Below are 62,896 nucleotides of genomic sequence, written 5' to 3' on the forward strand. Positions count from 1 at the left end.
TCTCCATCACTTGGTCTGTCTCTAAGCCCAAACTTCATCCTCTGAGCGCAGCAGAATAAAGAAATTGTGAAATGAGAGAAAGTAACAGTGTTGTGTTGTGATAGAAAGGAAACACACATGATGATAAGGTTGATAAATTGCGGCAATAATTAATTACCTGAGGAGAATAGTATTTACACTGTTGTGTTGGATTGAGTATTGTGGTGTGTGGTAATGTCCGACATGCCTTGCAAAACGCAATTTCATTAGTATTCTTTGGCAAGGGATTAGTGTAATGATGATTAGTAGCATCTCATCTCATCACATCAGTTGATTAAGTAATAAATTAAGTATTAATAGTGGGTTAAAGAGGGATTTGCCGACAACCAGTGTGTGGAGAACACGTGTGAAAGTTTGAGTTGATTAATTATGTTTTACGCTAATAGCAAAATGGTGTGAATGAATGCATGGTGATGATGGGTATGGTATATATATAATTAGTTGTACGGTCTAATCGAGGCCTGCATGATATGAGTACTTAGAGTGATTGAGGAGGGTCCGATGGATGGGGCCATGATGGGCATGGATGAGAGAGTATTTAATTGCATTGGGTCCTGTGTGAGGTATAAGCCATGTTCCAGTGGATGTCCCTTTCAACTTCCTCTGCTGTGCCCAATAATTCAAAGGAAACAACACTGCACACTTATCCTCTCTTTTTCACAATGCAACAACATATCGTCTTCCTTCCACACACATGTGTGTGTGCACACTCGACCTGAAGATCGTGACGTTACCTTCGATACCAAAAATTTATTAGTGGTGAAAGTAAATTAGAAGTGATGCTGTGGTGAAATAGAGATATACGTGGAGGTATGGGATAACAATAGACAGAGACTAGTAGGGGCAGAGGTAGGGTATTACAAAACAGAATCATCCGTAACAAAAATTAAATGAAATACGATTGCATCTGTTAGGGGAATATGGAACCCCAAATCCCTTCTTAATGCTCTACTATAACTAGAGATGTGAAAATGAGTTTTAATTTATGAGTTAATCTGGTTCATCACGAATTTGAATTTTTAGATTAAAAAAGATTTAATTTTTTTAAAAGTGGGTTGAAAATTTAATCTGACTCACTTAATCTATGAGTTAAATGGATTCGAATCGGATTAAAGATCGGTTGACTCACTTAACCCACAAACATTTTTTTATAATTTAAAAAAAAATTAATAATTATTTACTACTACTAATTATATATGTTCACAATTTCCATACTTTTAAATGTTATAATGTTGCTCAATAATATTTGAATAGTTTGAATGTTTAATTAATTTGATTGTCAAGTTATATAGGTTGATACTTTAATCTTTAACTATAATCTTTATAATAAATTATTCAAACAACCGCCTTATAAACATTTTTTTCTAAATTAGCATGACAAAAATGTCTATTTTTTTTATTTATATTTTGTTGAATAGCATGATAAAAAAATGTGTAATATTAGCTATGTTTTCTTGGACTATATGGACATTTTCTTGGAAACAATTCATCATATATTAGTGGTGAGCATGATGAAAATATTGGTTATTGATTTTACTTGATTGTCATCTCATGGGTTACTTAAAAAATTATTTAAATATTTGAATACTTAAAAATAAATACATAAATAATTTTTTTATGTGGGTTTGTGAGTCAATCCACTTAACCCACCAACTCATGGTTGGTTAAACCGGGTTACAAAATTTCTAACTTACCATAAAATAAGCCGGGTTGAGTTCACTCATTCTCAACCCGGTTCATGGTGAACCAACTCGTATGAATCGGGTTGACTCATTTTGACATGTCTAACTATAACAAAATTAAAACGAGTTTTCACAATAACAACTACAATAGATGAACCATCTTTCATGTTAAATCCTTCTAACTTTTATTCATATTAATCTCTTTCTTGCAAATCCAAAATGTCGTATGATGTTTAATGTCAATGAATAAGATATTTTTTCCTGTATCTTCATTTTAAACTTATTGATAGAAATTGTTTCGTCTCGTTGTAATACCCTTGTCATTAATTAGTTGCAAGCAAACTATTATTATCTCATATACAACAAAACAACAAATCTTATTTTGATTGACCAACTAATATAAACCTTTATTTATGACTCTTTAAAATCAAATGAAAATACGATGCCATGAAACTATAAATAGATTATTAAGCTTGTAAACCAAGTGCTTACCACCATTAGAGAAAAAAAAAATCTACAAGTTATTTCATGTAAACCTTTTTCTTTATATTCCTGTTGAAAAAGACTGTTTTTACAATGTAACTCGAGACAAAAATAAGTCATTGAAGTCATAATTACATTAAGATATTTTTTTCTTAGATATAGGACAAGAATCCTCTATACAATAAATTCTTTTCCTCAAAGGCCTTTGGAAACAAGTCTTGTCTTATATTTTTCAATGTTATCTTTGAGTCTTTATTTGTTTTTAAAAATTCATCTACGTTCAATGACTTTCACATCGTTAGACAACTAATGAAATGCCTAATTGGAGCAAGAATTAGACATGTAACTGAAATGGGAATTAAAGGAATTCTCAATGTGAAAGTTGACAATTAATGGCACTAAAAATAAAAGATCAAGAAAATATTAACAAACTCAAGAAAAAAAGGTTTTAAAATGGTGATTATGAAGTTTAAAAGTTGATACTTTAAATCAATAAAATAAGTTGTATCTACAACACCACCCTAGATGAGAAATAACCTCGGTTGGGAATAGTCCAAGTGTGAGTCAAAAAGAGTCAAAGTCTCACATTGGATAAAAAGACAAAGTTAAATACTATATAAGAATAAAGGTCCATAACATCATTGTCTTAAGGTTTTTGTGTAAAACTGGTGTCAAAGGTTTTTGTGTAAGACTAATGTCAAAGGTATAGAACCTCAATCTTCAATGACTATAAACGAGAAACCATCAAATTAAAGTAGTTACACAAGTAAAATGTATATACAACTTTCTATACAAAATTATTTATATAATTTTTTATTTTCTTTTGTGAGTCTTGTTAAGGAAAAAGTAATGAAGTAACGCATAGTTAAAACGAATGATTTAAAATCAATTTATAAATCTCATTTAAACTTATTGTATGATTATGCATAACAATAATTATTACATACTTGAAGAAAACATTTATGAAATAAAAAAAAAAAGACAAAGATTAAAATTAAGAATCTAAAATCTTAAAACTAATAACAATGCGACACATGATAATGATGGAAAGCTTTGAGAGCAAACAATAGCGTTTGTTAGAGGATCATGAGATTGTCTCTCTTAAATTAATTGAAATAGGACTTGGTGGTATCAAATACAATTTCTGAAACAGTTATTTGTACAAAAGAGTAATGTTTTTCCGTTTTTGGAAGAGGATATTTTAATCCTTTGGGAACCTGATTATTTAAGGGGATAGTTACTGCCTCTACATGTGCATTTGCAAAATGGGGTCAAATTTGGTAGTACTAGGCACCCTTATGTTACACCAATAACATTACATATATTTATTATTCTTCATTTCAAATCACTTAGATTAAAAAAAATTGTTTTCATTCAATGAAATTATAAATAACATGTCATTTTCTCATTTCACAAATTTTCCACTTTAAAGGAGACACATTAATTTCATATACATCAACTGTTATGGCATGCTACTCAAGTTCATTATTTTTTATTTTATCAACTAATTAAAATGTTTGCTTCATCTTATTAACAATATTATATCACTAAATTGTTTTCAAAACTTGTATTGTAGTGTCCTTTTTTAAACTGATGTTTATTTTCAAAAGTTACCTACTAACTTCTTTTTTTACCCATCTTTTGTCTTTAAAATATTTTTTTACTAATTTTACCCTTTTCTACCTTTCATAATTAAGATTTTATTGCATCTTATTTCTCTTCTCCAGCACATAAGATCGATTTAATTTTTTTTGTGGTTTTCTGAGTTTTTTATGATATATATATATATATATATATATATATATATGTTTTTTTATATATATATTTTTGGATATTTTAGCATAACACCATTAATTTCAACCACTATATATCATTTACATTAATAATTTTATTCTTTTAGCATACTTTAATAGTTTAATTTTTTTTTGTATATTAAACCATTATTCTGTTTTATATTATTTATTCTATTCCTTTCAATATTATATTTCAAGGTATTTTGACCATCACACTAGTTAACCTAATGAAAGTAATATGCCTACTATTTTATTTTAAATTAGCTTAAAATATTTTACTATAATTAAAATAACAGATTAGTAAATAACACATTATAAAGTTCAAAATAAATTACAAATGGAAATACTAAAAAATACAAAAACAAAACAAAAAACTAATTTTATATAAAACATCATATAAACATGTCCATTTCTATTATTTTGTATTTCATTAGCTATTTTGGCAAATAACTTCGATAATAACGTATAATACAATAATTTAATTTAATAATGTCAAACTTCTAATAACAACATTTTTTAACTCTTAACTAACTTTGTTTATTTAACTTAATTTTTGAGTTGATTTTAAGCTTTTATTGTTTCTTGGAGAGCAACATGAGGTGGGCAAGGAAAAGGTGTATGTATGCTTTGACTTGTTTAGTAAATAAAAAAAAAAAAAAAAACTAACCACACAAATGTGTACATCAAGTAATCTACGAGTTTGATTTAGGGTAGAAAAAATTCAATTTACTTTTAAATGTACATCAAAGTAAACTCTGACTTACTTAATTCGTGAATTAAATAAATTTAAACTGAATTGAAAATGGATTGACCAACTCACCTCCACAAATCTTTATTAGTTTTTTTTTAATCTTTTTTCATAAGTTTTCTTTTATTACAATTATTTAATACTTCTATTTATGTAAGCTGTCAATTTTTCTTTTTTTAAAATAAATTTAAAGATCAAAACATCTTTAAATGAGTCAATCAATTAACTCAACCAGTGGTGAGTCGAACAAAGTTATAAAATTTCTAGCTCTTCAAAATATGAGTCAGGTTGAGCTGAATCAATATTAATGCAATCCCTGGTTAGCCAACCCATTTGAGTTAAGTTAGGTCCTTTTACCAACCTTACATATATTATAAATTGTTTTTATTTTTAATTTTTATTATAAAGATCTCTGATTTTTATTAAAATTAAATGATTTTTTACTTTATTGCATTATGGTATAGAATGAGGTGGTGGTGCTACGATGTGTTGGATTATTAATATTTGGCATAAACGTCAATTACAAAGTAACAAATGTTTTAATGAAATAAATCTAAAACAGTATAGACAATAGTTGACTAGGGGAAACAACTCATGTGCATGAATATGATAAGCTCGCCAGAGTATACATTAGCATAATATATATATATATATATATATATATATATATATATATATATATATATATATATATATATATATATATATATATATATATATATATATATATATATATATATATATAACGATTAGGATGAGCCTAATATCTTTTCCCTTTTCAATTTTTTTAGGATTATGTAGTTTCTTGATTCGTTTATTATTGAATAATATATTATAGGCAAGTTTATATGACATTGATTGGGTAAAGGAGGCCAATACAACAGTGTTGTCATAAACAGACAACCTAAATATAATATTATTATTACAAAAGAAAAGACTCTCATATTCTCCTTCGTTTGGAGGTTTGTTTCAAATGTTCATAGTCATATTTTACGTTTGTGCCTGCTTTTATATACCAATGAACATTTTTTATGTCTTTTGAGAGAAAAAAAAATATATAGGGCTATGCCTTTGGCTGTCTGTTTGTAAGTATGCATGCATATACATCCATGGAGAATATTTGCTTGACTTCAAACTTAAGTTTCTTATAACAAGTTTCATGTATATTATTTTCAATTATGCTTAAAAAAATTGAAGAATGTCTATGATTAAAATTAATAAATGGCTTATATGCCGGCACATAGCACTAACTGCAAAAGGTGAAATATTTAATTTAAAATATATAGCAAACCTTCAGTAGCAGTCGCCAATAGTAGAGATATATAGATCCTCATTGTTGTGTGTGATGAGGGGTATGTTTCCCAACAATATGTTAATTTATACTATTTTAGTTTCCTGTGTCTTCTTAAATTTCATCGCTTTAGTATGAAAATAATAAAAAATTACTTAATTTGAGAGTATATGAAACGAAATTTACATTATCTCACAACATAATTTCGTGAATGTTAAATCATTTTTCAAATATGATGCACATGATATATACTTTTATTAAACCTAGAGAGTGTATGTAAACTATTCGAACAAGTTAGATAGTCACACACAGTCCTGAATTTTAACTATTATTGTTCACCTCTTTCTAAAAAAAAACATTGAAAATGTGTAAGTTAGGGAATTTATCATGCTTCTTCGAGATTGGGGCACTCTTCCACTTTGGATGGCTAGGACTGCGAAATGAAAACGTTCCAAAGGAGATTTGCAAAGGGGAAACATAACTTTGGAACTTAGACTAGCTATTTTGACATCTTGAAAGAGGGTACTCATCTTTGGCTTCCATTTTTTGCTCTTGTTCTTATTCTATTTTGTAAGTTTTACTTAATAGAGACTTAAACTTATTTGTTGGGGTTAAATGTAATTAACTGAATTTTCATGTATTTGTATTATTAATATATATGTTTCTCCATTTCAATAGTATTTTATTTCTTTGCTTAATGTTTGTTCTTCCTCAATCACTCATAACTTGATAATTAATTTATATAGTATTGGAAAATATCTTGTGTAATCTAAAATTCCAACAAAGTACCTATTGGAAATTATATATAAGGATAAAATATGATTAATTAGTAATCTTAGACTTTTGTTTATTAAAGCATGCTTGCTTTCTTGATGATTTAGGGGATGAACGTGAAATTTGGAATGAGCTTATAGAGGATGCATGAGAGTGAAGTAATGAAGTCTAATCATAACAATGCATATATATGCTATGTTTATTTATTATGCATGCCAAGTGTTCGATAAAAATACCAAAAAGAATTTTGTATGCTTTTATGTAGGGATGTCAACGGAGCAGGTAAGGCACGAGTAGTAGTTCTCTCGTACCCTACCCGCTGGATAAATATCTATCCCGTACCCGTACCCATATCTGTCGGGTACCAGCATATTTTTTTAATATCCACAGATATCCATGGGTACCCGCGGGTATTTACAAAAATAAAAATTTAATATTTAACAACAAATTTTAACTATAAATTCAAATAAAAATACAATGCATAACATTTATAAATTTTAAATAAAGTGCAAATAACTCATTTAAATAGTGTTGAATGATAGTTTATAAATAAATCAAGATTTTTAAAAACCAATTGATTAAAAATAATCCATTCAGAATCAATGTGTTAATATGTTAATCAAATTTTTTAATTTTTTTTAATTTAAATGAGAGTATAGCGGATACAGGTATCAACATGTACTAATACTATGATACCCGTACCCGCCTCGTTAACATGCGAGTATAAAAAATATCCGTACCCGTTATCTGCAAGTATCAATTTTTAATATTCATTTTCTATCCGTTGCAGGTTTTATCTGCGTATACCCACGTGTACGGATTTTTTTGACATCCCTAGTTTTATGATAATTGTTTGTTTAAACTAGTTATTGATAGCAATAATGGTTTAGAAGAACGATAAATATTTGTTACTTGTTACATTAATAAGTATTTATTACTTGTTACATTGGGATTGGTGCATTGCGTAATTCTATGCTAACACTAATTCAATTATATATTTATTTTTTTATTCAACCCAGAATTTTCTTTTTAAATAAACTCATGTGATGAATTTTGACATCTCAACTATGATGACACTAAAAAAAATCTATCAATTATTTGTCATTATATGAAATTTTATTAAAATAAATACAAAAGTACAAAGCATGGAGATCACACCTAATCCATGATAAAAAAAAATTACACTTATCAAAACATAGATAAACCATACAAGTTATGAAAAAAATTTAAATAAATACATGGAGATAAAATATTAAATCACTTAAACGACTCTATGTGAATAAATGTCAAATTAGTTAACTTGTCAATACAATAATTTTTCACACGAGAAATATAAGAAACTTTGAATTAATTATATTTACAAAAATACAAACATAGGTGTTATAATATAAGAAACTATGACAAATCGAAATAGAACCATTCTCCAAAATCATAGTCTCCAAAATAATATTCACTTTATTTGTGATTAGTTCAAAATAATATTATCTTTTTAATTTTATTGAAATACTTTGGAATATATATATATATATATATATATATATATATATATATATATATATATATATATATATATATATATATATATATATGGTAAGAGATATCTTAATCTACTAATAAAATGATGAAAATTATGCATTTTACTTTATAAGGTGCAACAATTTATAAAAGGATTATTTCTTTTAATTATATCTTAAAATAAATAAATAAACTATTAAATTGTTAAAAGTATCACCATACATAATTTTTTAGGTAATGATATTGTGATCCATTTTTTTCTATCCATTTTTAACCCATCACTCTAATCACCTTTAGATCATCACATCACACCATTATAAAAAATCAAAATAGATAATTGAAGAATGATTGGAGTAGTGAGTTAAAAGTGAGTCAAAAAACAGTGGGTCAAAATATCATTATTCATTTTTTTATCTATCACTCTATGAATTGTTAAAAACATTCGATTGTTAAAAGTATTGAATAATAATATAACACATTATGAATCACATGGATCCTAAAACTAAATAGAGATTTACTATAGAGCTATTTTGAGTCATATGCATGGATCCTACAATTACATATGCTTCAAAATATTAAACCAACTTAAAAATATAACAAAAAGTAAATTTACTCTCTTTTAGATTCTGATTGACCAAAAGTGTATATCTCTTTGTTGTGAATCCATTGATGATTTCTAATCGTCAAATAGATAAGAGACTAATTCAAAAAAAACTAAAGAGAAAACAATAACTTTTACTAGATAAAAAATATATTTTATTATCATGATCCAAAATTCAATATAATATAAAATGCATGTTTCATATTCTTTCTTCATATAACAATATTATAGTGGATATTTAAACTTAAAACTTTTGATTATAATAATTCGTTAAAAATATATATAAGATATATAAATATTTTTTAATTAAGTAATCATAAATAAGAGTTATTATATATACATATTCGTAATTTAAGATATATAAATAGTTTCTAAATTAAATAATTATAAATAGGAGTTTCTATATATGCATATTCATAATTTTTAATTCAAATTCAAAATATAATCTTTATAAGATAAAAATTAGTTCTTAAGATTTTACAACTGCATATAAACATATATTATGGTTTAAGCGAGGAGAAACTCAAGAACAATTGATGTTGATAATATACATAATTACTATAAGTCTTCACTCAAGTGACATTATCGCGTACGGAAACTCAAGTGATATACATTTTAATTGTCTTTTGTAATTTATTCGAGTGAGATAGTTTCGCTTAAGCAATATTTTAAATGTCTAACCATTGTTAGCTTAAAAACTGAGTGTAATAATGATATAATCTTATTTTGTAATCATTTGGATGATTAATTGTTGTATTCGATTGTGATATAAATTCAAATGAATTTAACTAATTTGTGATTATATGCATTCAATGTATATTTTTGTGTTTAATAAATATCTACTTATTTAATTAATGGTCTAAATCATCTAGATTAAGACATTAGATGGAATTCTTGCACACTATAACTTTTATTTTTCTTCAAATAAAATAAATCATGATTTCAATTTTACTTAAAGATAAAGTTATTTCTTAATTTATATTTTATTTTTTTATTGATTACTCATAATAAAAAGTTACAATTATTTGTACAATATTTTTCTAAAATGTAATTTATGTTGAGTATATAAATTTTATAAATTAATAATATAGTTTTATTGTACATATCTTAAAAAACCAAGTCTGCATCGATCGAATCCTCGTACTAGTTAGCTATTCATATTTATATTAATTCCCTCGCTTTCACCTAATTTTTTTTGTTACATATCATCATCTTATAAATTTTAGTATTTTGAGATATTAACGTTGACGAAATAGAAGGCAGTAATGAGTGAATCAAGGCCATACACAAACAACACATTGCTGATTTTAATCCATTACGTCTTTATGATTATTATTTTCAAAAAGTGCTATAAAACTGCATTACATTTGATATTGATAACAACAATTTTCTAAACAAATATGATTAAAATACATTTTTATCCCAATTTTTGTCAAGTCAAATCAGTTCTAATTTTGTTTTTGTGATCAAATAGGTTTTAATTTTGGTTAATTTTGTTCAATTTAATCCTTTTTCGGTAACCTCATTTAATAATGGTCGTAAAAAGTGAGGGTCACATAACACTTCGTGATTTCTTTTATAAATTTTTATTTTTTTTAAATGTTCACGTGTTAACCCAGCAATGTGTCACATGTCATAGTCAATTGTTTATATTCAATTTAGTTTTTATATTTATTATTTTTATTTAATTGAGTTTCAATTTTGTTTAAAATTGAGCAATTTTGTTCCTCTCGAAATTGTGGCTAAATTTAATTTTTATATTAAAATTCACATTTTTTATTAAATATATTAAAATTCACATCATTATAATTTTTATATAAAAATTAAATTTGGTCTCAATTTCAAGAGGAACAAAATTGCTCAATTTTAAATAAAATTGGGACTCAATTGAACAAAATAACAAATATAGAGACTAAATTCAATATAAAACATTGACGATGACACATGACACGCTGCTAGGTTGACACGTGGACATTTAAAAAAAATAGAAAAACCACGAAGTGACATGTGGTAGTTACTATTCATGGCCGTTAATAATTTAAATGGTGTTAGCAAAAAAAGGACCAAATTGAACAAAATTGACGAAAATTGGGATCTATGTAAGTACAAAAACAAAATTAGGAATGATTTGATAAAACTTACAAAAATTAAAACTAATAAGGCATTTTAACTTATAAATATCATATAAGAACTTCTATCGGAATTTTTTTCAGATGACGTAAAACTTCATGTTTGGAAATAATTAAAGAGATTAACCAGATCTTGGGATGACAATGCGAGACAAACCAATCAGGTTAGTTTGTAGTGAAAAACGTGGGGTGAGTTGGCATTTTAACCCCGTTAACACGTATAAGTCCAACTTACATAACCTGTAGCCCGCACAGTCCTGGAATAGGCGGGACAACCCGCATAACTTTTTGCACATGTAATTTGATTCAACTTTTTTTGTATATTTTTTGAAGTTGCACATTTAATTTGTTCACTTCGAACTAACACTTCATTTATTATGTTGTACTTGTGTGAGATTGATAGGTAAATTTTGACCACAAATTCATGTATGCTATATTTATTTGCTAAATAAAATAAAAATATTTAATTATTCAAACAAACATGTTTGCGGATCCATTGATGGGTTAGTATTTTCAACTCACATCTTTAACGTGGAATAAGTTTAAATGGGTCGAACTGATCTACTTTGCCATATCTAATGAGATCTCTAACGTATAAAAAAATATTATTATTTGTTTTTATAAATAATAATATGTATAAAAAAATACAGATGTAACAAAAAGATATAACATATGTTAAGTTTATGATATGCCACACGCGCGTGCATATAAATATGGCCTGGACAGCTAATGATATGCAATAATGCTGGGTTATCCTTCCCTGTTTTTTAATGTTCTTCTCTCAGTTGTTTTTTACTTTTTAAGTATATGTCACTATGATGATTTTCATTCTCAATTTACCTGATTAGGATAACGTTCTTTCCCTGTTTGAGTTTTATGTCAACTTGAACAGAATATTCTTTCCAATTTTATACATAGAAGGTTTCTTAATTATGATCTTGTCTGGGATTTTAAGAAAAGTAATAGAAAAGATGCAGAAAGCAACCACAAGGAGGCAAAGAATATCATAAAACACATAAAGAGCTGCATCACAACCCGTAATTTCTGCTTTAGCTTTATGAAATATAAAATATGTGTTCTCTGCATTTTTATATGTTAACAAACCATATTTAACATTTGAAAATGAAAATAAACTAATTTGTATGCGCTTAAAGTTTTTGTTATTAATACTTCTTCTTTTTTAGGCATAAACATCAACATGTTATTTCTTTGAGAAAATAACAATACAGCGTAAGGGCAAAAGGGTGTAAGGTGTTGAATTAATTATATACATTGCATGAATGGATTAGAAGTTTGGTGAATACGTAATTATAGATAATTCCTAATTTTTGAACCGACAAATTGAGGTACTGGATGAAGAAAAGAGCGTATATTTAACGGTTCGAATGAGTTTGTGTCTAATTAATTAGAGAAAAAAAATAGAAAGAGGAAAGTTTAAGTTGATTTGTGGAAAGAACTATTGCACATGTGAAGACCATAGATGCCGGTGGGATGGTTGTGGAGTTAATGAAGTTTTAATAAAAGCATTATAAAATTAATATTAAGTGAAATCACTAATGCGCCCAATAGTTAGTTGTGAATAATAAAAGTTTTCCTTAAAAGTGGTAGGTTAATTATTGAGAAAAAAGATGTTTTGTAAAATACAGATACAACCCTAAGCTATCAAAAACGGTTAGCACCAGCGTTGTACTAATAGCAATATTTTCCAAACTCCCTACCTTTAACCTATTTATCTATGCGTCTACGTGACCAACATCACCAAATATAACTCAATTTTATTACTTTTTCGCACTTACTTCCTAGAGTAAGAGTCAATATTTTAAATGAGTGCGGACAAAAGGAGAATTCAGAGTTCGATCTCCAAAACGGAAACTATGATAACAAGAGAGTAATCTGCAGCAGCCGTTGGATTTCAACAGATAAAGGATAACAAAACCATGCATTATGTTTTACGGAAAAATTGTTCTTTCCACGTAATGATGGAACTTTTCAAAGAAATCATGACATGGATGAATCGCACATAAAGCTCAAAGAGTAAAGAAGAGATAGGTCCTATTTTACTTGATTTTTTCAGACACAAGTTTTGCTGCACTTGCAAAATGGTATTTCGCATTTCGCTTTTCACAGACATAGACGGCCCGAGACTGTAGCGTTTGACAAGTAAGTTTTGCTATTAGATTGCTTTCTTTTTCTTCAGGAGTCTATAAAACAATTAATTCAGGTTTTTCAATAATGAGGACTCAGCAGGGTAAGATAAAAAACAAAATTTCTTCCATTATTTTTTCCAAGTGTCGATTTTTTATCTTCATTTTTTTTTCCCTTACACTGTCTTCAGTAGATTATTATATCAGCAAAGGTGTCCCACCATTCCTGCAAGAGACATCAATGCTCACAGCTTCGAAAAGACATGGTGTACACTGTTTGAGGTTTCAACCTCATTTTTTCACCTTGTTTGAACTCCGACCTATACACAACAAGAAGTCCTATTTCACATTGTTGAATCTCTATCAGATAGATCAACCATATAATTGTAATACATTTAATTTAAAATAAAGAAAGAAAGAAAGAAAATACGGGGAACCTTGTTGACTGTGACCTCTCTCATGGGGCCTCGCTCTTATATTAGTTCAACTTCTTTTCTCAGCTGCCAGTTCATTTTCCTTCTTCATATCTTCTCTCTGGCTGTCACATTCTTTCTATCTCAGCCCCCAATAGCTTTTGTTCACTGACACTTCTCGTAGGAATAAACAAACTTTGTGTTAACTGAAAAGGTTTGAGCTTCTCTCCTCATTTGGCAATTAAGGGAAAAAAAAAAAAAGAAAAACTACAAATGGGAAGACACTCTTGCTGTTACAAGCAGAAGCTTCGGAAGGGTCTTTGGTCTCCTGAGGAGGATGAAAAACTTCTGAGGCATATTACAAAGTATGGTCATGGATGTTGGAGTTCTGTGCCTAAGCAAGCAGGTGATTAATTCATCCAATTAATCTCCTTTCCCATCTAATCATAAATACAAAACTCTTGTTAATCTCTTTTTCAATGTATTGCCAGGTTTGCAAAGGTGTGGTAAGAGCTGCAGGCTTAGGTGGATCAATTACCTTAGACCTGATTTAAAGAGAGGAACATTCTCACAGGAGGAAGAAAACCTTATCATTGAACTTCATGCAGTATTGGGGAACAGGTAATTCTAACTCTAATTCAGTCTCTCTCATGATTTTGAATTAATGAATTCTCCCTTTTTCCTTTTCTACTGTGGCTATGATTTACCTTCTTTTTGCTTCACATGCATGTTATCCTGTGCTGTCTCAGGTGGTCTCAAATTGCGGCACAGTTGCCGGGGAGGACTGATAATGAAATAAAGAATCTGTGGAACTCTTGCCTGAAGAAGAAACTGAGGCAAAAAGGCATAGACCCTGTCACACATAAACCACTGTCCGAGGTTGAGAATGGAGATGAAACTGGTAAGAGCCAAGGTAAAGCACCGGAAGTGTCCAATGAATTGAACCTCCTGAAATCAGAGAGCTCCAAGTCAGATTCAGCTTCCTATGAGCAGAGAACATCAATTTCTCCGAAAGCCTATGCACCCGAGATGGATGGTTCCTGCAGCTCCAAGATTTACTGCAGAAGTGACAGCAATTTCGTAACCAACAACTGTTACAACAAAGACTTGTTCCTGGAGAGGTTTATGAATAGTAGCCGCCAAGAGAGCTACAACAGTAGTTGCCAGCCCTCAGATTTGATGGGAAATTTTCCAATTCAGATGAGTTATGCAACCAATGAGTGTCTCCCTAATGATTCAAACTCTAGTCATTGGTTCGGCCAAACTGGAAGGCCTTTCGATATGAACTCTGAATTTCCTTTCAATGCTGCCACTTCTATTAATCATCCTACACCTACAACCAATTTGTTTCTTCCTAATTCTTTTTGCTACAAGCCTTCACTTGCTGTTCCTTCTGACAGCGTTTCAACAGCCTATGGATCTCATTACTGGGAAGGCAGTGCCTCCAACAATAGCAATAGCAGCATTAGGAGTAATAGCAGCACTGAGTTGAGAGGTAGCAGCCCCTTGAACATCTTTTCTTCTTGGGGATTGGCAGAATGTAGCACCTCTACTACTAAAGAGGGACAAATTCATATGATGGAGAATCATACAGAAGAAGCTAAGTGGGACGAGTACCTTCACAACAACACAATCTCAATGCTGGCTTCTGTACAAAATCAAGCTCCTGAATCCTTATGCAACCAGATAAAAACATCCATGCATTTGGTACCTGATACTTTAGGGGCTATGTTACCTCATAGCACCAAGCAGCAAGAACCCTCTCAAACCTCTAGTATCTTTTCCAAGGACATCCAGAAGCTCAGGGCAGCCTTTGGACACATGTAAAAGAATTCGAGAAAAACAAAGATTTTATTACAAGGTTGTTCCGATTCAAGGGATTGCTATTCTTAGTACAGGTGTGTGAAACCACAGATTTTGCTCTTATGTAGGTCTAATACAAAACAATCATTTCACCTTCTTTTCTTTTGTTTTTCACTTTGTTTACCATTTGTGAGCCAAGCCATCTGTGTTTACTTTCTTCTTCTCGGGTGTGGGGTAGAATTACAGAATAAGGGTTGCTATTCTGTCTTCATTCTACTCTTTTCTTTCTTTGCTACACTGTAACCGCTATGGTGCATTTGCATGTCCAAGTTCCAGCCATCACAGATGTTTTTATTGGTCCATGCAAAGTTTCATTTTCATTTTGATGCCAGGGACAGAGTTACTTTACCTGCAAACAATTTTCAGAATCTCTTCAACCGGGTATGATCTTGTTTTCCCACTTTCATACCACTGAAAATGACACCAAACTAGTGTAACCAGCACTTTTACCAATCCAAGGTTCTAATGGTTGTCCATCGTTTTCCAGACAGTAGAATAATATATTCACTCCCATAGTTGCCTCGACACTTTCCCTCTATGCGAGTTTTGGGAGTGGATCCTTTCATGCAACATGACAAGTCTTGTCAATCAGGAAATTTTACATCCATTTCTTTTCTTATTATTAATTCTCATACACCCTCCCTTATTTACTGTATCCCAAGAAAGAGATTGACACCACTTACACTTACACATCATTTTGTCGTGTGAAATTTCAATATGGGAGAATCTATTAACGTGAGTTTTACTTTCACCTGCGCAACGAGACCGTTAGTTTTCCTTTTGAGAAATTACAAGTGAATAATAACTCTGCTTTCCACGCGAAGAAAAAGACAGGTTAATTTGAAAAGCAAAAGAGAGATTAATTTTAAAAAAGAAAAGAAAAGAGGGATAATTATTAATTTTAGGTGGATATTCTTTGACATTTGAAGACGCAGAAAAGACTAGAATGGTGAGGTTTGAAGAAGTTAAGTGACAGCACTCATAGGTACCCCTGAATTCAAAATCGCTTATTTCCGTGCAATCAGACAAGAACTTCCAAGCTAACAAGGGCCACATTAGCCATACCCCATGTCTTCTACTTCCTTTAAGACACTTCAAACTCCAAAACATTATCCTAAACATCCCGTTGCAACCAAGACCTTCCTAAAACCTTTAATTCTCAAAATTATTTAACATAATCATCATCATTAAATTCAAACTTCTGCACTCATGAAACTAAAATTAACAAGTAATCTTCGGTAAGGCACATGAATTATAGAAAGTAAATGAAAAGTCACCAATTCTACGGGGATACCTAACTTAGAAGACACAGTTTATGCACACAGAGTCAGCATAGCTGAAAACATAACTACGTTCAATAGGGGTTTTTTCTCTTCTAAAAAATCAACACAGCAATGAATGAAGGGTAAGTGAATGAAAGAGCCTAGGGAGACACGTCCATGACGGTGACTGTAGAGAGGAGGAGAGAAGATAAAAATAAAAATTTGAATTCGATCTGATTCGATGTTAGTTGATGAGTAAGTTAAACAAATTGATTAATTGACTCGTTTAATTGAAAAAATTATAATTTTTTTACTTCCGTCTAAAAAAATAAATTATAATTATAATTAAAATTTATATAAATTTTAATGCAATTACAAAATAATATTTAATTTTAAATTCAAACTAAAATTAAAATAATATTAGATTTATAGCCGAAAAAAAAAATAATCTAATCCAATCTAAATTCAAAAAATTGTGTGAACGAGTGAATTGGTGAACTGAATTTTTAATAAATCGAATAAAAAATTAATTCATTCTAAAATTTATAAAAAAATTTCAACTGAGCCATAATCCTATAGGTCAAATTGATCCAAAAGTTTTGAGTCACTTTAAGATCTCTAAAAAGCATAAATTAAAGAGTGGATTCATTCCAACGTTACATTTCATTTGTAGCTAATCCATTTAACTGGCTGTCAGTAACTAACTAATAAACTATTTTTTATCAATTGACGTTATGTGTAAGTGTGTTCAATTTTTTCTTATCATGATGGAACATGATAAGAGTATTATTATTATAATTATAAAAGTTAATGTAAATAACTTATATTTTTATTGTTGAATGTTATTTTAATTTTAAAAAACTGATTAAATTTAAAAAGAAAATACAAAAAGTAATTAAATTTAAAAAACAGTCATTTAAAAAGATAAAATTAGTAAAGTAATTATTTTAATTTTAAAAATGATATTTAAAAAGTAAAAGTAAAAAAAATATATACACATAAAAAATAGTTGTAGTACATATGTTATTAATTTTCTCTCGGATTATTTAGATATTAATTTACTTCTTACTAGTGTGAAATAAATATGTACTCGTAAAAAATAAAGGAAATATTCATAAATATTTTATGTGATTTTCTTTTTTTATCTTTCTCTCCATCAATATGACATGTAATAAATGATGAAATAGATAGAGATATTATGAAAAAAAAAATTATTGTGCAAATTATTGTATGTACTATTATCCAAATTACATTTTCACGAAAAAAATATCAATCTCAATTATATGATTATTGATTAACAATATCAATCTCAATTATATGATTATTGATTAACTTTTATTTGGAAAAAAAATGTTCTTTTATGGTACAAGATTATTAGTAATATGTTATGTGGTAGGTCTTGCGTGAGTTTACTATAATGAGTTAGGGAACCTATATTTATTTGTAACAGAATAGATTCCTAATTCTTATGGCTTTATAATGTAGTTTTTCCTTTGAAACTTTGCACAATATTAAGACACAATAACTTAGAGTAGTTTTTCTCATCCTTACAATTATTGAATGGATCCAATGTTGTCTAAGATCTAAATGTTCTAATTTTTTTTCTTATCATGTAAGAATTAATCAATTACTGATGTAGATGTCACTGTATATTGAATTTTTCTTATACGTTTGATTAATTTTATCCATCTATTCTTATATTACAAGTGACGATGAACATTGAAGTTCTCTTTATTATAGATATTCTCGTTATCTTCTAACTAAAAATTTCTGGCTCAGCAATTTCAAACTATTTTTCTTTTCTATACATGTACACATATATTTAATCTTTTAATTATCTTTTATCTCTAAATTGAACTAATATTTTTTAATAGAAATAATTTATACTTAAAAATAATAGAATGATTTTATTCTATTATTGTCTCTTATATAAATATAAGTCAATATATTTTGAATAAGATCATTTTAAAATATTGAATGATAAGTTAGTTTCTAGGAGTTAAATTCATTTTCATTAAGTCACTTCACATATCCTAAATCTTATGTATCACAAATTTATATCTATTTATTTTAACTACATTTCTTAATTTCAAATTTAAATTTCATTCAAATTATCAATTATTCTAAAAAGTTCCCTTTTAATAATGCTAGCAAAAACATATACGTATGTATGTTTGCATTTTTTTAATTTTTCATGAAAAAATGAGTTAGTATCAATAAAAAATATATAATTATTTTTTTAGATAGTTGTTAAATGTAAAATTATAAAAATAAAATAAATACACAAAAGAAGTTTTTTAAAATAACTATTAAAGACAAAAGAAGATATTTATAAGATAACACTTAAAGATAAATTATTTATAAAATAATTAATTTTTAAAATAAAAATTAAGAATAAAACTTGAAAAATGAAAAATGAAAAATGAAACGTCAACACTAATTAAATCTTAATAGTTTGTACAAAAACGATAATAATTAACAATAACCCTTGTCACAAAATTAATTGTTCATATATATATATATATATATATATATATATATATATATATATATATATATATATATATTATATAAATGATTATTACGAATTTTAATGAAATTATAATTTATATGTTAAAAAATATTCATAATTATATTCCGAATTTTCTTAATGGATATGATATATTTGTCATTTTTGTTTTCTAAAATAATTGAGGTGAACTGACAAATGCAGTGACAAATCTTGGTTAAAAAATTTAAAGGTATCAAAATAATATACTCAAATTTTATATATTTAATTATTATTACTAATATAATAAAAGTATATATAATTTAGTATCAAAATTTTTGTATGTTTTTTCTTACAAAAATTATAGTTTTGAAATTGTATTTGATATAAAACCCATTTTAAATTAGTTTTTCTAATTTCATCTCTTTCCCTGGATATTCCCATATTTGAGCATGTTTTCTTACAATATGTTCCAAAAACTTAATATGAAATATTCTGCCTATAATTCAAAAAAATTAATATGAAACTTTTCACTTATAATTCTTTGAATTTTAAGAAATGTTTTTCTAATTCAACAATTGAATTTCCAATATCGTGCTTGAAAATAGGTGAAGAAGTAAAGTTGTATTGTTTTTATCTTTAAGGGTATCTTCCTTTTTATTAATTTACAAAAAAATGAATCTATTATTTTATTTTTCATCAATATATCTATTTAAAAAAACTAAAAAATAATTTATCAAAATATAATCAAAAATTGAGAGATATAATTACTAAAAAAAAATATGATAATCAAGTCACATGTAAAAAATATTATGAAAATACATATAGTACATAATTTTTCTTTTTATATTCATAAAAAAATAAATATACAAAAACCTCATAAGATGAAAAACAAAAACTAAATATCAAACTAATGTTTTTTTATCAAGATAAGGGAGAGAGTTACCTTTTCTATCTTAAGAAAGAACGGATGGAAACTAAGAGCGAGATAATGAATTTATATTTAACTTTCTATTTTTTTTAAACAAAAAACAAAAAAAGATATGCAAGAATAATAAATGAATACAATAGGTGAAAAACTTAAAATTAGGGATGACAATATGGGTCTGGCCCGTCGAGCTGACCCACAAGCCTGCGAAAAAAATGCGGGACGGGTCAGGGTAGTGAGCCCGCAGTGGCTCGGCCCGCATAAGCCTGCATTTTGCGCGGGCCGCCCGCAAGCCCCATAAAAAAAACTTGCACTTGTGTATATTAATTATTTTTTTTTATGGACTCTTGCATTAACGTTTCAAATTCTTGTATAACTGAAAAAGACAGTTTTATGTTTTTTTAATGTGCTAAAATTTAAAGAATACATTTTGTGTATGTCATAGTATGAATATGATGAAAATGTTGAATTATCAATTTATCATCACTCCACAAAGTCTTTACTTAATTTTTTGAACTTCTTAAAGTTTTACAATTTTTAAACATTGAAAGTTTTATCATAAAAATTAAAAAAAAAAGCAGTCAACCCGCAGGCCTACGGGCTAAATGCGGGGTGGGGCGGGCCAATGATTGCAACCCGCAAAAATTGTGCGGACCTTATGCGAGCCGAGCCTAAACAGGACGCCGGCCACATTGTCATCCCTACTTAAAATGGAAGATAACAAAAAAGTATTTTAATAAATTTTTTCATTCCTTATTATTTTTAATTTTTAATTTTTAATTTTATTATTTATTAGTATTAAATATTATATTTTATACAAAAAATAATAATCAATTTTAAAAATTTTAAAAATGTATTTTGAAAAAAAATTAAAAAATTTTGGAGGACCATAGTCCCGGGCTGACCTTGGAAAAGTGTGAAGGATTGCAGGAGGAGTCTTTCTTGTGCACCCTATAACTATATGAAAATGGCATAATTATTCTTTACTAAAAAATGTTAAAAATCTTAATATTTTTCCCTTCTTTCTCCTTAATTAAAAAATATTACAAATGGTAACCAAACAGCAATTCACCTACTCAATCCAACACAAACGCAATATTCATATGACAGTTCCAAACGTGCTCACAGTCTAAATTAAACACTGATATATAATTAATAATCAACTATTAGTCATCAACATTCATTGAAATAAATTACATAATTTCTTTAGCAACTAACACATTAACATCCAAAAATTATTATCACAGTGTGCATTGAATAGCATTACTCTCCATTAAAAGCACAATAGCAGAAACAGTATCAGAAATGAAAAAAAAAAAATTAATACCCATCCCCTCAAAACCACCTATAACAAAGCAAACCCAATCACATTGATTCAGCCTCATAATCAAAACAGATCATAAATGACGTCGGAAGTCGATAGCTGGAACCGACGGAGCAACTCCAGCAAAAGTTTGTATTATAAATTAAATAATTTAAAATATAATTTTACATTATAGATCGAACAATGTAAAATGCAACTGATGAGCATGAAATAGAAAAGAATCTAAAGAGTAAGAAAGAAGGACATAAAAGAAAACCTCCGGAAAATAAAAAAAAAAAAAAAAGATATTTTGAGTACTCTAACTATCGAATTCTGAATTTTTTTAACTAGAACACACTAACATGTATGTATAGCTATATATGACTAGATGGTGGCATACGTATGAATGTGATAAATAAGGATTTATGGATCATTATCATATCACAAACACTTTTTTAAGAACATTATATATGTTGCATTAGCTACTTTAGCATCTTATTGTATTTACCTTCAATTTTTTCTTTTCTTTATTCCATTTCATTTTAGTTCATAACATTTTATCTGGTCTCAATTTATCCAAATATGTTCTGAATTTTATGTGTACAGTAGTGTTTGAAAATGAAGCTATGATAAAACAGTTTATCAAAGTAGAAGAAGTAGGTGGGCGCGAAGTTTGAATGCATATGATAAAGTCAATCAGTGGTCACTACCTGCTGCTACTGTTATGTGTACTCTATAAATTCACGTTTAGATCCTAACCTCACGGTCCCTCCTTTGAAATGTACAAATAGAAAATTGGATAGAGAATTTTGATAGGAAAAATATATATTTTAATAGCTCCTTCTTCATATAGAACTCATTTATAACAATAATAATAACATCTAATCATTCAATAGTATATTTACAAATAAATAAATAAGCGATTGTGTTGTATAACTAACACTGCTTATCTATAAAAAAAACTGTTGGATATCACGGGAATGTTTCAGGATTTTCAAGTCTTTCAACAAAGTAAACGTGTTTCAAATAATTAACATTACAGTCATAAAAAGTAATTGAACAATTAGATCGAAAGGAAAAATACAGAAAATTTGCTTATTACTTATTTTTAATCTTAATTGTAGTTTTCCTTTGATTGATGCAAAATTGCTCACAAAATAGGTTGCAATGATTGTGATATATTCATTTTCCCATTATGATAACAACTCATAAATTGATGTCTAACGAGTCATGTAAAAGATCAACAAAATCATCATATATGGCAACAACTCAGAATTCAGAAATGTTACAGGGTTCCTTCTCAAGTGGTATGGAACTTCTATATTCCTTTGTTGAATTCGGTTTTATATACCAATTTTATATACCAAAAGTAGAAAAATGAGATCTAATGAGTCTTTATTGACATAACTTATCAGTGAAAATGACGAAGCTAATCGATTGCATCCTCAGCTAAGAGTGACTTTCCACAATAATTTATGAATGCTGATTGTTGAAAACTCATTGCAATTTCAAGAATTAAGATGTAACGAGTAGACAACAAATTTTGCTCACTTAAAGTTAAACACCAGATTATGGCAGCTGTTGTCACACGGGTAAGCACAGTCAATAGCTTTGACAACTTCTCGATCAAAATACCAGTCTCCAACAGCTACTGCAATTGGCTGCATTATAAGAGATTTGAGAAGTGAATATTAAAGTGTTTGTTATTCAACTTATCGAATTTGTATTTGCAGTGAAAAAAAAGTAATTTTTGGAAATTCCTGAGTCTGAAGTCCGTATAGATATAATTGAACATTACCCCCCATAAACCTCTTATAATTTCCTAAATCCTACTATGTTTTCTTCATCTTCATTAGGTTGGTCTAGGACCATCATGGTCCTACACCTAGTTAAGTACTATTATTGATTACTTCTCAAAAATTGAAAAATCATTGATCTTAATTGGGACCATGAATATGTGGTGGATCTCACACTACCGGACAATTTTATCTATCTTAGACACAATGGAAATCTAAGTTGAGAATAAACCTTGTCCTCAATAAGGGGAGAGTCATCTGCAAACCATGTCTCTTGTCTTTCAGACTGACAATGAGCAAAACAAGAATTTATGAATAGTCCAGTTTGAGATGACCTTGAGAAGTCTGTAATGTCACTCAGCATTTGATTTCTGAAGTCTGCTTCAGAGAAGAGATATGATATGTTACAAGGAAATCTGATAATTGAGATGCACCTTAGTTGCTATGAATTATTCATGTTAGTATATATACCATTTATTAAACGAAGATTAGAAATTTTCAAATATGAACATAAATTTCCATGCACAATTCACAATAGGAAATTGAAATAACCTTGGAGGAACTGAATTTGAGATGAGCTACAATTTGCATGGTTGGATTTGCATTCATTCCAAGAGCCAAGGCGGTCAGCAGAAGGTGGTGCTAAACTGGCTTGGACCTGATGAAAACAATGTTCACATCATATAGAAAATACTGGTAATGAAGTTAAAGCGCCTATAACAAATAACTAAAGGGTGAACATCAATGATCATAGTAATTGTTATTCCTGGTTTGACTGTTCCCAGGTTTTTAATAGGCTTGTGAAATATGTTGAATCCAAAATTGTGTATTGAATTGTGCAAAAGAAGAAAAAATTGCCATGGGGACCATTTGAGCCAAAGGGCAAGCTCAAACAATAAATTAGTCAAGCTAGAACTTATGGTGTCCATGTCATAGAACTTAGAGGATAAGTGAAGTTTTGTGCTTTCTAATTACTAATTATAGCATATAATCGGGCACATCATTAACATAATACGGGATAAACAATGTACAGAGTCATGTTACCTGCCACACATCATAAGCTGTGTTGAGTAGAAACAATGGGGTTTCAATATGATCGATCAAATTCTGAGGAAAGAAGCACTGTTGGAAGAGACACCACACGATTAAAATATGAATGTCTAAAGTAATTTCAAGTTATGAATACATTGACATCCAGAATAAGAATTACCGAAGTTGGGTCTAGTTGATTGAGACAACTTTTTGGAAGATTTTTTTGTACATCCTACAATGTCAAAACATCAGTCATATGACATATTTGTACAGGTTTTGTTAACCTTACGTCAGAAAAGTAAAACAAATTAAAGAATATACAGCTAAAGTTGTTTTAGGGAAAAAAATCTTTATGTATCATATCATCCTGTATGACTAAAGCTGACAACTGTTTGGTCCTTGGTATCCCATCATTGATGATTAAATCATATATGCCTTAGTTAATGGCATAAATCCTACTAATCTCATCATTGATTATTAAATTGGATTAAAAAATACTTTACTACATAACTAAATTGAATGCTACCTGTAACTGAACCACACCTCCAAAGAGATTCCTCAGTGTGCGTCCCCCAGATACATCAATTCTACATGATTGAATAGATCATCAATTATAGCCAATTAGTTTCTAGGCAGGGAACAGTTTAGAGAATGTATACTGGAAAATATAAAACTTACGCATCAAGAAAGAAACCTGCATCACTCAAACATTTGACTTTGGAAGATTCTGGAAATAAGCTCCTGAACTCATCACAATGTATTATGGATGCCAGACCACCCGCAGAGCATCCAGAGAGAAGTGCCTGATATCATTTGATGATTGGCATTGATGCATATCAAAAGACTGAAAAACAATATAAAGAGAAATGGGAAACCTGGTTGGCTTTCTGCATTCCTTTCGACATTAATTCCTCCATTGCAGCTAGCCATATTTTTTGTCCTCGAAATTGAAGCTGTGCAGACTGAAAGAAGAACGGAATCCATATGTCAATGGATCTTTTCATAATAACTAGTTCATCAGCACTAAAGGGCATGTAAGAGAAACTTGTTCATAAGAAAAGATATAGCAAATATTTACAAAATACAAAATAGGTTTGTTACTTTTGCATTTTAAATAATCCATGTTCCATTTGTTCACTACAGACTCTGTTGAATATTTCAAATGTGATAATTGTCAACTGTCAAAGCATCATCCTGCACTTGTCCCATTTATGGCTAAAAAGGTAGTTTTCTTGACTTGTTTCACTATGATATTTGGAGACCACTTTTAGAATCTATTTCAGAAGAAAAATGGTCCATTACTTTTATTCATGATTGTACATGTGTTATGTGGACATATATTATGGAAAATAAATCTTGAGTTCTTTCGAACTTTTGTTAATTTTTTCTGTAGTCTTGATAATGGCATTAAATATGTAAATCAAGAATTCTCCAAATTTTTTGATATTGTTCACGAGCTAACATGTATTAACACTACAACAAAACGAAGTACCATAAAGGAAGAGGTAGCTAGAGTCCTCCATTCCTATATGTTTGTTCCCAAAACCTATCGAGGAAAGTTGTGTTAACTGCTACATATCCCATCAACAAGTTACCCATTCGTATCTTAAATAATGTTATTCTTATTGAGTCTGTTTTTTGTCTTTTGTTTCCTATACTTCCCTAGTGTCATGTCTCTACCTTATCGAAAATTTGGATGTTCTATTTACTTTTTCTATTATAATCTTAATAGCAGTAAATTAGATCTTAGAACACTTAAATGTGTATTAATTGATTATCCTCCTAATATAAAAGGGTACAAATGTTATCAGAATCATCGTGTCTATATCACCATGGATATCACCTTTCACAAAACATGATTTTTTTTGTCAACCCTATAATTTAGGGGGAGAAAACACGGTTGGGATTTTAGGGTCTTGGAATATATTTTATATGGAGAAACTTGTCGCTTTATTTTATTTATGTACTTTATGTGTAAAATAAAATGTGACAGAATATCAAATATTTACAATATCTAAATTTTAAGTTCTTAAATTTAATAATAAATATATATTGTTATCTTTATGCAAAAAAGATATTAAAAAAAACTGAAAAGTTTTCTGGAAAGTAATTGTTCCGACTAGTCTCGATAGTCTCACATCATTTAGAAGTCAAAGCTTAAAAATAGTTTAAATATCCCTTCCTCTTTTCATCTTTAGAGATGCTTATTAGGGACAAAATTGTGATGGAGTGTCAAAGTGGACCATACCCCAGATGAAGAGTGATTTGAATATTGCAAAAACACTCCCAACATATTTTCTTTCCTTAATTTGTTTATTTGAATTTCAATTTTTAAATTTGACTCTACTTCTTTCAATGCTGGATTTCCTCCTCTGATTTGCTTGTCATTGTATGTGGCTTTTTCTTTCATTGGATCCATTTTCATTCAATTTGACATTCTTTTTATTTTTTCTTTTATCAACCCCATCTTCTCTATCTATTGTAGATTCCATAGTAGTGCCATTATACCTTTGCTTGATGTTAGAATGTAGTTTTTCGAGGCGGAGAAACTCTCCTTTCCATCATTACCATATCTTTCTTTGCAAGTTACTTAAGATCCAAATACTGAAGCCACCACAAATGAGATCAAACCAACCTATAGTGAGGAAAGAGACGACTAATTCTTTGGCAAAACATATCAAAGAAAACGACTCATTTTGACTCCGAAGCAAGAAGAGTTATCTGACTTGGAGACGAAAGGCCCTGAAGGCAACAATGAGGATGAATATTCCTATTCTCGATACTGACAATCTCTCTACTAGACATCAAAGCTTTATTGTTGTCATTGATGCCATAGAAATTCCTACCTCAGTCCAAGAAGCCATGAGAAGTGAACATTGAACTCAAGCCATGAGGGAGAAGATGGATACTCTAGAAAGAAACTCAACATGGGAGATTGTTGACAAACGAGAAGATAAAAAGGCATTAGGTTGTAGATGAATATTTACAATGAAACATAAGGTAGATAGGTAAGTAAACAAGTATAACTCTATGTTAGGAACAAGGCAATAAAGGAAAGAATAAATGAGAGAAAAATAGACACAGAAAATTTAACGAGGTTCAACGTACAATGTGCATGCATACATCCATAACTACACTAAAAAGTATTTTTATTCTGGTGTATTTCAAACTTTACATAGACTCTCTTATATAGTAAAATAGAGAACCACATCTCACAATTCTGAAAGATGTAGGACTAAATCAAGCACCATAATAATAACACTCTAAATTGGTTGCAGAGCGGTATACTCAAATTTATGGAATTGTCTATGAGGAGAGTTTTTCTCTAGCGGGAAAGAAGAATATAGTTCGAGATGTTCTTGCTCTAGAAGCTCATTTTGGATGAGAATTACACCCATTGAATATGAAGAATGTGTTTCTCCGTGGAGCTTTAGAAAAACAAGTGTACATGGAGATTCCGACCGGATTTAAAACTCACACCAGAAGAAATAAGGCATGTCTTCTAAAGAGGACCTTATATGGTCTTAAACAATCTCCAAAAGCATGGTTGGGAGATTTACAAAAGCAATGATTTCCTTAGATATATAAGTAAAGCCTAAGAGATCATAATTCATTCATAAAACATTATGGTACGATACCGTTATTGATAAAAATCCATGTTTCTCTCACTAACCTCATCTTCAGCATCTCCACTGAAAGACGCCCCATCACAGTACCGTAACTTAACTCTGTTCCAATTAAAGAAATCTGTCCGTGGAAATTACATGCAGAAAAATGAAAGCACGCAAGCTTGAGAATGAATAAGTTGCAGCCTCCAGGAGGGAAGAGTTTAAATGAACTAAAGGTACAAAAAAAAAATGTATGCATGCTTAAGTTAAAGGGAGAAAACCAGGGTTTTCTTCAGGTTTGTTGCTCAATATTCCCGTGAATGGTATTTGATTTTCCATGAATTTTGAGGAACCACGACGAGTATGTTTCCTATAGACACAATTTCTGATGGTATCACACCATCCTCCCCCCTGAAGGTATTAGAAAAGTATCAGTATAGTTGAATAAAGACTTTAAGTATTAATTTAGAAACTATATCAAACCTCGAACATTCTTTACCTCTAAATGAACAAGCCAACTATCTGCACCAGATCCAAATCCACGATCCAAATGGTAACCAGGCAATGTTCCATCCAAACAGACTGGCATTATAAGAAAAAAAAAACTCATTTGCACGATTTCAAATCAAGTAAGAAATTTATGCATGAGACTGTATTTAAACTTTTCAACTTTGCCATCATTTACGAAAACTCAACCAACTCAAACAAGCATTATACGAATAATGAAGTCTAGCATATCCTCAGTTCCATACAAATACGGTGCATAATCAGACAGTAATGAAAAAAAAAAAAAAACATAAATGCATTGGAATGGGGATGTTTGCGTGCAGCTATAAGCAAAGAATTAATATAGGGAGGTAAAGGTCACTCTTCATCTAAAATGCTCCACCATGGTATCTCATAACTAAGTAAGAATCCCGATTATAAGTTACCAATGTCCAAGAATTAAAAGGAGAAAAAGCAATGAAATGTAGGTCTAGCAAAATAATCAGGCAAACCAGATAAAACATTAGCGCAGCACCTTGGGCATAATTTTAAAGCAGAAACAAGAAATGAGGGTTAGCTAGAAAAAATGTGGAGTTTTCATGTAATAACTCAAAGGTATGTTAATTATACGCAAGACTCGTATAAAGAAATCAATCGCCTAAAATTCATGATTACAACTCACAAAGAACCAGCAAAATCAAAGATGATGAGACACGATACAAAGAATTACAATGTGAAGTACCAATAACAGAGAAGCTCAAAATGCAGTTTTCAGCAAGAAACACATCACACAAAGAAACCACTTAAAGAAAATTAACTGAGAGAGAGAGAGAGAGAGAGAGAGAGACCAGCTCCTTTAGAAAGAGCTTCTTGAATGAGAGTGAGGTCGACCATAAGAGGTTGAGGTTGAGTTGAGGAAGGGCGAGTGGAGACGACACCGTTTTCTAAGAAAGAAAGCTGAGACAGTGTCTGAGATCCAAAGGAGAAGATCCCAGAAACCAAGCATGCAACTTCAACGGCTACCAAAAGCAGCTTCATTCTCATCATCTTCATGAACCTCACACCTCACTCTTCTTTCCACTCTCCGCAGTTATTCACTCATTTAATTTATCTCTTCCCTTGTCTTTCACCATTTATTTCCTTTAAATAACAACAGTTGAACGTTTCTCTTCGCATGTGGACCAAACGAAAGCTACCTTACTTACTTACTTCTCCTAAGAAACCCGACACAAAATATGGTAGACCCATGTCCTAAATTATGTTCTTTTTCCTCACACAATCACGATTCACGATAATAAAGTTTAATAATTCATCATGTCTTCAAAATTACGCTGCATCTTCATTGTGAACCCATTTTCTTTCTGCCCCTTCTTTTGTGTTAATTTGTGGGCTATAGGAAACAAAGATTATAGCTAACACCAACAACACAATGATTGTCATCACTAATCCGAAGACACTGACGGAGCCAATCACGTTAAATTGTATCTATTAATAAAGGGTATCAAGATTTTCCTGTTTCCTATCATAAAATCTATAAATTACGCTACCCGTTTAGGCTTTCTTTCTTTGTTTTATTTTACCAAATATGGTGCATTGTATTAAATAAACAAATAGATATTTCATTGTGCTCTGAAAGATAAACACCCGTTATTAATGCTTTAAATAAAATCTCTTGATACTATACACATAATTTTAAATGGACGAATCCGTATCAATGAATAACTACAAGAGCAAGTAATGTGTTCAATAATTAGCTTTACTTTTTCGGGGTAAAAGCAATGTAATGCCCAAAGTTTTGGTGTGCCCACCACTTATAACGGGAATTGATTCTTCGCAAAAGGCTACCACACCTCAATAAACAAATAGGGCCTAATGGTTTTAATAGTTATAAACAAAACTTTATGTCTAATAATGTTTAAAATACATTAGAAACTACATATATTTATTACTATGTACAACAAGTTTTCAGCTTCACATTTTACTAAGCTTATGTTTGATATCTTATTTTCAGAAAGACCAAGTTTAAAAAAGTTTAAAAAATAGATAATGATACTTTAACCCACTTTTTTTGACCCACTTTTAAGCTATCACTCTCATTACCCTTAAATCATCACATCACTATAAAAAATTAAAATAGATAATCTAAGGATGATGAGAATTGTGAGTTAAAAGTGGATAAAAAAAAAGGTTAAAATATAATTTTCTTTAAAAAATTTGATAAACCCTGTCTGAACAAGTTGGTTTGAACTTTTTATAGGAAACACTCAAATTCACAATGATGAAAATGAGTGAGAAGACAACTAAAATTTCAGTTCACAAGTTATGTGAAAAGATATATGGACAGGTGGTGCCCATTAACATTACTAATTGGACAGATTCATTACCAATTCGGTTAAGTCATGCTTCCATCAACTCTTACCTTATTTACCAACTTAATTGACACTTTCTTCCTCCCAAATCGTGGGGCTTGTAGAGTTGGGATAATGAACCAATAAATACTGATTAAGATTAAATCGGACTAATATAAGGACTATAAAGAGACAGAGAATATGTCAGAAGTAAAGTCAACAAGAACATCACATATCAAAGGGGGAATGTTGCATGAAGATGAGAGAAGTCACAATATTCATTGGGTTTTTGTAGATGAAAAACTAATAACATTTGGAGAGATTGTGTATTGTTAGAGTATTTACCGACTTAATTCATAATCTCTTCACTTGGTAAGAGGAAATCGGGTTTGATAAACCTTTGTTTATAGAGACTTAACTAACATTTAAAGGAAAAAATCAACTATAAATAAAAGGAGACAATCATTAAAGGACAGCGCATTGAGCGCATTGAATACTCTAGTTCAAAGGTCTTGTATACTCTTGACTAAAATAACCAAAAACAATCGAACTGTAAATTAACTACTTAAGTAATTAAGTAATGCTAATGTTGAATCACTCAAAAAAAAAAAATTCATGAACATTGGTTGCAAAAAGAATAACTAAACAAAAATAATATTTCCTAAAACGTTTGTATCGCTTGAGTGATACTTACACCACATTATGATAATGTTATTGATGAATATTTGCATTACATGTTTAAGTCAATAGTATTGGGAAAACATCCAAACACAATGTTTAATCATTTGATTTTTTTAAAAAAAAAATAGATTAAATAATTTAAATATATTAAATTTAATTTTTTATTACAACCAAATAATTAAAAAATATGAATAGAGAATGTTATAACAATTGTCTCATGGAATATATTAGATGGATCAAATTACAATTAAATTGTAGTGCTTAAACTATTATACTTTTAACTAGAAAGAGTTATATTCTAACTATTTAACTTAATAGTATTAGAGTTAATATTATAAGTGTTATTTCTAGTGGAATTGTGAGAAATATTGATGTAAATTATCCATTGCTCTCTTACTAAAATAACTTAGGAATTGAGATAAATATTGTTGTAACTTATCAATTGCTCTCTTACTAAAATAATTTTGATTAAGGTGGGCCAAAAGTATTCTCATTACATTCGAAAAAGAATTTCTAACTTTATACAAAAATATATATCACTAATGCCATCAATAAAAATTAAAATTAAGCATTGCAGAAATCAAACAAAAAAAAATCAACTGAAAAAAAAAACTAACATTTGCTAAAAAAAATAACCTCATCAATTTTTATCCGATAAAGAAATGAGTTAAATTGATAAAAAAAAAAGTAATCTCAATAATGATAACATTAAAATAACTCTTGTTCACAACCACTGAAAAAAACTCTTGCTCAACATCCACATTATTCGTATACAAAACATAACTTTAGCAACGTTGGTAAAAACATCAATTAAATATAACTTGTCAATGTAAATAAATCTATTTAACATCATCCAAAAAATACTGTTGACAACGAAAATTCTTGGTAGCATTGGCTGAGAAATAGTACTACTCTACATTGACAAAAAAAAAATAGTAATGTCAACTAATAGATAATCACGATCAATTTCAGTCTAAAACTAACTCTTTCAACATCAAACAAAGAAGTTAATGTTGAGTACACAATATTTTAACCTAAACCAAATTGACAGCATTCACGATCTCCGTCATGAAAAAAAAATGTCCCAACCGAAACCAAATATACAAGCAAAGTGAACAAATGAAAACGTGAAAAGAAACTACACTTTCTACTATTCTCTAATTTTAAATAGTAAAATCATATTTTAAATTTATAAAACTACACTTTCTTTTGAAATTCTTTATTCAAAACAACGTATTTTTATCACAATATCTTCAAAATTCCATGTAAAAAATAAACTCTGCTTCTAAAATTCTTTATCGAAACACACTCTTAAGGAATCAATCACCTTTCAAGTAATTTGTATGGGAAAAACTCTCTAGGCAACTAATGTTACAAACGGGGAGGGTGAAAATTTATTCCCCAAAGAAGCTCGGGCAAAAAAATAAGCTTCCCACAAATTATTATAATTGAAAAAAATAATAATAATTGGGGGAAAAACTAACCTATGCAGACACTGAGCCACTAGATAAGATATCATTTACATCACCAAACTTATGATGTTTGTATACTTCAAGCAGCAGTTCCCTACACGGGACAACGGCCCCAATCTTAATGCATGCCAAAAAAGCACCGGAAAGCTTTCTGTGAAGACTATAAGCTTCATCAGGTGGAGGAGTAAGCCTGTGCTTGAGCATTGTTGCCCCAAGATGAGAAATGCTTTGAGTAATGTTGTTTGATCGGAAATCAAAACCACCAGATCTTGAAAATGGCAAACCCACAATAAACCCAGCTTGGACGTGGGCATCTAGCATGACATCTGATTCCATTCCGGTGAGGAACCCAAGTCTCCTCGACATCTCAATCACCCCATCGCTATCACCATTTGCACATGCTAGAACCTAATCAATTATGCATCATAAACAGTAATAAAAATCCAGAAGAATTTGCTGCTCAGTTTAAAATCCTCACTTTAGTTACTAGGTTGGGACCAAAAAAAATTGTCATGTACAAGTGCAATAAATTGCCATGTAGGCAGTTTGGGAAACAAGTGAGGAAAAGTTACGTATATTTATAGCATTTTTATATCATTAACATATGTGTATTATGATATAGGCAAGTCCGACTGAGTAAAATAAAAATTAAACATAGGAAACAAAACAATGAAGATTTCAAACCTCAGCTTAGTTATTCATATAGAGAGATTAATTAGAGAGAGAACCAACCATTCTTAAATAATCATCAACGAATACTTTAGGGTAATCTCGTGCTGCTCCAAAATCAATCAGGTTGATTGTCTTTGTAGCTTCATCAAATAAGAAATTACCCCAATTAGGATCGGTCTGCATTAAAAACACCCTCAAGTTAAGAAGAGATCACAAAAATCATGTGTGAGAACTATGCACAGATAGAGTGAAGTTTTTCCGTTTAAATCTTAACTACTTTGTCATATTCACTCAAGTCTTTTAACAGTAATATATGTTTACTTCACACCTGAACAAGATAGATAAACCAAAATTCATCAGGCATACTTCAAATTTCATATGCATGGACCGGAATTCTCCAATTGGTGATGCTAGAGTCAGTATGTCAACAAGAGCCATTAATATTTTACTCGTGCACACATATAAACACAAGGCAGAATAACATGCCTGCATAAATCGGAATACAAATAACTCCATCAGTGTGAGTTCTAATAACTTTTTGCCAATATGATTACGAGTTTCCTGGTCCAGGGATGCCACTTTGTCAATTGTAATTCCTGTAGCAAGAGAAAACCACCCCAGGTTCAAAGATAAGTAAAATATTTAATTCCCAAGAATATCATTCTACTTATTTGATCTGAATGCTGTAAACAGTTTGATTGTCAAACTAAAAATGAAATCAAGAATTCATAAATATTTTCCCCCCAACGGAATAAAAAATTTGAAGTAATAAGGAAAGCATCCCTTGTTTAATGAACAGGACAAGTAGCATCTCTCAACAAGTACCAAAGAATGATTAAAAACATCATGGACAATTTTTTGTTCATAAAACCATCTGATTAAAGGTGACAATTTCTCCAAACATAATTATATAATTAATTACATGAATTTTCTTATAGTTAACAGACCTTTCTTCTCACTTTCAATGAATTACAAAAAAAAAAAAAGAGAAATAATTGAGTAAATGGCTACCAAATCAGATTATGAGATAAAATAGGAGCATCTAAAGGGAAAATTTGCTATCCAATTTGGAAAACTATATCTTCCACACAAATAATAACTACATATATGTTGAGAGCATTGTCATTTAAACAGTATGTTAAATATGTTTTTATTCTTTTACATCGCTCAAGTGTGTGAGCAGGCTATGCAAGTTATGGTACCAGAAAACTGCATGTAAAGATGTATAGAAAAATGCATCAAAAAGAAGTGGTTAAAGTTCTTATAATTACCATAAACAAGCTCGGTAGTTAATACTCTTTTACTTGAAATAGTATCCACAACTATTGGAACATAAAATCCATCAACCCCAGCAAGAAGATCTCGGAACCGCTTCTGATTCGCTGCCTCCAACCTATAATCACACTCACGCGATAATTCTTCTTTGGCCACCTAGAAAAATTACAGTAAGAACTTAAAAAGTAAGGTTTAGCATATAGACGTATAATTGTCAAATTATGGAGACACTTTCTACATGATAGGCAAGAGACTCTAGATCAATACTACATGGTTCAATTTAGGGCAGGCTACATGGAACATTAGATGGATGTTTGAAAGGTGAAGAGGCAAAAAGAAAGCGGTGCTAATTCAAGAGTTGCAAAAGTATGCACACAGATTAAACTATTACAGATTGGATATGGTTTAGGATCTCACTGATGAATCAGAAGGCATACCACTCAATGAAAGGAAGAGAGGGGGCTAAGGGATCCAAACCCCTACAGACAAGACAGAACATGTGTGGGTTTAAAGACTATGAAAAGAGAATATTGATATAAACATACAACTAAGGATGCATGAATTGATTAAATTAATATTAATAAATACGCACCTTTATAGCTCTGTCAAGATAAAGTCCTTTAGGAATTAGATTTGTGTAGTTTAAAAGAAGCTTCACATTCTCAATGTCACTATCAATGCTATCTGCAACACCAGGGTACTGAATTTTCATTGCAACTTGCATGCCATCCTTCATGACAGCTTGGTGCACCTAAATTCCATGAGGACCCGCATTAGGGAATATTATTAGACTATGCAGAAGTGCTTCAATATAAAAGCTGCTTGATATTGCTGCTAGGACATTTTTAAGAAATTGTCCAGCTTAAAATTATATCAATCATAAGAAAAGAATTATAGCAAAGTTTGGCATTCTTATTAGAGTAACTTTTAAGTGAGTATGAATCCAAAGTGAATTAGAGAGTCCAAAGTCAACTCAGCCTAGCTTTATGGAAATCATGATTGAGTTTTCAAAGCTCATTACATTAACATATTTTTATTTGCGACTGATATCAACATGATACCACGTATTGGGAAAATCTAAGTCTCATCTGCTAGATATAGTGTCAAAATCTGATAGATAAGTAGGACAATCCTCTTCTTACAAATTAGTTTTTGTAAAATTAAATTAGATCTAAACCACTTTCTTAGATGGTACCAAAACCTATCCCTCCATCCATTAAAATGGTCATTCACCACATTATTCACATACCAAACCAATAGTGTTGTGTATCGGGAAAAGTTCAAGCTTTACAATAACAAGAGATAATACCAAAACATAGTATATAAGTGAAGACAATCTTCATCTTACACGTCATTTTTTTAGACTACAAATTAAAGAACTAAATATAATTATAAAAAATTAAATAAAAAGAATTGTAATAGTCAAGACCAACTTCCCAAAAAGTTCACGTGAAAAGATGAAGGCTAAAGAATAGTTTTTATTATACATTTCTACAACACCCATGCAAGAGTTCAGATTTGAATTCTGCACGATGCACAAGCTCACTTATCTATTGCTGAAATTCAACTTGTTATAAGAATAAAGACAGTAATAATCGAACTTAAGACCACTTGATCATAAAGAATAATACCATACCAAAGACCAACCCTCCTAAAGCTTAAGCTGTTAGATGAAGATTTGTGAATGGATCAAAGACACATGATCATAGAGACAAATACCATACCACAGACCAACACTCCCAAAGCTTAAGCTGAATATACATATCTATGCACCAAAGGCACAAAGATCGAAGAATTCAACAAACAAATTGGAAAAAAAAAGGACTCGTTAACATCTAAAGTGAAGTAACAAAAGGCCAAAAGGGGAAAATACAAGGCAGTTTTGAACTTTTATTATTTGAAAAATAATTATAGATGCAGAAATTTGGCATGCAAGAAATAGAAAAACAAAATAAAGAATGTCAAAAAGATGGCATATCTAAGAAGCAAATGTGGCCAGCTGAATCTCCTTGTGACTCCTATTCATTGAGATCTTATGTGAACCTTTTGGGTCAATATATTCAGTTAACTTGGCCTATAGTAAGCTAATGAAAAGCAATCTAATTTTAGCCTCTCGTTCTTTGTCTTGGCAATGGATTTGGAAACAGGCTATCCAACAAAAAATCTCCATTCTTTTACCAATTTTTTACAATTCCCTCCCACTAAATGAGATTTTATAGAGAATTAATGTCTTCTCATTTCACCACGTCTAATGGAGCACTTCACAAAACGATCATTTAATGTTTTTATGAATCTGATTATGCTCATCATGCTTGGAAAGTTTGTGTGCTTATTCGTAAACCTGGTTTCATCATGATGGACCTGCACGATTTTCTAACAAACTTGCTCAAACTCAATATAGGTAGGCAGTTGTTTCTCATTACACCTTGGTGGCTTTAGACAGCTTTTGGTGCTCGTATTCTGAGGTTGGATAAGAGATGGTTCAAGAAATTGGAAATTCGTCTTTCCTAGTTATAATGACATTTCTTGAAATATCTAATAATGTTAATTTTTATTATTATCTAAGTATTATTTTAGTAACAAAACCAACTCTTTCATATCTTTTAACCTACCTAATCCTCAATTTTACCTCACTTTCGTAAATAAATATATTTTGAGTTATATTGATCTAATTTTACAACTAATCCCCATTTTTTGTGTCTATTTATAGATTGGAAACTTTGTTCCAAAAACCCAAACAAGTGAGTGATCTTGAGTAGCAAGAAGAAGTTCAAAAACATGAAAAATATGAAAGAAACAGCCACCGTCGGGCGACACAAGGCCAATGCCAGGCACCAGCCCAATTCCAGGGAGTCAGCGCCTGGCAGACCACAACTAGCGCCAGGCACCAACCATTCCAGAGGCTCCCTGCCTAGCGGCACCTGGAGGTCGTCGGGCGACACACGAAGAACATCCCTTCTTTCTTGGTCTCACCTGGCAGTGGACGACTTCCGTTGGGCGCCTGGCTAAATTCTTTTCCTGAAAATAGCCTCACTAACTGGGATGACATGGTTGCCAAGTTCTTGAGCAAATATTTCCCTCAGTCCAAGGTTAACAAGGGAAAACAAGAAATCTTGCATTCCAGCAAGATGTTGATGAGTCATGGGCCAAGCATGGGATAGATTCAAAGGACTGTTAAGGAAAACTCTCATTTATTGGTTTGATCAACCTACACAACTTAGGGCTTAAATCTCATAGAAAGTTAATGTTGGATGCCTTGGTTGGAGGAAGTATCAAGTGGAAGGCACCCAAGGAAGTAACACTTTCGTCTTTCTCATTTCATTTTAGCATCTTCATGCTTTGGCTATGGTGGAACTGCAATGTTAATGCTCTAGCTTAGGTGTTTGTTGCTTAGATTCTCTCTATTTATGTTGCTTAGATACATTGAATGCCTTAGTTTCATGATTTTTGGGCTGCTTTTGTTTCGTTGCACTGTTGTTGTTGCTTTCCATTGTTGTTTCTTTGTGGTTCCTATTGTGTTGTGCTTTTCACCAACCATGGCAGCCACGTTTTAAGACGTCTGGCGGTTGCCATTTTGGTATGTTTTTCCACCAGGAGACAAGCGGTGACCCCCTGTTTTCTGCCCTTTGGTCTGACTTTTCATGTTGTTCAGTTGTCTGTAACTATTTTCATGAGCACTTATCTTTCAATAAATAGTTCATTTTGGTGGACTGTCCTTTCAATGCCTCCTTATGCTGAATGTTCATTTTGCAAATGACATTTTCCTCCAACCTTAAAAGAGTTAAGATGGCTATCAACAATCCCTCAAAAGGGCGGCAGCGAAAAGAAATATTCTATTCCAACCAATTCCAAACCAAAGAACATGAAAAACAATTCTCTTTGGTCATGCAGTGAAAAGTTGTGAGGGAAAGAAAGGTTAATCTGAAGCCCGGGGAGATCAATAAATTCCAAGTGGAGCTTAATAGACGAGGACGGGAAGCTACCCAGCCACATTCAGTTTGACCTTTGTCAAAGAATTTTATGCCAATGTCACTAACTTTGAAGCACCCACCTTCCTGAGCTATGTGAGGGGGAAAAGGGTGTCATTTGGTGCCGACACCATTAATGAATTCCTCGGCACCCAATTGGTTAGAGATGCAGAGTGTCAGTTCTCACATATAGATGTTGAAGGAGTTTAGCCTGCAAAGCTCCTGGGAGTACTCAACTAAGTAGGAGAACACTTTCATAAGCATACCAACAAGCGAGGTTCCCTCCATCCTCTAGCCAGATTTTGGTCATCCAGTACACACCAACATCTCTCCATGATCCCACGTCTTAAATCTCACATAGGGTCGGGCTAACATCTTTTATACCATCCTTTCCTGTTGAGTGATGGACATCGGCCATTTTTTGCCAACGAGAGTGAGAGGTGTGCCAATGTCGCTGGCAAGGCCACCCTTCTCTGTGTTTTGGCAGGGGTGAATACCTATACACCTCCTTTGGAGAGGCCCAAACAGGAGTTTGACTATGCATACTTCCATACATTCTGCTCGGTTGCTCCTCAACTCCGATAGTGACATCAACCACAAGTCGAGCCTCAACCAGAATCAACCCCAACGTTTGACATGAGGTTGCAAGCTTCGGAGGCCAAAATAGATAATCTTCAGCTATTGGAACCCCAAATGTAGGCCCTATACCATATGGGAATGGCGAACACAAAAATGCTCAGGGGCATCTCACATACGATTCCAGAGCTATACACTCCATCAGTTGAGGAGTTTGCAACTACAGTTGCATGGCCTGGGGCCAGGCTACTTCTGCAGGAGGAGGTGGAGCACCAGTTGTGGGAGATGAGTCTGAAGCTGAGGAGGAGGAGGTTAAAGATGATGATGAGGAGGTAGAGCTAGTTGGAAATGACGAGGATGATGCTTAGTGTTGGAGAGTTTCACCTTTTGCAGAACTTTTTTTGAAGGATGATGCTTTTAAAAAACTATAATCTAAAAGCATAAATTAAACTCAGGATTACCCACAAAGCAAGTCATGCAAAAAGTGAGTCTTGAATTTAATTTATGCTTTTAAATTCTAGTTTTTAAAAGCATCATCCTGTAAAACAAGTCATGAAACTCTCCAACACTAAGCATCATCCTCGCCACCTCTAACTAGCTCTCCCTATCATCATATTCAACCTCCCCCTCCTCCTCAGCTTCGAACTCAGCTCCAGTAGCTGGTACTCCACCTCCTCATGCAGAAGTGACCAGGGCCCCAGGCCATGCAACTGTAGCTGCAAACTCCTTAGCTGATGAAGTGTTTAGCTCTGGAATCATATGTGAGATGCCCCTGAACATTTCTGCATTCGCCATTCCCATCTGGTATAGGACCTGCATTTGGGGTTCCAATAGTTAAAGATTATCTATTTTGGCCTCCAAAGCATGCAACCTCATGTCAAATGTTGGGGTTGATTCTGGTTGAGGCTCGACCTGTAGTTGATGTCGCTACCGGGGTTGAGGAGCAACCGAGCATAATGTATGGAAGTATGCATAGTCAAGCTCCTGTCTAGGCCTCTCCAGAGGAGATGTATAGGTATTCACCCCTGCCAAGGTGCATAGATGGGTGACCAGAGAAATGTAGCCCAGGGTGGCCTTGCCAGCAGCATTGGCACACCTCTGAACCTCGTCGACAATAAAACGGCCAATGTCCATCACCCGGCTAGAAAGGATGGCATAAATAATGTTGGATCGACCCTCTGTGAGATAGAGACGTGGGAGCATGGGGAAATGTTAGCGTGTACGAAGGATAACCAAAATCTAGCTAGAGGATGGAGGGAACCTCACCTGATGGTACCATTATGAAAGCGTTATCCCACAAAGCAGAGTACTCTCAAGAGCTCTGCAGGCTCAACTCCTTCAACATTTATATGTGAGAACTGATACTTTGCATCTCTAGCCAACTAGGTGTCGAGGAATTCATTAATCGTGACATCAAATGACACCCTTCTCCCCCTCACATAGCTCAGGAAGGTGGGCGCTTCAAAGGTAGTTGGCATTGGCATAAAATATTTTGACAAATGTCAAACTAAATGTGGTTGGGCAGCTTCCCAGTCCTTTCCATCCTTGTCTACAAAGCTCCACCTTATAATTCATTGATCTCCCCGAGCTTCAGATTAATCTTTCTTTCCACCACAACTTTTTGTTGCATGACCAAAGAGAATTGTTTTTAATGTTCTTTGGTTTGGAATTGGCGGGAATAGAATATGTCTTTTCTGCTTGTGCCCTTTTGAGGGATTGTTGATAGTTGTCTTAACTCTTTTTGTGTTAGAGGAGGATGTCATCTACAAAATGGATATTCAGCATACGGAGGCATTTCAAGGTTAGCATTGAATGGAGAGAGTCCACGAAAATGAACTATTCAGTGAAAGATAAGTGCTCGCAAAAATAATTACAGACAACTGAACAACAAAGCAAAATGAACAACCCTAAAAGTCATACCAAAGGGCGATAACAGGGAGTCAATGCCTGGCGGACCACCACTAGCGCCAGACGCCAACCATTCTAGAGGCTCACTGCCTAGCAATACGTAGAGATCGTCGGACGCCACGAAGAACTTCTCTTCTTCTTTCTAGGTCTCGTGTGGCGGTGGATGGCTTCCTCCGAGCGCCACTTTTGTTGATGTGGCAAGTTGGCCCTTTATCTTCTTGTTTTCGCGAGGGAAACTCATCTTGTACGTTTTGGAGCTCGAAATACACGTTTGGAGAAGCTTGGAGGCCTACTAGGGCTTGTGGGAACACTCTCTTCTTTCTCCTTGTATCTTCATCTTCTTCCACCTTCATTTTGTAAGCTTGTGCTCTCCATGACAATGAGAGCCAAACCATTTTGTTGGGGTTAGATGTATAGCCGTTGAAACTCCCATGTATTTGTGAATGTATTTATCTTCTTGTTTTCGCGAGGGAAACTCATCTTGTACGTTTTGGAGCTCGAAATACACGTTTGGAGAAGCTTGGAGGCCTACTAGGGCTTGTGGGAACACTCTCTTCTTTCTCCTTTTATCTTCATCTTCTTCCACCTTCATTTTGTAAGCTTATGCTCTCCATGACAATGGAGAGCTAAACCATTTTGTTGGGGTTAGATGTATAGCCGTTGAAACTCCCATGTATTTGTGAATGTTTTGAATATATACATGCTTCTTCTATTAATTGCTAGTATCTTTGTTTCTTTACTTAATGTTTGTTTTGTTTTGACCATTTATTGCATGATATTTGGGTCATTAGGTATTAGGAAATATCTTTTGAAACCTAGACTTAGAACAAGATATCTAATAGAACTAGTATCTAGGAATGGAGCTTGACCCATTAGTTGTCAACCCTAATTCATAAAGCGGGTTCACTTATTTGGGGATTCAAGGAATTGATTCTCAATAAGGAAACATAAGCTCATTCAACTAAGGGATTAGGGTTTGAGTAGACTTGTGGATTGACAACAATAATTTAATGGAGAAGAGTTTGAGTGTTTTATATGCATGAGAGTGAAGTCGGTGAAATCTAACCAAACAATATCAATCCATTGCATTTCTAGTTTTTTCCATACTTTTAAATATCCAAGTTCATTTTTTATCGTTTATGCACAAATTTACTTTCTTGCATATAATCTCAAATTATGGATTCATTCTTTAATTTAAATTATTTATTAATTGCGCGATTATTTGGTATTACACGAGTCTCTTGGGAAACGATATCCCAGTCTTACCGGTTACTACTTGCACAATGTGGTACGTTTGTCAAAGTCTTAACAATATCCATGCTCAGATCAAACCTTTTAAATGTTGAAATGGCTTCGGATAGAGGCATCTGAAAATTTTCTGCCATTCAGATTCACACACTTGCATTGATATCGTTCACAGGGGTGATTTCAAGGACCATATATACACTTAAATATAGTTTCAATAAATTAATCTCCTATGACTGACTATTATTCATTCAGCATATTTTTATGGTGGCTAATTATTGTGGCAACTGGTTAGCTAAGGAGGGTGCCATGCATGATGAAACCTAATCCGTGTAGACTGTTCCATCATGTCAGCTTTAATTGCTTCTTTGGGCAAATGTAATGGAGTCTTTATTAGAAGTTAGCTTGCTTCTTTACTTTTTCAGATGTAAAGTACCAACTACCCACCCACCCCCTAAAAAAATACAGCGAATGTACCTGGCCAATACTTGCAGCAGCTATAGGTTCATAATCAAAACTAATTAATTTTGATGACCAACCAGGACCTAACTCAGCATCTAAAACTTGATTAAGCTGGCTCTTTGGCATCACGTCTGCACCTTGACGGACAATTTCTAATGCAGCCAGAATCTGCAGACAAAAAATTAAGAGTTTACATTTAAAGTCAAATAAAAGTATAAACAAAAGTAGTTTACTGATTCCTCAATGCAGAATATTTTTTAGCAGCTAATACGGCAATCATAACCACAATAAAAAGTCAGAATAGTAACAGTTTCACAACTTAATTAGCAAGTCTGGGATGACAAGCACCATTAACCATCGAAAATATAATTATGGCAAATTTCCTAGTTAGAGGATTTTTATCCATTAACCAGACTTAGGCAGTTATTTGCTATCAAAATCTGCACTTTTGAGATCTGTCTAATCCAAATGAAAAAAGAAGCATGTCTGACTGCTGACGACATGACATGTGATCCATGTCCAAGTACATCATATATAGTTATGCTGTACTGAAGCAAACACTAAAAGCCTATTTAAAAACAATGAAATTAATCCACTAAATACACTAAGCACATGAGATATCACTGAATTTATTCAGCAGCAACTCTTTCCTTGCTTAAATATTTGAAAAAAAAACAATATCCTTGATTATATAACATAAATAGTTTACTTTAATACAATTTCATCATTCAAATTTCTGTTCTTTTCTACCTTGGGAAGTTTGAGAATGTGCAGAGAAGACTAGTAAAAGTCCAAGCTAAGAGAGGAGATCAAAAGGGGGTAGCTCTATCACTAGAGGTACTAAGATAGGGGAAACCAATAAAATCTATAAGTGAAACCATTCAGTATTTAGAGACTGATGGTTTGTCTGTGAACATGATTCACACCGGAACACTATACCCAATGAAAAAGATTGGAAGTTGTTTCTACTAAATTAAATGTCCCCTGCTTAGATTTTTATCACTGGAAATAATATAGCAATGAGTTTCAATTCAATTAAATGCACCCTTAGTACTCAACTTCAGCTAAAATAGGAAGACATCAACAAACAACCCAACTCATCATCATCAAGACACCATATATATGAGAGATGCACATTCAAGATAAATATGTGCACGTCATACCAACTAGATAAGGCTCCTCTAAAGTAACATTGCCTTTAAACCATGCAACGTGTCTCCATCCTTCACTTAATTAAAAGAGAACTGTAATCTTAACCTGCTAAATATATTGCAAGGATAAATTCATAAAGAGACCCCTACTTAACACTCTAGAGACAATCAGACCTAAGATGAGCCTTTTAGATACCAATTAAGCTGCAAGCATAAGAGGCAAGTCACATTACCGGAGCAGGAACAAGAGATTCATCTTGTATACTCAACATCTGCCCAATTTTAAGCGCCGCTCCACGCATTCTACACAGTGCAAGAGCCAAACGTTCCGCATTTTTTTCAGACAAAAACGGGGAAAGTGCAGATTGGTTGCCTTGCGAAGTAGGCGTACCAAAGGCAAGCCTCTTTGCAGATTCCTGAAGTGTCCCCCACGCAAGACCTGCTCCTAAACCAGCAAACCTACAAGCGGATGATAATAACAACAAACAAATGACTTAGAAATGGTAAATGCGATTCATCACAATCCACAGCAGCGAAAGCAACGAATCATCTCCCAGTGATGAATTGTAAATGAAATCAAACAACACTAACCCGAGAGCCCTAGAAAATGGAGTTGCGGGAACCTTCCTCTCCCGCGGCCTTCGTTTCCTCAACGGCGGAGGAGGTGCCACTTCCCCACTCACACCTCGATTAACCGTTTCAGAAGAAGTCACAACCTCACTCTTCTCTTCCTCCGCAGCACAAACATTTGCATCGGAAGCTTGCGGATGATATGCGTCGGAAGGAGAATGGACAACACCATCATCGTCTGTTATTGGTGTTGTAGTTGTCGTCGTCGGTGTTGACTCGGATTGAGAAGGATTACCGTCGGTGAAAAAAACAACGGAACTAGACGGCGTATCAGCATGGTGCGGTGTAGGGTTTGCGGAGGGTGAAGAGTTGGGAAATTGGCGAAGGTTTCCTTTGGTTAGGCCGGTGAGATCGGTGGCGGAGAGGAGGGTTTTCTTGATTAGGGTTTGGAAATCATCGGTTGTGGCGGGTAAAGAGCGTTTGGCGAATTCATTAGCAATTAGGGAGACACCGTTGAAGAGTCTGGTGAGGTCCCTGAAGAAAGAACCCATTATTACTTTCTTAAAACATTCAGAATCGTCATTTCATGTTGCATTGAGTAGTGAGTCTATTCACTACGGAGGCAATGCAAGTTTAGTGGCTCCTTTTGAATTCATGTGCTCAAACCAAACACGTGTACGTGGCCTCTGTCTCCTCCATCGAAATATGGAAGGAATTTTTTTTTTTTTTTATGAGTTATTACAACTATCTTCCTCGTCTTCTCATCTTCCATATAACAACTTTTTTCTTTAGCTGCGTCTCGGACTTAATTTGAAGCTATTAGTTAAATTGAACACAAATAACCATATCAAATGAAATTTAATATTTTAAATTTGTAAATATAATCCATGTTAAAGTGATACTTCAAACAAACTAAACTTTGAAAAACTCCAAAAATATATTTCTAAAAGTGACAAATTAAGGTAACAATAAATGATATCCGATGACAAAATAAATAAGCAAGACACAAAGCAATGCAACTCTAAGATCACACCAACCTAACAGCCTTTTCAAACTTTCACGAAGGAAACAATGCATGAACCAATTTCACCTTACTATATTGTTATGAAACTCGAGTCCTTTGCAAGTTCACAAGACCCAACAAGTTCTGATAAGAAAATATAGAAAATAGCGTTCTGCATTCACTTCATATTGAAGAAAATGAAGAGATGAGTAATGAATTATGAAATTGATAATCCCATGTTATTTTAATAAGATCAAATTTAGATTTTTATAATTTAGAATTCTACAAAATTCTCAACAACTCATTTTTTTATCAAAATCCAAATATATGTTTGATTATATTGGAAATACACCTGTCTATAGGTTGAATTATGTCTACATTCCAAGTTAATTCACACTAAATATCTTTTAATCTCCACTAGCATTTAAAACATAAATGATTCATCTTCTTGATTTTTTTTTTGTTTATCTCCCATGTTATCATTCAATTACTTAATTATATATATATATATATATATATATAATATAATAAAAATTACAAAGAAAACTCATTTTTCAAAATTATACCATTTTTTCCTGAAGGACATTCTCCCTAAAATGTCATGAGTAAGTTTCTTCCGATAGAAATATACTAGGATCAATATTTTTTATTGTATTTCCTTTTTAGAATAAGAAAATGTAAATATCATTTAATATCAAAGAGACATTTCATGAAAATTATTCCTCATGTTGAATGGTCAAAACAAAAATATTTACACTGTCATCAAAAAAATATCTTTATTATTAATTTTTTCCTTCCATTTCCATTCTCCCGACAACTATTTTTGTTTATTTATTTCTCTTTTTCTCTTTTCTTCTATATTATTTTTCTTAAATTGTCTTCTCCTTCAACTCTTATTTCTCTCGACTCATTCTCTTTAATTACTTTTTCTCTCAACTTCACTTCAATTCCTTCTCCTCTCAACTCCTTTTCTTTTATTTATTTTTCTTCAAAAAATTTCTTTTCTACTTGCTTTGTGTTTCTTTTTCTCTTTATCTCTCTCATCACAATTAAAACAAAGCATGTCTTTTCTAAATATTCATCAAATATTTTTTTTTATCTTTATAATATGCTCTTTCTTTTCTTTCATTATTCTCTCCTCATAATTAACTTTCAAATTTCTCTCCATTTATGAAACAAAATCATTAACAAACAATTAGTGATATGCATTGAGTTCAAGAGCACTTTTAACACAAATATCTCTCATAAGTCCAATAATAAATTTTGAAAGTAAAAAAACAAAAAAAATCTCACTGAATACTAATTTTCGAAATGATGCCACATTCAGAAAACATGATAAAGTGGATGATAAGTTATGAGATTGATTCAAATTTCTATCAAAATTCACACATGTGCCTTATTGCATTACAAGTAAACCCATTTATAGGCTTAAATGTGTAAGACCTTCTACATTTCACATTAATTCATTATAAATAACTTTTAACCTCCATGGTTAATAAAAGAAACCACATTATCAAATACCATATTGGATGGGTTTAGTGAGTCAATAGATGAATTTGTCTCTTTCAAGTCCCCTGAGACAGACCGTTTGTTTGGCATAAACTAGTAATAAGGTGAACTTCTCAAATAATACATTGTACAAACTTATATTCACTATAAGAAAATCGTTATTTATGGATGAAAATTATCCGTAGTAATAGAAAATATTTGTTTATAATTTAAGTTTATTGACGGTAAAAATCTATTAGTACAATAATCGTCAATAAATTTTACTGATGGATTGCGAAATTCATCGATAATTACTAACAACAACAAATATGTCGATAAATATACATCGGTAATTATCAACAAATTCTAACCATTAGTAGATGTTGCGATTTGATCTTCTTCTTTTACCTTTTTTTTTATATTCTTCCTTCCCTTTCATTATTGTGTCTACCACCTCAAATCCTCCTCCTCATTTTCTCCTCCTCTTCCTCTTCTTCATCTTCATCTTCCTCCTCCTCCACCTCTTCCTCTAACTTCAAACGCTACTATCGTTGTGCATTTGTTGCCACCACTTTTGACTTCTCCTTTTTTTCCTCTCCTTTTTCCTTCTCTTCTTCTTCACTCTTTATTCTCACTCATTTCTCCTTAATATATAAAAATCATATTAGACTTGGCAAAAATTTGTGGATCATTTTACCAATGGGGGGTAGTACTGCAAATAATGTAGTTGTAAGTAGTTCATATTTTGCATCTTAAATAAATTTATATTCTTACATGTTTGAATAGAATTTAGTATCTTGTGTATATTTTATAATTATAATAACGTGATATGATTTTAATTTCACAAAACAAAGAAAGTGGACAAGACATGCCAACATCACGAGGAGGATCTTCATTTGATAGTAATTTCCATAGAGTTTGACATTTTATTCTATTAGATACAATATGTTCAAATTGACATATGTGTTGCATATACATTATGTTGAAATTGACGTATATGTTTGATTCCTTCTTCCCACCTTTTTCTTATATTTCCTTTATTTTTAATGGTTATATGATGTGTTATAGATTATAGTCAAAGATTAGAGTGTTATACTAATTTTGATGCATTTGGATACTAGTTTTATTAAAAAAGTGATAAGGTTAACTTGTTATATTATATATTTTAACTATAAGATAAATTTATAATTGCTATTATTATTATTTAAAACAATTTTAAATAAAATAGGTAAATTATGAACTAGAAAATTATTGAAAAGTAATTGAATATATATTTTTTTTAATTTTGAAAAATTTAATAGAAAATTAAAAAATTAAAAAATTGTACTATATTTTATGGCGGCTTTTTATATTAAAAGATAAAAATGAATGTTGTTACACTTTTAAACAGTACAAAAAATGCTAAATGAAAATGAGAATAAAAATGTATTTGTGGCGGCTTTTAGCCGCTAATAAACTTTTTTCTTTTCTAGCAAATTTACTAGCATTTAAAATATTTTTGTCACAAATCATTTTTTACATATGTAGATTTAATGGTAATTTTAATTGTTATAAATTTAATTTGTAGTGGTTTTTAACCGCTACAATTTGTAATTTAAACTCTCAAAAATATCATATATTTTTGTAGTGTCATGACATTCAAGGAACAAATGTACTTAAAGAACAAGTGAATGGGATCATTTTAAGGAGTTTTTTTTTTAAGTTTTCTTTGTAATTTTTATCTTTTAATTGAATGTAGGAAATAATGAATCAATGGTTCATATCATAGGGATTAAATGTAATATTAGTGGATATTAAAGAGTACTTATTGTGAATTAGTGTAAAATTCATATGGTCTTGGCCAATTCTTCTTATAAAGGGATGCGAGATGTGCTTAGTACAATTAGGGATGACAACGAGGTGGGACACGAAGGAGTCTCGCTATCTCATACTTATCTCTAGACAAAAAAAGACAAAAAAATAAAATAATAATTATCCACGTACTCAAACGTAACCCGTATCATTTCTTAGTATTTCAATATCAATTAATTAATTTTTATAAAATAATAAAAAAGTACAATAAATAAAACATAATAATACCAAATATTCAAAATTAAAAAAGGATGGTGTACCGTACCTAGCCAAACTCGACCAAGTAAACAGTGTGCATATCGAGACCGCCGAGTTAGCACTTCACATCACCAACATAAGCCACCTAGGCAAGTAGTCGGTCGAGACCGACTACTCGAGCACATCTGGTAAGGTTAAAGCCCAGGCCGACTACTCCAATAAACTTAAGCGAAAATCGAAGTCCCCGCATTCAATAGGTCTCAAGGGCCTGGGTTGGGGCCCAGGCCCACTCATGGCCCAAACTAGAGCCCAGGTCAAGACCCAGCCCATGAAATAGTCAAACGTCATTAATGTTCTATAAATACATGTGGACCCCATCATTCAAAGGTACGCATTCATTAATCACTGATTTGACTCTCTGAGAGCTTTGACTTACTTGAGCTTCGGAAATTCTTCTGCAGGAACAATTGGCGCCCACCGTAGGGCACGAGACGAACACCTTTAGTACCTGTTTTTCTCTAAAGATGGTTTCCACCCGCAGCAGAGCTGGAGCTAACAAGCAAGCGGACGCTGGTCCCTCTGAACCTCCCAGCATCGCCCCTGACTTGGTCGCCATCCTAGACGGTCAAGCAAAGATGCAACAAGAACTCGCAGACCTGAAGAAGTGCAGTGCTGAGGAAATGGAAGCGCTAAAACAAGAGAACTCTCGCCTCAGGAGAAGGATCGAGGCAGACACCAACCTGAAGGGAAAAGCTAAAGAAACCTCTGAAGCTGTGAAGTCTCCGGAAGAAGAAAGTGAATACAATCCCACCCTACAAAGAAGAAAGTGAATACAATCCCACCCCCCACACCTTCACCACCACCCAACAGACACCCGTTACCTCTACCCATCCCCATCACTTTCCATCCGGTCGACCAGGGCTCACCGCACCCCCAACTCCCGCCCCCACCATCCCAACCACCAACGCCCCCTACAACATACCCACCGCTCTCCATACCACATATATCCCACCCTACAACCCACAATATCTTCCCACAACCCACATCCCTCCTCACAACATCACCTCCACCTTTCCTGCTATGATCAACCACCCACCCCCACCCCACATACCCCCCCCTCACCAGCCCAGACGCCGTCACCCATTCACGGATTTTATCGCCAACACCCCTCTCCCGACCCAGTGGGAACCATTCAACCTGGATCGTTATACCGGCGAAACCGACCCTGACGAACACCTGAAAGTCTACATCACCCACGTCGCTCTGTACACATCTCAAGACGCAGTCTTTTGCAAAGCTTTCCCCACTACCCTCAAAGGCCCTGCCCTAGAATGGTTTACCACCCTCCCGCCCTACTCAATTGATAGTTTCGACATCCTTTCACACATGTTTTCCACCCATTTCACTAGAAGCCGCCCACATCAAACCACCACCATATCCCTACTGGGTATCAGACAGGAACCCAATGAACCACTCAGAACGTTCATCGATCGCTTCAGTAAAGCCGCCCTTCGTACACCACACCTCAACCAGGAGATGATACTCCAATGTATGACTCTCACCCTACAGCCCGGCCCCTTCGCCAACAACGTCTACCTCCACCCACCCACCTTCATGCACGAACTCAAGCTACGCGCAGCCGACTACGTCCGCATGGAGGAAATGCAAACTCTTCACACCAAATTCTGCAACAACTACGCCACCAACACCTCCAACCCCACCCCTAACCCCACCTCCAACCCCACCCCTAACCCCACCCCACAACCTCACCCGCGCCCTGATACCCGCCCACGCGAACCCCGCCAACCTCGCTTCACCAGATACGCTCCCCTCACAGTAGCCCGCTCTCGCATCCTAGACGAGGCCATCCAAGTTGACCTTCTCCCCCCACCACGAAAGACAACCACACCTCCTAACGCTGACATGACCAAGTATTGTCGGTACCATCGCAACCATGGTCACACTATGGAAGAATGCAAAGCGCTCCAGGATAAAATCGAAGAACTGGTCCGTGCTGGCCACTTTCGCCGCTTCATCCGTAGGGATGACCATTCCTCCTCCTCCCGATCCCGCCACCCCCCACAACATGACCACAAACGCCAACCAAGTGACGCCCATCACAATAGCCACCCCACCCAACCCAACAACCAACAGCCAGAGCCCGCCGACACCAACATTACCCCTGCCGACCCCCCCCCCTTACGAGGCACCATTAACACCATCTCTGGTGGCTTCGCAAGTGGAGGCTCCACCTCGTCCGCTAGGAAGAAACACCTTCGCCATATACAATCCATCAACCATATCACTCATTCCCACCACAAATGTCGTATGCCCCCCATCGTATTCACGGATGACGACTTCCATGGCCTCGACCACCAGCAGGACGACCCCATGGTCATCACCGTTGAAATCGAAAATTATGCCGTTAAGAAAGTACTTGTGGATCAAGGCAGCTCAGTTGACATCCTCTACTGGGCCACCTACCAAAAGTTACAACTTCTTGACACCGCCATGATACCATATGATGAGCCCATATACAGCTTTTCCGGTGAACAAGTATCCACCCGGGGCTACATAGACCTCCATACCGTCTTTCGGGAAGGAACCCAAACCAAAACCATCCCAATCCGCTTCCTTATAGTCGATGCGCCAACATCCTACAACATACTCATGGGCTGTCCTTCCCTCAATACACTTGGCGCAGTCGTCTCTACCCCTCACTTGGCCATGAAGTTCCCGGCCCCATCCGGCGACATCCTGACCATCCATTATGACCAACGCCTGGCACGCGAGTGCTATATGGAAAGCTTAAGACCACAACTCCCAATCCAACAAACAAACCATATCGAACGACCACCTAATCCCCGCATAGCCCTATCCGGCGAGGACCTTGACCCCAGAATAGGCCGGGATGTCCGCCTCGAACCAGTCGAGGACACCACTCCCCTGGAACTCCCCAATGGCCACTCCATCAACTTAGGCACCGGTTTAAACTCTGACGAGCGTGCCACAATCACACCCATCCTCATCAATAACACAGATTTTTTCGCCCGGTCAGCCGCCGACCTCCCTGGAGTAGACCCCCAGGTGGCATCCCACAAGCTCTCGATATATAAAGAAGCCCGCTGTGTATCCCAGAAAAAGCGCAAGCTTGGGGAAGAACGCAGACAAGCGGCCAAAGTAGAGGCCGACAAGTTACTGAGCGCAGGGTTTATAGAAGAAGCTCAATACACCACTTGACTTTCTAACGTTGTCTTGGTAAAGAAAGCCAATGGCAAATGGCGGATGTGCGTAGACTACACAGACCTGAATAAGGCGTGCTCTCGCGATGCCTACCCCTTACCCAACATCGATCGACTCGTAGACGGCGCGGTAGGAAATAAGGTGCTTAGCTTTTTAGATGCATATTCAGGTTATAACCAAATCCCCATGGCCACAGCAGATATGCACAAGACCGCCTTCATCACAGACGATGCCAACTACTTCTATAGGGTCATGCCCTTCGGCCTCAAAAACGCTGGGGCAACTTACCAGCGACTAATGGACAAAGTCTTCAGCCATCTAGCAGGACACTGTGTCGAAGTCTACGTCGATGACATGGTCGTCAAGTCCCCAAGCCATCATCAACACGCTAAAGACTTAGAGGTAGTGTTCTCCGCCCTGCGCCATTACAACCTCCGCCTAAATCCCGATAAATGCGTATTCGGCGTCAACCGGGGCAAATTCCTTGGTTTCATGCTAACCCAACGCGGCATAGAGGTTAACCCTGAAAAATGCAGGGCCATCATCGAAATGCGCAGCCCCACTACTGTCAAAGAAGTCCAACGCCTAATCGGCTGCCTCACGGCCATTTCTCGCTTCCTGCCAAAACTAGCGGAACAAACTCGACCCATAATCCAGCTCCTAAAGAAATCCGCTCGGTTCACGTGGACTGATGATTGTGAACAGATCTTCCAGAAACTCAAAACATCCCTAACCTCACCCCCCATCCTCCACAAACCAGACATCAGCCAACCCCTGCTGGTATATATCACGGCCACCGATCATGCCGTCAGCGCAGCCCTTGTCCAAGAAGTAGAAGGCACGCAACATCCTGTGTATTTCGTGAGCAGAACACTACAAGACCCTGAAACCAGGTACCAAATGGTAGAAAAACTAGCCCTATCCTTGGTCCACGCCGCACGCCGCCTACGCCCGTATTTCCAAAACCACACCATAACCGTCAAGACCGATTACCCAATCCAGAAAATATTACAAAAGCTGGATCTAGCCGGACGCATGTCATCATGGGCCGTGGAGCTGTCAGAATTCAACATTCGCTATGAACCCCACGGCCCCATCAAAGCCCAGTGTCTCTTAGACTTCGTCAATGACCTACAACAAACACCTGTTGAGGACCAGTGGACACTTCATGTAGATGGCTCCTCAAACCCAAGGGGTGCCGGCGCTGGCATCGTGTTAGAAGGCCCCAACGACATCCTCATCGAGAAATCTCTTCACTTTGCTTTCAAAACGTCGAATAACCAAGCCGAGTACGAAGCTATCCTCGCCGGCCTCTCCCTAGCCCGTGAAGTCGGCGTCAAGAAGTTAACATGCAAAACCGACTCCAAACTCACTGTAGGTCATCTAAATGACGAATTCCAAATTAAAGACCCCATCCTTCAACAATATTACCATCTAGTCCGCGCGATTATTCAATCCGCCTTTGAAGAAGTCCGCGTCGAACACATTCCCAAAACCAACAACGTCAGGGCCGACATCCTTTCCAAATTAGCCAGTACCAAACTCAAAAACTGTAATCGATCCCTACTACAACAAACACTATCCACACCTTCCATCACACACACTTGCCAAACGTTAACCCACACCCCATCAAACAACATCACCCCCACCCAAACCCAAAACTGGACCACCCCTTACATTCAATACCTTAAAATCGGCAACACCCCCCTCGATGCGGACAAAACTTGGCTGGCCAAGGCCGCCAGGTACACTATGATAGGCGATGACCTCTACAAATGCGGATACGGCCAACCCTTACTTAAGTGTGTCACGGCAGAGCAAGCCCAATATATCATCAAAGAGCTACACAAAGGAATTTGTGGTTATCATTCAGGCGCACGCACCATGGCCACAAGAGTTCTCAGAGCCGGATACTTCTGGCCCACGATAGAAGCGGACTGCCAGGATCATGTCAGGAAGTGCAAGCCATGCCAGAAGCACGACAACCTTATCCATCAGAAATAAGAACAACTACACCACATACTGTCCCCCTGGCCATTCGCTAAGTGGGGAATGGACATCCTCGGCCCCTTCTCACCCGGCAAGGGGCAAGTAAAATTCCTAATCGTAGCTGTTGATTATTTTACCAAATGGATCGAAGCCAAGCCATTGACCACCATCACGGCCCAACAAGTCCAGCAGTTCGTGTGGAAGGACATTATATGCAGATATGGTGTACCATATACCATCATAACAGACAATGGCCGACAATTTATCGACAAGGAGTTAGCCAAATTCTACACCGGCTTAGGCATCAAACACATCACAAGCTCTGTAGAACATCCACAAACCAATGGGCAAGCGGAAGCAGCAAACAAAGTTATTCTCATAGAGCTACGCAAGAGATTGGATACCGCCAAAGGCCGATGGCCTAAAGAGTTAATAGAAGTACTATGGGCTTACAGATGCACCCCTCAATCATCAACAAACGAATCCCCATTCAGCCTAGTCTACGGCGCAGACGCCATGATACTGGTAGAAATTAGCGAACCATCCCTGCGCCAAGAACTATACGACCCAACTCACAACCCCCAAAACATGGCCTTACATCTCGACCTCCTTCCCGAACTCAGAGAAAAAGCCCAAATACGCAATCTAGCCGCCAAACAACGAGCTGCCAGGAAATATAATGCAAACCTACACCCACGATCATTTGTCGTCGGAGACCTAGTATGGAGAATGGCCAGCAGTGCTAGAAAGAAGGATGGCAAGTTCTCCGCCAATTGGGACGACCCGTACCGCATACGAGAAGACGCAGGAGGAGGGGCTTATCGACTGGAACAATTATCTGGGGAAGAGATTCCCAACACATGGAATGTATCCCACCTCAAGTTCTACTTCAGCTAAATATGTATCATAGTTGAATCAATACTTGTAACCACGGGTGTACTCTTTTTCCTCACTTGGTCTTTTTTTCCTAAGGAGGGTTTTGGCCAAGGAGGTTTTAACGAGACATCCCTATTCAATAAATAAAAAGAAGGTATCCCTACTTTAGGACTCTATGCCTTTAATCTTGGTTCATTCGTTTAAGTTCCCCACCCTTACCCCAAGTAAGCGGCCTGGGTCAAACACCTTTTACTCGTGGTTAATTCGTTTAAGTTCCCCACCCTTACCCCCAAGTAAGCGGCCTGGGTCGAACACCCTTTAATCTTGGTTCATTCGTTTAAGTTCCCCACCCTTATCCCAAGTAAGCGGCCTGGGTCGAACACCCTTATCTTTATCTTCATTCGTCTAAGTTCCCCACCCTTACCCCAAGTAAGCGGCCTGGGTCGAACACCCTTATCTTTATCTTGATTCGTTTAAGTTCCCCACCCTTACCCCAAGTAAGCGGCCTGGGTCGAACACCCTTTAATCTTGGTTCATTCGTTTAAGTTCCTCACCCTCACCCCAAGTAAGCGGCCTGGGTCGAACACCTTTTACTCGTGGTTAATTCGTTTAAGTTCAAATAAAACGGTCAGAGTCGAACACCCTCAATAATAAAACTAATCCGCCAAACATCACATACATCAAAACACCCCCTCATAATTATACCATACCGCTAACGCAACGCTATCATACAAGTTATCGGCATCTAATAACAAACATAGCATACACAAGGCATTCATCATATTAAAGGCAAAGTAAAATAGTGTACGGATAATTACAAACGGAATCCAAGTTTCAAATTATAAAGAAATAAAGTTACTACATCCCCTTGCTCTCATCACCCCCCACGGCAGCCCCCGCATCCTTCTCCTCCTCTGCCGCCTTCTCCTCCACCTCCTCAGCATCCCCCTCAGCATCCCTCGCCAACTTCCCACCAATTACGTCCTTATCTACGTCAAATCTTGAATCCAAGACATCCACATCCGGATGGAAGAAGGCTGCCTGCCGCAACCCCTTCTCGAAACCATTAATATGCCTTTGGATGACGCTATTCTTCAAATCGTCCAGTTCCCCAACAGCCCCATCATACTTATCCTTCAAATCCTCATAGTCTTCTTCCAACTCCCCTATACGCTTGTTTAGCTTTTCCTCAGAGTCCAAGCAACGCACTTTCCATGTTGCCAGCCTTTTCCTTTCCGCTTCCCAGCCTTCTTTCTCCTTTTCTAAAGCCGCCTTCTCCTCCTCAAGCTTATCCACTTTACCCTGCAACTCCCCCACCTCCTTTACTTCTCTTCTGTAAAGAGACCCTACACGCCGACTCAGGACTAGGGCCTTGCTTCAAACTCTACCATTGTTCTCACAATATGATCCACCTCCATGTTATCAATAGAGTTTACAACGGTATCCGGAAGGTCGATCGAGATATCCTTCCTAATGGATATCTCCGGCAACTCGATCAACCCGGCCTCAGGTAACTTCTCTCCACTAGCCGACCCCGTCCCGCTAGCCGTCCCAAGAAAAGCTGCCCTTATCTTCTTCACGTCTTTGCCCTTCCCGGGTCGAGGCGGAAGCTCAGCTTTCCTTTTCGTCCCGCCGTGTACATGCACCTCCACAACCGATTCCTGCAAGTTGGGAACGTCAGCTTTCCCAGCCGCCTTGGCCTTAGCGGCCATTTCCTTCCTCAGTGATTGAAAGAGCGCTAGATTCTTCTTACCAGATTGTGCCATATGCCCTGCAATAACATATCACGACTCGGATCAAAACAACTTAGCATTATTAACACAACTTAAGTAATAAACAGATACCTTCAATATCTATTATCGGATGCACCGAATTATAAACCCTAACTAGGCCCTTAGTGGGCAACTTATCCACAAATTTCAACAACATCCCCACCACCTCCTTGTCACCAGCCGACAACTCCTCCACTCCCATGTCTTTATATCGAGAAGGATTGTTGGTCCAGCTAAAGGGAAACTTGGTACTCCCATCCGCATTCAAAAAATGAGATTTACCCCCTTCCTTAACGACGACTTTGAAGTACCCGTCTTTGAAATGCTTGAAAGACTGGGAGAAAGCATCCAGTCTGCTGATGCTGGGGCGACTGATTAAAGAAAGCCAAGTAGCCAGCCTTCGGGGCCTGGTGTCATAAAAATACAAGAAAGCATAGGGAGTAGGCTCCAAATATAAGGACTCGCACAGAATGCGGAAGGCCTGCAAGTAGGCCCAGCTATTAGGATGTAGCTGGGTAGGTGCCACATTCAAAGCCCGGAGCACACCCATAGTGAAATCGTCTAAGGGCAGTCGCACATGAAGCTGAGAAAAGTGGCACATATACATGTAGAAGAATTTTTCGGTAGCCCCCTCCTGCCCATGGCATACCCGGTCGACGGCACTTACCCTCTCCAGCGAAATAATGTCTCCGCTGACACCCCTGGACATAACGGGTGTGCAGTTCAGCCAAGAGTTCAACAGACGAGACCACCTGAATAAAGATGATTGATCACGAACATTAGCAGCAACCCACCCATAGCCGCCTTTGGCCGACCAGTTACTTTCCTCCAACTCTTCAGGAGGATCCTCTCGAACCTCCCTCACTACCTCCATCGGCATCCCGCTTGTAACAACTCCAGAACTTGTACCCTCTCCGCCAAGTCGTCCATCCTTACTTCTATCTAACTCAGTACTTTCACTACTACTAGACGAAGACACGCTACTACTACTGGACATACCTGATTTCGTTTTTTACGGGAAGATGTCGGTCGAAATAGAGGACTAGTTGGACACTTTTACGCGCACAAGGTCTTTAAATTCAGAATTCACAAATGAAACAGGTAACCCCTTATCTGTTTGCAAACACATATTTATAACCTACAATCCCAAACGACGAACCTCTTCCCGCCAAAACCAAAACCATACCACAGACCAATCGACACCATCATTGCAAAAGATATGACACTTCAAAATGACGGCGCCAAAACTTTTTCGATTTGAACAACTGACACCCTTTCACCTACCTTCTGACGATTGCAAATTCTAAGCCTTAACACTGTTCACCACACTTAAAGGCTGGGGGACTGGTGTATCACACCTAGCCGGTTCTGCTAGCTTATCAACACATATCATCCTTGACCGACAACCCTTATCGGATAAGGCTGGGGGACTGATGTACCGTACCTAGCCAAACTCGACCAAGTAAACAGTGTGCATATCGAGACCGCCGAGTTAGCACTTCACATCACCAACATAAGCCACCTAGGCAAGTAGTCGGTCGAGACCGACTACTCGAGCACATCTGGTAAGGTTAAAGCCCAGGCCGACTACTCCAATAAACTTAAGCGAAAATCGAAACCCTCGCATTCAATAGGTCTCAAGGGCCTGGGTTGGGGCCCAGGCCCACTCATGGCCCAAACTAGAGCCCAGGTCAAGACCTAGCCCATGAAATAGTCAAACGTCATTAATGTTCTATAAATACATGTGGACCCCATCATTCAAAGGTACGCATTCATTAATCACTGATTTGACTCTCTGAGAGCTTTGACTTACTTGAGCTTCGGAGATTCTTCTCCAGTTAACCCCTCCTGGGTTCAAGTTGACATGTATCGACTGGGAAGAGGCCAACTGAAGAGATAGCGGACTACATGGTAAGGTGACGCTTGTGCCTAACCTCTTGTTTGTTCTCTGCAGGAACAGATTGTATTTTTGTTCCTTCAATATCACATATTTAGGAAGAAATTATATTATAATTGTATAAATTTCAAATTAAAATACAAAATAAACTTTCATGAGAGCCAAAATAATTATTAGATTTGTGAAGGTTAATTTTACCTAGTTGATAAAATTTTTAAATATTTTTAAAAAAATATAAATGAAAAAAATATTTAAATTAAAAATATTTTAAATGTATATTTACTTCAATTTTTGAAATTCTAATTAAATCTTCTTCTTTTTTTGTACATTACACAAATTATAATACATCACTTGATCAAAACCACATAAAGAATAAAGATTTTAACCAATAATAATTGAAATTTAACAAACATCTTTCTTCTTTTGAATCTCAACATATGTTTGAATGGTGATAAAAAAATATTCAAGGCAATTATATTATTAAATTATTATATTATAGTAAATAAAATTTATTTATACAATTATAGTGATAAATTTACACATATGATAATGAATTAAAAAATAAAAATAAGTGTATAAAAATATCAAAATATTATTTTACATGATAAAAATAAATAACAAATAAAAATATTAAAGAAATGATCAAATGGAAACAATTTAATAGACTGTTGAATGAAATCGTATCAAGAAAAATAAATTTATAACTAAGGGTATGATAAAATGAAAAAACCATTAAAGATTTAAGAAAACTTCTCAAATATGAACCTAGTTGAACGGAGATAAATAAAATTAGAACATAAAAGTTATTTAAATGAAACAAAAATTAATAATAATATAATAAATAATATAAGCTTTTTTATATTAACTAGTAAATGATAGTTTTGAACATTGTCATGTGCAAAAATATACAATGATAAAAATATTAAAAGAGAGTATAAATATTCAAATGTGATAAATAAAAAATATTTAATAAATATACATAATTTGAATATAATTGCACAAATGTTATGATATCTTAAAGATGTGAATGAATTTTGTGATAAGTCAAACAATTAAAAGAAATACTCATATCCATATAAAGTGAAAAAATATTTATTTGTCATTCCTAAATACAATAATATATATATATATATATATATATATATATATATATATATATATATATATATATATGAATTTTACATAAAATGATATTTCCCTTTGTGAGAACAATTTGGAATTGAGTTATAAGAGTCCAATTTTAATTTTATCAGTTCTCCAGACAATCAACCTCATAACTTATTACACACATTTTTATCTTTCTTTGTTGTGTGTGACGTTAATATTTTTTCTCAAATTGAATATAAAAAAGGTCCCATGATTTATGATGAGAATACTACAAATATAAAAGTAAATGCATTTTGAGAAATGTTCCTTCATCCTAAACTTTTTACTAGGAAGAAAAATGTTAAACAAGTGGAATGGTGAGGTTCCTCTATGATAATTTCCTTCTCTCTCGCATCATTCCCACCTGCCTTTAATATGTCTGTCATAAACATGATGTACAGATTTGCATCTTTAGATTCAAACTTGAACCATATGCCACTAACAGCTTCATGTCTCTTACTGGTACCTGGTTACTAACACATACCTTTCGCTTGGTTATCATTTATCAGAAGGCTTGCATGATTCATATATTAAGCAATACTGAGTTCCCTTTTTCATTCATTTTTTTTTTTTACAGGGGGTGCAAAGAAAGGAACTGATCATATAATCCAAAGTAATGACTCAAGAGTCATTCATTCATTGTTGGTAAAGGAATATTTTGAAGTAATAACTATATACAATATATGACTCAAGAGTCAAGATGGTGTAGTAAATCTTCTTATCTATCTCTTGCTCCTATACATAGTACAGAGAAATACGTGGTTATGGATATTGGAATAATATTCTTCACAGAGAAGATGAAAAGTGTAATATTAGTACTCTCATTTTTACATTTTGTTGACTTCTAACTTTAACAACCTACAGAGTATAAATTTGTTATACAAACTCTAAATCAATATTTCAGAACTTGAGAAGGAACTTTTGTTGAAGAATTATTTAGATAGTTTTGTCCAAAATGTAAATATTTACAAACAACGTGATAACGGTGAATATGATTTCTATTCAAAATCTAATTAAAGTCAATGCATCTAATATTTTTTTATATTTTGTTTTAATTTAAATCCATAATTAATAGTATACCTTCATACATGTATGAAAATCAAGAGAAAGAATTAGAAACAAAAGATGAATAGGGAAGACCATTTATGTATGTGATTAGAAAAAGAAGAGAGGAGAAAACCTAAAAGCCGTCTTCAAATTATTATTTTCTTCTTAAACAAACAATATTTCTAAGAAAGTGCGACATTATATTATCGGGAAAAATATTATATTCTTTTTAGAGATTAAAAATTGTTTTGTTTCTACTTATATTAAAATAATGCGGTTTCATATATTTGAAAAAGATATTTTGCATAAATACATATATCATATGTGCCTTTTTTTTTTTGTTAAAGTTTTAGAAAAAATAGCTATATAAATGAGTACATCTTAATCCTAATAACCTCCATTTGACATCTCCATTGCATATAATATTTTCAAACATTGTCAATTTATTTATATTAAACATTTCACATGTGATGTTACATATGTTGCTCACCTTAGCCCACTCATTGAAGTGGAACTTGTCCCTTCTTTGGGCCATTTTGCCTCATACTTTCCCATCTTCATATTTAAAACCTTCACATGCTCAACTAATTAAATTCTTTAAGTGTTTTGTTATTTAGTAAACCCCTAAACTTCTTTTTTGAGTTATTTGGCCTTTCCTTCTGATATCGGTTCTATGAGTTTTGGATTTACATCCACATCATATGCTTAGTAGTTGGTTTGGGTAAAGCATGATGTCTCAATTATAAGAAAGTTTTAATCTTGCTACTCTTATACTCTAACGTGGTCTAGACTGTAGAGTGATAACAACCTTGGCATGTGGTATCTCCAAAAACAATACTTTAAATCTTAGTTATTTAATGTTTTTCTAGACTCAAGCTCTATAGCCTAAAGATATGTTCCTTGCACATATACAAATTTGACAACCAGTGATTAGTGACACAATTTTTATAAGGAAAGGGGAAAACTTCACAAAGAAAAATGAAAGAGACAATGTTTTTATGGGTAGCTTATGCAAGTTAAACCATGATTTTAGAATTATACTCATCCTTTCTTTATTTGTTATCTTTATACCTTCTTCCTAGAATATGGTTAAGCACTTGTGCTATGTAATATCTTTGAGAACATGAGTGTTTCCTACCCAATTTTTTTCTATTATTTTTTTTTTTATGTTTTTTAACTGTGTAAAGGGTTGGAGCAACTCAAATGTTTTTCTATTTTATATATTTTTTATTGTTGGTAACAAAAAAATTAGTCTTCCTTGTTTATAATTGTTTTTCTCTTTACAATATTAGAAATAAAATAAATTTACACTTTATAATTGAAAATTTTACCTTATAAACCGATATCGTGATATTGAATTAAACATAAATCTATTTACATGATGATATTAAAGGTATTTAAAATATATTCTAATTCTTTGAAATCATTACCATTTTTACCATTTTGTTATCCAATACGTGTTAGATTATGGAAAAATATCTAATATTACACTTAAAATGTTCATTTCCCAATGTAATGTGTTGAAATCTCACTTTATAATATATAAAAAATGTGTTGAAATCTCACATTATAATATATAAGTGAAGTTCAAGCCTGGTCACACCTTATATTGTAAGGTTGAATTGTATATAAACACACTCACTAACACAATATCCACAAACAAAACTATCATTATCTCAT

At 33.9% G+C, this 62,896-nt stretch overlaps 3 protein-coding genes across 4 annotated transcripts; 1 reads left to right on the top strand and 2 right to left on the bottom strand.

The window, feature by feature from the left end:
• The first annotated feature begins 13,324 nt into the window (after positions 1–13,324).
• On the top strand, positions 13,325–15,572 carry LOC114191106 (transcription factor MYB61). The gene is made up of 3 exons (XM_028080283.1): positions 13,325–14,018; positions 14,104–14,233; positions 14,362–15,572. Exons 1-3 carry the CDS (start codon positions 13,886–13,888, stop codon positions 15,437–15,439), a joined length of 1,341 nt encoding a protein of 446 aa, XP_027936084.1. The 5' UTR covers positions 13,325–13,885; the 3' UTR covers positions 15,440–15,572.
• Positions 15,573–22,779: 7,207 nt separating this feature from the next.
• Positions 22,780–29,769, bottom strand: LOC114191107 (pectin acetylesterase 6-like). Its single transcript, XM_028080284.1, has 12 exons — positions 29,227–29,769; positions 28,392–28,474; positions 28,174–28,303; positions 27,958–28,031; positions 25,160–25,246; positions 24,963–25,087; positions 24,811–24,871; positions 24,463–24,516; positions 24,297–24,374; positions 23,805–23,910; positions 23,485–23,630; positions 22,780–23,117 (listed from the first exon to the last, which is right to left on the bottom strand). Exons 1-12 carry the CDS (start codon positions 29,429–29,431, stop codon positions 23,004–23,006), a joined length of 1,263 nt encoding a protein of 420 aa, XP_027936085.1. The 5' UTR covers positions 29,432–29,769; the 3' UTR covers positions 22,780–23,003.
• A 2,904-nt stretch (positions 29,770–32,673) lies between these two features.
• LOC114191765 (protein ABC transporter 1, mitochondrial) lies at positions 32,674–45,386 on the bottom strand. Of its 2 annotated transcripts, none has more exons than XM_028081147.1 (8): positions 44,728–45,379; positions 44,370–44,595; positions 43,001–43,153; positions 35,419–35,577; positions 34,823–34,982; positions 34,038–34,147; positions 33,612–33,728; positions 32,674–33,287 (listed from the first exon to the last, which is right to left on the bottom strand). In XM_028081147.1, the coding sequence occupies exons 1-8, from the start codon at positions 45,255–45,257 to the stop codon at positions 32,892–32,894; spliced, it is 1,851 nt and encodes a 616-aa protein (XP_027936948.1). In that variant the 5' UTR covers positions 45,258–45,379; the 3' UTR covers positions 32,674–32,891. The 2 variants fall into 2 exon arrangements, 1 of the variants encoding a protein (XP_027936948.1); XR_003606008.1 differs by having other exon boundaries at positions 33,005–33,287; positions 33,880–34,147; positions 44,728–45,386.
• Between the last annotated feature and the right edge of the window lie 17,510 nt (positions 45,387–62,896).

The sequence above is a fragment of the Vigna unguiculata genome, chromosome 7 (genome assembly GCF_004118075.2).
Source record: "Vigna unguiculata cultivar IT97K-499-35 chromosome 7, ASM411807v1, whole genome shotgun sequence".
Classification (NCBI taxonomy): Eukaryota; Viridiplantae; Streptophyta; class Magnoliopsida; order Fabales; family Fabaceae; genus Vigna; species Vigna unguiculata.

Coding starts and splice junctions, on each gene's coding strand:
- LOC114191106 (XM_028080283.1), top strand. CDS start 13,886: ATGGGAAGACACTCTTGCTGTTACAAGCAGAAGCTTCGGAAGGGTCTT. Junction 14,019..14,103: donor TTCTGTGCCTAAGCAAGCAG/GTGATTAATTCA, acceptor ATGTATTGCCAG/GTTTGCAAAGGTGTGGTAAG. Junction 14,234..14,361: donor CATGCAGTATTGGGGAACAG/GTAATTCTAACT, acceptor GTGCTGTCTCAG/GTGGTCTCAAATTGCGGCAC.
- LOC114191107 (XM_028080284.1), bottom strand. CDS start 29,431: ATGAAGATGATGAGAATGAAGCTGCTTTTGGTAGCCGTTGAAGTTGCA. Junction 24,517..24,810: donor GAGGTGTGGTTCAGTTACAG/GTAGCATTCAAT, acceptor TTGACATTGTAG/GATGTACAAAAAAATCTTCC. Junction 23,911..24,296: donor CAGCTTATGATGTGTGGCAG/GTAACATGACTC, acceptor TGTTTTCATCAG/GTCCAAGCCAGTTTAGCACC.
- LOC114191765 (XM_028081147.1), bottom strand. CDS start 45,257: ATGGGTTCTTTCTTCAGGGACCTCACCAGACTCTTCAACGGTGTCTCC. Junction 34,983..35,418: donor ATCTTGACAGAGCTATAAAG/GTGCGTATTTAT, acceptor TAATTTTTCTAG/GTGGCCAAAGAAGAATTATC. Junction 33,288..33,611: donor TTGATGATTATTTAAGAATG/GTTGGTTCTCTC, acceptor ATAATTGATTAG/GTTCTAGCATGTGCAAATGG.